This window comes from Benincasa hispida, chromosome 7 (genome assembly GCF_009727055.1).
Source record: "Benincasa hispida cultivar B227 chromosome 7, ASM972705v1, whole genome shotgun sequence".
Taxonomy (NCBI): domain Eukaryota; kingdom Viridiplantae; phylum Streptophyta; class Magnoliopsida; order Cucurbitales; family Cucurbitaceae; genus Benincasa; species Benincasa hispida.
In genome coordinates this window covers 45,253,057-45,325,145 of record NC_052355.1, presented here as the reverse complement: position 1 = coordinate 45,325,145, position 72,089 = coordinate 45,253,057, and the positions used below count along the sequence as shown (strand labels likewise).

Genomic DNA, 72,089 nt, shown 5'->3' with positions numbered 1-72,089 from the left:
GTCTACCAGGAGATTACCGTTCCCAACAAGATGGGTTTTAAAGTTCTCTGAATAATAATATTCTGGGTTTTAAAAAGTGAAATTCTGTGAAACAAATAAGGATATTAAATGTCTATTTGAAATCCCAGAAAACCTGTGAAACAAATGGGACCTAAAAGTGTGTTTGGAGAGTTGAAATGTAATCAAGATTACTGGAAATTAGATTATGGTAGGTTTTGTTGCCTTGTATTTGGATTATTGGGAACCTGATTATAGTGTTTAGAATTTGGTAGTAGATAAGTAGTTATATTTAAGACAATTCATACAAGCATAAGTTAATATAGATTTAGTTGTTGATACAACAAACAAACAGATAAGTTCTAACAAGTTTATAAAAGCAGCAGAACAATGCGGAGTTAAGTGAAATAGGGTTAAGGTGCCTGATGCAAAACACGTTCTGAAGGAACTCTGAATAGAGCACCATGTGAGCGGCGGAAGCAGATCGTTCCAAATCCCATTGAGAAAGAACACAAACAATTACAGTCTACACACAAACGATTATGCATAATCAGAAATTACAACATGCAATTTATAAATGAAGATACAAGGGATGAAGTATGCAAACTTTTGAAGAACTCTTCTTCAAGTATCCCTCGATCGTTCAACAAATTGTTCAATCAGCACAAACTCGAACAAAACGATTAGAACTCGATCTCCATGAACGTCTGAATAAACCTCGATCTCAATCAAGTCCAACTCGATCCTCGAACAGAATTAGAACACCACCACAATAGTTACCTTGGTATTCTCAGTGTGAGAATCTAGGAGTTGTGGGCTCCGTATGATTTTGGATTGAGGAAAGTAGGAGGTAGACGATTGAGTAAGTAGGAGATGAATGTTGTCTATCGTATAGATGAAATACTTGATCGTTTAGAAAATGAAGCCTATCGTATAGACTTTACTACTCGATCGTTCAGCAACGAGTAAACGAGTAACTATCGCATAGTCAACTCGATCGTGTATGCTCTCTCTATGCTATCGTTTAGTAAAACCTTTTTACTTAATAGCCTTTTTGTGAGATATTCTGAATTAATCATCAACTCTCTGATTTGGAAAACAATTTTCCTTTTATCTCACAGTTACCATAAAAATTCCAATAACCTTTCACTTAATTTGGTTATTAGAGAAAAGGAATAATTAATTATCATATAATTAATATGTTATAAATAAATATAATAACCAACTTATTATATTATATTTATAACCTATAGTTTTATTATTTCATCATATGCAACATATAAACCATAGTTCTTTTTCTATTTTATGGTATTTGATTTATATAAATTCCTCCAATTAATGTATCTAATACATCAAATCAATTATATCACATATACTTGAATTAATTTAATTATATCACATATAATTAAACTTCCTCTTGTTAATTTGAACACTTCAAACCAACCTAAAATATGATTCTTAACTTGAACCCATTGAGCTACCAAGGAAACCTCATGGACCTATAGCTTGAAGCTCCAACGGTACGTGAACAACTTTAAATTCTTCAATCACGAGATCTATCATCCATTAACTGTTGGTCAGTCCACTAAAGACCAATAGCTATATTCTTCGCACTACAAATATATTTCTGTGTCCATATGACCAATCAACAGTGCGATGAACCTTCACAAATCGCTCTAAGTTTCACTATTTTACCCTATGTAGTTACATCTAACTCCTTAAGTACCATTGATTCCAAAATGGTAGGCTTGTTGAGTTGGCAATCTGATCACTCTCACCCATACAAATCAAAGGACCGCCCTTATAGAAAGAGTTCCCAACTCACTCAAGATTAAGGCCATGTCACTTATGGTCATTTTAGTGAAAGGTAAGTCTCAATTATCAACGGCGTTATATAAAGAGACTAATTATCTCGTGGTCTGATCTTATACAAACTCTTTGTATAGGATACTCCTGCTCACATGTCTCCACATGAATGGTCAGGATCAGACCATTTGTAGCACTTTACAACATTTGTAACATCTGTAAAGCGGGTCGTATCCATAGTGTCATTAGGATAAGGTATCCCTTCTTTATCCTTATACTACAGACCATTTAGGTTATTAATTATGGCATGATCCACTTGTATGTCTCAACATATATGCTGAAGTTACATGAAATAACCACAGATCTTAGTTTATTGGATTTGAGTAAATACTTATAAAATAACATTTATTTTATTAATTAACAATATGTTTACAGAGGTGTTGACAAACTACAAGACTATCAGGAGAATTAGGACACCAATCCCAATAATCTCCCACTTGTCCTAATGCCTCGGAAGACTAATGTACAATACATAAAACAGTACAATATACAATAAACTAGGGCATACTCTATACCCTAGTAGCATATCTTATTTGCTCTAGACAAGGTGTCGCATGTCCCGTAAACCTAGACTCTCCAGATGAATCTCAAACACTTTAGCCGTGAGAGCCTCTGTAAACTGATCAACAACGTTTGTGCTCCGATGTGATCTTCGTGACTATCACGTCACCGCGATGAAAAATTTCCTTGATCAAATGATACTTCCGTTCTATGTGCTTGCCTCTTCGGTGACTCCAAGGTTCCTTAGAATTTGCCACAGCCCCGTTGTTATCACAATAGAGAGTGATCGACAAAGATATATTTGGAACAACTTCCAAATCTGTGAGGAACTTCCTAAGCCAAATAGCCTCTTTAGCAGCTTCACGAGCGACTAGGTATTAGGCTTCCATAGTGGAGTCCGCGATGCATCCTTGTTTGATGCTTCGCCAAACTACAACCCCTCAATTCAGAGTGAACACTGACCTTGATGTCGATTTCTGAGGATCTCTATCAGTCTGAGAGTCAGAGTCTGTGTATCCTGTAAGGATCAAATCCTTATCTCCATACATGAGCATATAGTTCCTCGTTCTTCGAAGATACTTAAGGATCATTTTGACCGTCGTCCAATGATCTAATCCTGGATTGGATTGATATCGACTGGAAATCCCTACTGCATAGCAAATGTCAGGTCTAGTACATACCATTGCATACATGAGGCTACCAACAGCCGATGCATAGGGAATCTATCTCATTTCCTTAATCTCTTGAGGTTTCTTAGGACACTGTTCCTTAGGCAAAATAATTCCATGCCTGAACGGTAATAAATGTTGACTTTTTGGCACTTAATCTCAAATTAATTATTTTAATTAATTAATTAATCAATGATTTGATGATAACAAACTCAATTTTTAATTACTAGAGCTGTAGCTATGAGTGCTATAGATGGTCTAATGAGAGGAATGAAAGTGATTGACACGAGAGCTCCTTTAAGTGTTCCAGTTGATGGAGCGACTCTCGGCCGAATTTTCAACGTGCTTGGAGAGCCTATTGATAATTTGGGTCCTGTAGAAAAATTTTATTGTTTTAATATGTCCATAGCGTAGATCTCGGAACAACGATTCTAACACCTCTTGAATTACTCAAATCGGAGCTAAAACGAAGACGATATGACCGAAACAAGTCTATAGAGAAAATACCGTGGTGGATGACGTGGCATAACCAGACTATTTGCATGTAGACATGTGGCAGCATATTGGTTGAATGGTGGATCATTAAGAGATTAACATATGATGGATTTTTTATTTTTGGATTATTTTAAAATAAAAAATTGAAATTAAAAAGAAATTTAAAAGGAAAATAAATTTAATATTATTTTATGTTTGTGTCTAACGGCTAGTTTTTTTACACATGGTATGGTTTTTATTTTTGGATTGACTTTAAAGAGAATGAATTTAAAAAGAAAATGAATTAAAAGGAAAATAATTTAATATTATTTTATGTTTGTGTCTAACGGCTAGTTTTTTACACATGGTATGTTTTTTATTTTTGGATTGACTTTAAAGAGAATGAATTTAAAAAGAAAATGAATTAAAAGGAAAATGAATTTAATATTATTTTATGTTTGTGTCTAACGCCTAGTTTTTTACACATGGAATGTTTTTTTTTTTATTTTTTGGATTAATTTTAAAAAGAAAATGAATTTAATATTATATTTTTTTTGTATCTAACGACTAGTTTAATTTAAAATCTCCACCATTGATTTTTCTTTCCAAAATTTAATGGTCTAAATTAATTGTGGTACTAAAAATTTTTCCATCTCTATATAAACCATCTTCCTCTCCAAATTTTAAACCAACAAATTTTACATTTCATAATCCTCCAAAACTCAAAAGTTCCATTGTTACACTCTCTAAGTTCCCCATTTTTTTTCTTTTCATCTTAGTCTTGAGAGATTGTTATTGTATTGTGAGGATAAACTTGTTGAGTGCTTAAACTTATAAATCCACTCTAGTGAGAGTTGTATTGTATTCTTAAAAAATTCCAACATTTTTAACGGTTTGATCCTAAATCGTGGAAAGGATCAGGTTTGCTCTTGAACCCGTAAAAGGAGCGGTGGTGTAACGGTTGGGCTCTATCCGTGGAAAGAGTTAGAAAGATTTTATTCAAATTCCCAAGAGGCGCTTGGGGAGTGGAGTAGGTCAAGTTTGACCAAACCACTATAAAAATTACGGTGTCTTATTTTCTAACTCTTTCCTTTTTATTTTTGCAATTAATTTAAGCAATTTATTGTATGTTTTAGTTTGTTCTTATTTATTTTCTAAAATTTTATAGAATTAAATTATCACATTTTTTGTCATCTTATTTGTTGCATAATTTGAATTTTTCTTATTATTTATAAAAAGCGTATTAATTAGTTTAATTGGGTTAATTTAGAAAAAAAAAAGTTTAATTAAACCCTATTCACCCCCCTCTAGGGTTGCCATATCGATTCAATAATAAACCTCTCTTGGAATTCTGCATTGAGTACCTGATCAACATCTTGTCAATGAATGATGCCCGAGACAAGGCTAACCTTTTGTTCTTACGATCTTTTATGATTTGGATCCTTAAAACAAACTGTGCGTCTCCCAAATCTTTCATTTAGAATTGGACGGCTAGCCACTTCTTAATGTCAGTTAGAAAACCTACATCATTCCCAATGAGTAGGATATCATCCACATGCAGTACCAGGAAAGCTACTGAGCTGTTGATGATTTTCTTGTAAACACAAGGCTCATCAACATTCTGATGAAAGCCAAATGATTTGATCGCACTATCAAATCTAATGTTCCAAGATCTAGATACTTGTTTCAGCACGTAAATGGACCTATTAAGCTTGCAAACGTTTTGCTCTTGATCTGGAATAATGAACCTTTCTGGTTGAGCCATGTAGATGGTCCTCTCAAGATTACCATTTAAAAAGGTAGTCTTGACATCCATCTGCCATATCTCATAATCATAAAATGTGGCCATAGATAGGAGAATCCGGATAAATTTCAACATGACAACAGGTGAGAACGTTTCCTCATAGTCCATTCCCTCGACCTGGGTATAACCCTTTGCCACAAGTTTAGCCTTGAAGGTTTGCACCTTTCATTTTACACCTCTTTTCCTCTATTTACAACCTATAGGTTTTACCCCATCAGGCTGATCCACAAGTTCGCAAACGGAATTGAAGTACATAGACTTCATTTCCTGATTCATGGCTTTAATCCACTCATCTTTGTCAACATCCTCAATTGCTTACTTATAAGACAATGGATCCTCAACTTCATCATTAGACATGATGTTTTGGGCTTCAGTCAAGCCCATATAGTTTTCCGGTGGGTTTGCAACCCTCCCACTATGTTGAGGCAGTCTCAACTCTTGAGATGGTTCATTAGATGAACCCACATCAACAACTCTTATTGATCGATCAGTCTGTTCAACAACTCTTATTGAACTCTCAGTAGTCTCATTAGAAATCTCATTTAAAACAAGCTTACTTCGTGGTTTATGATCCCAGATATGGTCTTCTTCCAAGAAGATAACATTTGTCGACACAAACACCTTGTTCTCACTTGGATCATAGAAGTATCCATCCCTCGTTTCTTTTGGGTAACCTACAACTAGGAAAACTTTCGAACACAAGGACTTGTCACTCAATAATGCTTGTGAAGCAATGTGTTTGAGGTAATGAATAAAAGTAAAAATAAGAAGTTTAATGGATTACACACTACTCCTACTCCTAACTAAACATATTGAGCAATAGAAGACTTGCGATGAGAATTGGTAGATTCACAACAATTATTAACACATAGTAATGTTTATTATCTTAAATCGCTCGAGTAATCCCAGCTCATCATACTAACGCATCGCACACCTCTCGATGGTCAGCCGCATGATTATATCTCTATAGTGCATGGGTGCGTTGAGTATAAGACCGTGCCTATCTCTAGGAACAATGCATACTTTACTTTAGTGCGTTCCATCTCTTACATTCTCAGGAAGTTAGATGCGACTAATTAACTCATAGACAAGCATTGCAACAACCCATTGACAAGCGTTGCTACAGGCTTTCACCAAGAAAATAGGATTAACTCACTATACTCACACAACGCACACCTCTCGGTGGGTTGCTACATGTATCCTATCTCTAGGCTACACGATTAAGTATGCGATCGCCTTTGATAAATAAATGATGAAGGTAAATGATGACAAAGATAAAGACGATGAAGAAGATGGTATTGAAGGAATCAAGATATGCATTGATTACAAAATGTCTTAATATCTTAAGCTAAAATGTAATACAATACAGAGATTAGAGGAGAAATGAAAGAATCTGCATCAAGGCTGTTGCTGGTGCCATGGATGGATAGTGGAGATGTCTCTCTCGAGTTCTATTTCTGGCGAAAGCTCCGGTCGTCACTCGGTCTGATTTGTGGAGATGAAGAATCCTCACAGAAAATCTCGTTCATGCTCTCATCTGTGATCGCAAACCTCTGCCTTAAGGCAGAAGTTCGGATGCTTTGAAATGAAGGTCCAAGGGGCTATTTATAGAGTTTAAACGCCGACAGCTATCATGATTGCGTTATGTCTCACTGATGCCTTTGTCGCGGTATGGGCAATGTCACATCATCTTATCTTGTTGATACTCCCAAAGTATGCGTCCGAGCTTGATTCAACTGAAGTATCAACGCATTCTACCCATTTTGCAATCACCTTTCTATTTAAGGTTATCACTCTGTGGCCGCAATCTCCAAGTGATTACCGCATTCGCTTGGCGACTGCAACTTCCATACGATGGACGCATTCGATCACCGTAACTTCCATGCGATGGACGCATGCGATCACCACATGTGTTCGTCTATGCGATAGCTCGATTTTCAGCACATACGTTTGATTTTGGGCTTGCTTATTTCCACTGCATGCGTTTGATTCTTGTGGTAACTACAAAAATAGACACTTTGGCACGGAATAACGCATAATATTAGGGTTAGTGAGAATTTAGGTGCTAATCGACACAAAATTCATTTTTTCACAAATTCTAAGTATTATCACCACATTTTCTACTTGTTAGCTCTCATAATCTTAAATAAAAGGCTTATAATAACTGGCTTTTCAGCTAGTTATCAAAACTTAATCTCGGTTTCTTGTCTTATTGAACAAGGTTATATCATCTTCTTTTCTGAGAATAAAGCATTTATTTTCAAGAATGGAATGGAGATTGGTTTTGGTTTGATGGAAAGTAACTTCTATGTACTAAGGTCGTTAGTCATAAAAGCCTTATTTAATACTGAAATGTTCAGTGCAGTGACAACAGCTAAAAGACCAAAGGTTTCTTCTAGAGAAAATGCCCATCTTTGGCATCTAAGGTTAGGTCACATCAACCTTAATATGATTGAGCAGTTGGTGAAAAGTGGATTTCTAAAGAGTTTAGAAAAAAAACTCCTTGTCATTGTGTGAATCATGCCTCGAAGGCAAGATGACCAAACGACCTTTTACTGGAAAAGGTTATGAGCCAAGGAAGCCTTGGAGCTTATACATTTTGACCTCTGTGGTCCGAAGAGTGTTAGGGCTCGAGGTGGGCATGAATATTTCATCTCTTTTATAAATGATAATTCAAGGTACGGATATCTTTACCTAATGCAACATAAGTCTGAAGCCCTTGACAAGTTCAAGGAGTATAAGGTTGAAGATGAATACTTGTTAGGTAAGAAGATAAAAACACTACGATCTAATCGTGGTGGAGAGTATATGGACCTCCAATTCCATAACTATATGATAGAACATGGGATTGNTAAAAACACTACGATCTAATCGTGGTGGAGAGTATATGGACCTCCAATTCCATAACTATATGATAGAACATGGGATTGCGTCCCAACTCTCGCCCCCAGGTACACCTCAGTAGAATGGTGTATCAGAAAGAAGAAACAGAACCTTGTTGGATATAGTTCAGTTTATGATGAGTTATGTTCATCTTCCAGACTCGTTTTAGGGTATTGCAGTGGAGACTGCATGCCACATTCTGTTCCCTCGATAAGTGTTTCTGAAACACTTTTTGAGTTGTGGAGAGGCCGTAAAGGTAGTTTACGTCACTTCCAGACTTGGGGGTGTTCGACCCATGTGCTTGTGACTAACCCAAAGAAGTTGGAACTGTGTTTGAAAGTTTGTCTTTTTGTAGGCTACCCCAGGGAAACGAGAGGTAGATACTTCTATGATCTGGGTGAGAACAAAGTGTTTGTTTTAACAAATACCATCTTCTTGAAAGAATACCACATCCAGGACCATAAGCCACGAAGTAAGCTTGTTTTACGTGAGTTTCTAGTGAGACTGAGACTACTAGGGTTCAACAAGTGTTGTTGAACAAGCCGGCAGGTCAACAAGAGTTGTTGAGTTTGGTACATCTGGTCAACCAGCTCAAGAGTTAAGACTACCTCAACGTAGTGAGAGGGTTATAAACCCATTGGATCACTACATGGGTTTGATTGAAGCCCATAACGTCATTTCTAATGATGGGGTCGGGGTCGAGGATCCATTGTCTTTCAAGAAAGCAATGAAGAATGTTGATAAGGATGAATAGATTAAAGCCATGAACCAGGAGATGGAGTCTATGTACTTCAATAACGTCCAGGAGCTTGTGGATCTGTCCGATGGGGTAAGATCTATAGAATATAAGTGGATCTATAAGCGAAAGAGAGGTGTAGATGGAAAGGTGCAAACCTTTAAGGCTAGACTCATGGAAAAAGGTTATACCCAAGTTGAGGGAGTTAACTATGAGGAAACCTTCTTATCTATTGTCATGCTGAAGTCTATTAGGATACTCTTGTCTATAACCACATTTTATGATTATGAGATATGAAAAATGGACGTCAAGACTGCCTTTCTTAATGGTAATCTTGAGGAGACCATCTACATGACTCAACCAGAGGGGTTCGTAGTTCCAGATCAAGAGCAAAGAGTTTGCAAGCTTAATATGTCCATTTATAGGCTGAAACAAACGTCTCAATCGTGGAACATTAGATTTGACATTGCGCTCAAGTCGTTTGGCTTTGATCAGAATGTTGATGAGCCTTATGTCTATAAGAATATCATCAACAACTCAGTAGCTTTCCTGGTACTGTATGTGGATGATATCCTACTCATTGGGAATGATATAGGTATCTGACTGACATTAAGAAATGGCTAGGTGCCTAGTTCCAAATGAAAGATTTGGGTGAGACAGAGTACGTTCTAGGGATCTAGATCATTCGTGATCATAAGAACAAAAGGTTAGCTTTGTCTCAGGCATCGTACATTGATCAAATGATGATCAGGTACAGGATGTAGGATTTCAAGAGGGGTTTGTTACCCTTCAGGCATAGAATCGTTTTGTCTAAGGATCAATGTCCTAAGACACCTTAAGAAGTTGAGGAGATGAGATAGATTCCCTATGCTTCAGCTGTTGGAAGCTTAATGTATGCAATGTTGTGTTCCAGACCTGACATCTCTTACGTAGTAGAGATTGTCAGTCGGTATCAGTCCAATCCAGGATTTGATCAGTGGACGACAGTTAAGACGATCCTCAAGTATCTTCAGAGAACGAGGAACTACATGCTCGTGTATGGAGATAAGGATCTGATCCTTACAGGATACACAAAATCTGACTTTCAGACTAATAGAGATTTTCGCAAATCGACATCAGGGTCAATGTTCACACTAAATGGAGAGGTTGTAGTGTGACGAAGCATCAAGCAATGATGCATTTCAGACTCCGCTATGGAAGCCGAATACATAGCCACTTGTGAAGCAACTAAAAAGGCTTTTTGGCTGAGGAAATTCCTTTCAGATTTGGAAGTTTTTCCAAATATGAATTTACCTATCACTCTTTATTGTGATAACAGTGAGGCGGTAAGAAATTCGAAGGAACCTTGGAGTCATCATTAGGATAAGCATATTAATAAAAAATATCACTTTATTAGGAAGATTGTGTATCGCGGTGATGTGATAGTCACGAAGATCGTGACGGAGCATAATATTGCTGCTGATCCATTTACAAAGGCTCTCACGGCTAAAGTGTTCGAGGGTCACCTGAAGTCTGGGTCTGCGGGACATACAACCTCTTGTCTAGGGCAAGTAGGAGATAATACTGGGGTATGCTCTAGTTTATTGTATATTGTACATGTATTTATCTTGTATTGTACATTAGTTTTCCGAGGCATTAGGAAAAGTGGGATATTGTTGGGATTGGTGTCCTAATTCTCTCGAAGTCTTATAGTTTGTAATTTATACACATTGTTATGAATAAAATAAGAGTTATTTTATTTAGCATTTACTCATATCCAATAAACAAAACTCCATGGTTATTGTATGTAAACTTAAACAAGTATATGAGATATACAAGTAGATCATGCCTTAAGTGATAACCTAAATAGGTCTGTAGTATAAGGATTAAGGAGGGATTTCTGATCCTTGTGACACTACGGATACAACCAACTTTGTAGAAGTTTACAAGTGTTGTGAACTACTGCACATGGTAGATTCTGACCATTCATGTGGAGACATGCGAGCGAAGGTGTTCTATACAAAGAGTTTGTATAAGACCGGACCATGAGATGATTCGTCTTTGTATATAATGTCGTTGATACTGGAGACTTACATCTCATTTAAACGACTATAGGTGACATGACCTCAATCCTGAGTGTTTTGGGAATTTTTTCCTTTGGGGCGGTCCTTTGACTAGTATGGGTGAGAGTGGCCTGATTGCCAACTCAACATGCCTACCTTTTTGGGGACTTTTCTGATTTGGGAGTTGGGAACTCAGTTACACAAGATGGAATACACTTCTTCCCTGAAGCAGGGGTAAGTAGATAGATTGCACCCTTAAGGGCTGATTCTGGGACTTAAACATAGTGGCCACAGCTTCTCTTTGGAAGAGAAGACCTAGTTATAGTAGGACTATAACTTATGTTCATTGGAGGGATCAGTGGTACTTAAGGAATTAGATGTAACTACAAGCGCATAATAGTTATTGGCCCAGCTGTACTTACAGGCGATCTGTGAAGGGTTATCACACTGTTGATTGGTTGATATGGACACATAATATATCTGTGGTAAGGAGAGTTCAACTATCGGTCTTTAGTGGAGTGCCTGACAGTTAACGAACGGTGGATTCCGTGACTAAAGAGTTTAGTCAGTTATTCACGTACCGTTGGAGCTTCGAGCTATAGGTCCATAAAGTCCCCTTGGTAGCTCAATGGATTCAAGTTGAGTATCAGTTCTCAGTATTGATTTGAAATGTTCAAATAGACAAGAGGTAAGACGATTATATATGATATGATCGATGTGATGCATGAGATACATCAAATGAAGGATTAATGTAAATGAGGTTTACATTAAGTACAATGAAATAGAAAAAGAGATATGGTTTATATGTTTCATGATATGAAATATTAAAACTATAGATTATAAATATAGTATGGTAAGTTGATTATCATGTATATTTATAATTATATTAATTGTTGGATAATTATCTCTTTTTCTCTAATAACCAATTGAGTGGAAGGTTATTGTTAGTTTCATGGTAACCGTGAGATAAAAGAAAATTTTTTTCCCTAAATTTAGTTGATGGAATTGAGAGTTTTTATTCTCGGAAAGTATTCAGGGTGGTTATCAAGTGAATGAGATTTACTAAATGACAGTTGAAGAGAGATTAGACGATTGTGGAGTGATTCTATACGATAATTCACTCAGCTGGCCTTTAGCTAAACGGTCGTGCAACTTTTACTAAATGATCGAATAACATTTGTTAAACGATTGGACATCGTCTATACGATAGACCTTGTCATCTCCCACTTGCTCAATCGTTTACACAATTGTTCCACCGGTCTCGTCCTCTAACCAAGTCCACACAGAGCCCAAACTTCTAGATTCTCACACCGAGAATACCAAGGTAGCCATTGTGGTGGTGTCATGCTCAACTCGACATTGTCGAGGTTTATTAGAGGACGTTCGTTCTGTTCGTGATCTTGGAGTTTGCTAAGTTCGTGGTCGTTGTGATCACGTTGTGGTGCGGTCGAAGTGTTCGAGCATTTGTGATTGTCATCTTGTTGTGAACGAGTGTTCGTGATCAAGGGTGTTGAAGATGAATTTTCAAAGGTATGTTATTGTTTCCCTTGATCTTATAGAAAAGCATGTTGTAATTTCGTTTTGTGCATAGACTGTATGTTTCCGTTTCTTGATTGTAATTGTTAATGTTCATATACAAATGAAATTTAGAACGATCATTTTGCTGCTCATAAAAATCTTCATATCCGATTTCCTTCAACCTTGATATTGACTCATGCAAACACATCCAAAAGGGGATGCTTTCAGAGCACCACGAGGCCAAGCATGAATCTCACGGTGTGAAAATACAAGGAGAAACGTGAGTGAAATTGACATATCATATATATCTTTTCCTCCCACTGAGTATTTTAAAACCTAGGGTTTAGTTTACTTAGAAAAAACACGACTAATTATTTTAACTAAGTGACTGTTTAGGTTTGCCCAAAAGTAACTTTTACTTTAGGAAGTTAAACAATTTTGATCATCCTTCATTAAACACTTTAACGAAGTCTTTGATCAACTGTTGCATGCTTGTAGTAAATTTATCTAATTCACCTTTTCAGGTAGGTTCCTAGGTAGGGGTGTTCCGTTTCCGTCAACTTAAATACCCCAGCCTAGTTAGAACTAGCCTTAGACAAAAGGTCTCTTATAGATAGATTTATTACAAATTTAATCTTTTATTCAAATCAATTTAATCTTATTAAACTAATTCAAAAGATTAAACTTAGGTTTCTAATCTCATTAGAACCATGAACTTAGGTCTATCTCAATCAAATTTCAAAACCCTTTTAAAACATGATTTTATTCAAGTTCGCATGCAACTCTTTCTTATTGATTTTAGTTCTAATTTCCATTATAACTCTTATAAAAGGAAACAACTAAAACCAACCATAATGCGAAGCAACACATTCTCAAGGCATTTGTAACTTTTATAAATAAACCTAAGTGTCATGCTCCATGCATTATTCATTCATTACTACTTTTATATAACTCTTATATAACAAAGTAATGAACCAAGCATACATGCGCTCATATACCCTTATACTATAACACTTATAATATAAAGATGATGCATGAATATGCTTAATGCATGTATAAATATAACTCTTATATTATATGATATATGAGCATGCTTTAATGTAATTTAATCATGCAATTTATTATATTATAATACATATAATATAAAGATGATGCATGAATAAATGTATAACCTAAAGTGGGTTCTAAATCTATATGTCATATATTATGGCATATAAACAAACATACATCTCATATACATTAGATAAAAATTGATGGACCGAGATAATTAGTCTCAAATCCGGAAGAATAAAGCTACCTATTGCAAAGAACATTGAGTCCACCGGTTCAAACAGGCGAACTGGGTCTTGAACGTCTGGGCAAAGCCTCGTCTCCTTGATCATGTAACATTTCCTTATGATCGTCTAGCAACGTTGTACGAGCATAAACGATCGTTTAGCATGGTTCGAGTGCCTATGACTATGCGATGAAGCATGAAGGTCATGCGATCGTGCAGCGCACATCGTGTAACGCATGCCTAAACAATCAAGTAGACGACAACTATATAGTGAAGCATGATCGTCTAAACGATCGCGAAGCAAGCGTCAAGTATCGTATATCGGGTGATCGAGTAGCCAGTGACTATGTGATGAAGTATGTTGTACTACATGATCGTTTAGTGTGCACGCCTACCATGCGACGAGTATTATAAACTCTATGCGATCGTTTACCCCAAGCGTCCACGCGATCGAGCAGCCAACGCAACACGATAGAGTAAACTCTTTACTCAATCGTTTAGCATCGAGCATGTGATCATTTAGTAAATACTATACGATCAGGTAGAACTTTTCTACACGATTGTTTAGCCTGGGCTACACGATGAGACTAACCTTTCATCTTCTTCCTCAATGAGAACAACATTTCTATGCTTCAAAACTTCATCACGAACGACTCAAAAAACTTCAAACACTTTGAATACAGTCTCGATTTCTTGTTAATTATGCCTAAAAAATATAGGGGCCCTTACAAATTAACATTTTGTAAACTTAAAGAAAGCTTTAAACAAAGGCAATCATCCCGTAAACATCCATCAACACATCCACAAACACATTTAACTCTTAAACGCATTGTACAACACTTAAAATCCTCCATGACTGTAAAATAAGTTCAATACAGTAATGAAATTTGGAATATCAGAACAACCTGGCTTTGATACTAATTGAAGGAACTTTGAATAGAGCACCATGTGAGCGGCGAAAGCAAATCGTTCCAAATCTCATTAAGAAAGAACACAAACCATTACAGTCCACACAAAAACGATTATGCTTAATCAGAAATTACAGATGCTACTTATAAATGAAGATACAATAGATAGAGTATGGAAACCTTTGAAGAACTCTTCTTCAAGTATCCCTCGATCATTCAGCAAGTTGTTCAATCAGCATGAACTCGAATACAACGATCAGAACTCGATCTCAATGAACGCCTGAATGAACCTTGATCCCAATTGAGTCTAACTCAATCCTTGAATGGAATTAGAACACCACCACAATGGTTGCCTTGGTATTCTCGGTGTGAGAATCTAAGAGTTGTGGCTCTGTATGATTTTGGATTGAGGAAAGCAGGAGGTAGACGATTGAGTTAGTGGGAGATGAATGTTGTCTATCATATAGATGAAATACTCGATCGTTTAGAAAATGAAGCCTATCATACTACTCAATCGTTTAGCAACGAGTAAACAAGTAACTATCGCATAGTCAACTCAATCGTGTATGCTTTCTTTATGTTATTGCTTAGTAAAACCTTTTTACTTAATAGTTTTTTTGTGAGATATTTTGAATGAATCATTAACTCTCTGATTTGGAAAACAATTTTCCTTTTATCTTACAGTTACCATAAAACTTCCAATAACCTCCCACTCAATTTGGTTATCAAAGAAAAAGAATAATTAATTATCATATAATTAATATGTTATAAATAAATATAATAACCAACTTATTATATTATATTTATAACCTATAGTTTTAATATTTCATCATATGAAACATATAAATCATAGTTCTTTTTCTATTTTATGGTATTTAATATAAATCATATTTATATTAATTCCTCCAATTAATGTATCGAATACATCAAATCAATTATATCGCATATAATTGAATTATTTTAATTATATCACATATAATTAAACATCCAACTGATTAAACTCTTTAATCACGAAATCTACCATCTGTTAACTGTTGGTCACTCAACTAAAGGCTGACATTGCATTATTCACACTACAAATATATTTTTGTGTCCATATGACCAATCAATAGTGCGACGACCCTTCACAAATCACTCGTAAGTACAACTGGACCAATTCACCGTTTTGCCCTGTGTAATTACATCTAACTCCTTAAGTACCACTGATTTCTCTAATGAACAATAAGTCATAGTCATACTATGACTAAGTCCTCTCGGGCTAGGAGAGGGTGTGGCCACTATGTTCAAGACCTAGAATCAGCCCTTAAGTGAGCAATTTATCTACCTACCCCTACTTCGGGGAAGGAGTGAATTCTGTCTTGTGTAGCTGAGTTCCCAACTTTCCAATCAGACAAATCCCCAAAAAGGTAGGCTTGTTAAGTTGGCAATCTGGCCACTCTCACCCATACAAATCAAAGAATCGCCCTCATAGCCAAGAGTTCCCAACTCACTCAGGATTAAAGTCATGTCACCTATGGTCATTTTAGTGAAATGTAAGTCTCAATTATCAACGATATTATATAAAGAGACTAATCATCTCGTGGTCCGATCTTATACAAACTCTTTGTATAGGATACCCCGCTCGCATGTCTCCACATGAATTGTCAGGATCAAACCATTTGGAGCACTTTACAGTACTTGTAACATCTACAAAGCAGGCCGTATCCGTAGTGTCATCAGGATAAGGTATCCCTCCTTTATTATTATACTACAGATCATTTAGTTTATTACTTAAGACATGATCCAGTTGTATGTCTCTACATACATGCTTAAGTTACATGAAATAACCACGGATATTAGTTTATTGGATTTGAGTAAATGCTTATTAAATAACATTTATTATATTAATTAACAATATGTTTACAGAGGTGTTTATAAATTACGAGACTACCAAGAGAATTAGGATACCAATCTCAACACGTTCAAGGACTTGCATGTAATTATTAAACTTCCATTTTGTTGGGAAGTCCATGAAATAGGTGAGCAACATAGGATCTGCAAGCAATGACCGGGCAATCGTTAGGCCATCTTGCGGTGATAGTCCAGGAATTTATTGTAGCTCTGCGTACAATTCTCGATGTTTACGCATTGCCATCTCATCCTTTACAAATGGCCACTGTGAAATCCTATTAATAGCATTTGTGGTGAGCTGATACGTCTCTCGCATCACATCTGTGTTATATATAGGGGATGAACAAGATCTTCGACTCCTTGGCGTCGCTCCAGTCCCAGTCAATTTACCACTCTGGCGTTCAAGAGGTCCTCCCTATGGGCAGATCGACCAATGGTGGATCAAGAATGTAGAAATTCTCGAAGTCTGGGGACTGGTTGTTTAAACCTTCATTGTCCTCGTCCATATCAGGTTCTGCTCCAACATCATTTGGTGTAGTGGCAAGCCCCCCTCTTGCTCTATCCCTGCCAAATATTATCTTCAAACTGTCATACAATGGGAATGACTTATGTCTCAATCCCTTAGCATTGGGGTGACTTTGCATGACATGAAATTTGTTATGTGTCATACAAAAAATTTTGAAAATAAATAAACAAAATTATATTTTACAGACACACAAATTGGGTAACCCATGTGTTGAATATCTTCGGTTCACAATCAATGCATTTTTGCTCAGCATTCCAACTGATCCGCTACATCCTGAGCCTAACATCTCTAAAATGGCACTGTGCTGGTTCTTCAATGTCCTAACTCTTTAAATCCAAGTTTGGGTTCAACCATAGAACTTAATGACCCAAAAAATAAATGCAAGAATTAATACTAATTTTTCATTATTACATGAAAAGACATGAAAGTAACCTGATTGATTATAATCAAATTAATGGTCCAACCAATAGATTCAAACAAAAAATAATCATAACACAAATATAAATTGGAAACTATCATAAATGATAAAATGAAATCTCAAAATATTGGCCTTAGATATGGAATTTTGATTTACTCATACAGAAAACAAACCTTCGGATGGTAAAAATAACAACAAAATCAAAATCAATTTTCCAAGTATTAATGAAATAAATTAGAAAAACAATATGTTTAAGTTATAATCACACAAAAACATAATAAACCAAACAAAAAAAAATAATTTTTTTTGAGCATAAAGAGGCTTCAGGTTAGATGAACCAATGAATATATGATAAAAACTGTTTTATTTGACAAACACACACAAATCTAACAAAGAATGAAAGTAATAAATGAAAATTTGATTTTTAAGTTTTAAAAAAGTAATGAGGCAATGAAATAAAACATGAATAATAAAAAACTATTCTCAATTCAACGAATGAAAACAAAATTGTAAGTATTGAAAAACAAATAATTTATGTGGAAAATATAAAGCCACTTAATTAAAGAGTTTGAAAAAACAAGTAATCATCATCGACCTGATAATATGGGAAGGATTTGAACGAAAACCAAATAAGAATAATAGCTACTGACTAAAAAATCGAGATTGAAGCATTCAATTAAAACTAAAAAGAATAGATCCAGAACATACAAACAAATACTAAAGCACAATAGATCGAAAACATTCAAACTAAATTCGAATCCGATCAGATCTAAAGCAAGCAAACAAAAACTAAATTAAAAGTAACAAAAATCGAGATTGAAGCATTCAAATTAAAACCAAATAAGAATAGATACAGAACATGCAAACAGATATTAAAGTACAGTAGATAAAAAACATTCAAACCAAAATCGAATCAGATCGGATCTGAAGCAATCGAATGAAAACCAAATCAATAGTAATGAAAATCGGAATTGAAGCATTCAAATTATAACCTAATAAGAATAGATCTAGAACATGCAAAACAAATAATAAAGTACAATAGAACGAAAACATTCAAACCAAAATCAAATTAGATCAGATCTAAAGTAAGTGAACGAAAACTGAATCAAAAGTAATGAAAATCGGGATTGAAGCACTCAAATTAAAACCAAATAAGAATATATCCAGAACATGCAAAAAAAAAAATACTAAAGCATAATAGATCAGAAACATTCAAACTGAAATCGAATTAGATTGAATCTGAAGCAAGCGAAAATCGGGATTGAAAATCACATAGATGAAAAAAAAAACTATCATCATCGCCCTCAAAAGAAAGGAAATAACCTCTCAGGAAGGAGCTCTCCCCTACCAAGCTTTCAACCGTCACAAGATCTCCTCATGTCAAACTCTTCATGGTGGCAAGAGACATGATTTTTTGTCATTGGAGTGGTAATGGAAAACTTCTACTTTCCCTTCGCTTAGGAGTTCCATAGATCATGATTTCATAGAAGAGGGAAGTAGACCGAACGTCATTCATGGTGAAAACACGCAAATTAGATTAGGGTTTCAAAGAGAAGAAGATAAAAGGGGAAGAAGATCTGAAGAAGACTAGACATTGTGAGAGGAAGGGACTGATGAGGAAAGAGAGATAGAATGATTAATGCGTGACGTGAAACCCGGGACTAGTGGGTGTGAAACCGATGGGAAATGGGAAATGGAAAGGGTTTGGATTCCAAACCGAGCTAGATTACAAGCCAACCAAACATGGGCTTGTAAGCCCATTCCATTAGAACACAATGTCGTTCCAAGTGTCCAAACACACACTAAGTTTATTGACCAATAGACACACTTAAAATTTTAAAACTAAACTTGTAACTTAACCTTATTTATTTATTTATATATTATTAGTTTTAGTGCAATAGAGCCTAGAGGGTAGAGAATTTAAGCCACAAACTTTTCTAGTTTCTGACACATTATACGTGTGTTTGGAATACATTTTCAAGCGTTTATTAAAAAAAAAAAGTCATTTTGGAAGAAATTGAGGTGTTTGACAATCAATTAAAACAAATTTTAAGTATATTTTAATCAGTTTTTTAAAAAAGTATTTAAATAAAAATGATTTTTTTGAAAAATATTTCTTTCCCAAGTCAATCCAAATGAGCCCTATATATGTTATAGGCTTGTTTTGATTTTATTTATTTATTATATATAAAGATTTTTTTTTTTCACGATTAAACACTAAAAACTAAGTTATGATAGATAATTTGGTCTTTAAACTTATAGGTTAATATGTCTTAAATATTTAGTATTTTTTAATACAATAAATGTAGAGCACAATACTCAAAAAGTAAAAAACACAAAATAAATGTATAGCACAAAGATAATAACTTCCAACATCGAAAAAGTATAAGTCAATTATCACTAAATTTTACTTACGTTGGTTTTTTTATTTATTATTTAAAGAACCGTGTATTCTATATCCTTATTTAAACTTTAAATAATTTTGAAAAAAAAATAATCTACACTCTTAAATTTTGAATTTGAAGAGGTATCAATTTAAATCATGAATTTATAATGATATAAAATATTAAAACTTTCTTAAATGTGTGAGTAAAATTATCGAAAGAGTGTATGAAGCTAATGATGAGTTTTGACAAAATATTTGAAGTGTAGTTGTTCTACATTGGAAAAGTGATGGGATCCAAGCAATCTCATGTCTTTGATTTCAAATCATTCTAGTTAGAAATACTTTGAGCTTGGGTGTACTAACTCTAGTTAAATTCTTGTAATTGGGTCAAGAGAGAGAACTATCACGTATAGTAAAATTTTTAATTCTCGTGTTTCTAGTTTTTTTTTAAAAAAAAAAATTCTATGTCATTTTTCTGTTTATCCTACTATAATATTAAGAAATTTTTCCCGACAAGTGGTATCAGATCTTTAAGTTCGTAATTTATATAATTCTGATTATGTTATGTGGTTATATTATTGCCTAAGCTTCCACATATTCTTGAAAGGTATTGTGAATAGTATGGATTGTGTCACTCTAAAAGACTGAGTGTCGAGTAGTATAAAAATTTTGTGGGAATGCTGTATGTAATGAATTATATTGTGTAATTGTAATAAAAGTTTTCAGTAATGGAATCTTTTTGGTCTTTTTTTTCTTCTCCGTTTTGGAATTTTTTTTCCACATAAATTTAGAGAGAGGTATTTTCCAAGAACTAAATGTGGTGCATCGAAGATGGAAGACTGAAATATGCATAGAACAGAGCATGGATGCCCAGACCAGAAGAAAATGCAGAACTTGTCGTCTTCTTTAAATTATGTAATGTCAGTTTTAAATTTCTTTAAACTCTACCAGTTGCTAATTACATCCACTGTATTATGTAAATCAGTTTTTAATTTCTTTAATACTTTAAAAGTTGCTAATTATATCCAAACATCTCTACTGTCTCTCCTATGAGCCCATCTTGATCATCCATAATTGGCTGTCTTTTCAATTTAAGCTTCTATAATATATTGTTTATAAAATTTCATTTTATAATCGGCTGCAATCACTTGAAAAAATAATTTACGTAATTGGTAAATTAATTTGGAAATTAGAATTTATGTTAAAGATTTGGATAATTGGTAAATTGACTTGGTGATTAGAAATTGGGTTAAATATTTGAAAAATTACTTAAGATTTTGATATAATATTTGATCAAGATAACGAATTTGGAGAACATTTGAAAATATATAAGATTTGACATAAGATTTGGAAACATTAGATTATATTTTGAAAAAGTAGTAGAATTTCGATGTAATCTACCATATCGAGAAAGCTAAAAAAATCATAGAAAAAAGTTAATTTTTTTATTTGAAGTTTTAGAAAAGGTACAAGTTTTGTAAGATGAAAACTTCAACCATCTATTTATGACAATTTCTTATATTTTCATTTTAGTGATAAGTTCTCTTCTCTTTCAAAAGAAAAAAAAAAGAAGAAAAAAGAAAAAAAAAAAACTATCCCAATTTAATTGATTGTTAAATTTGACTCGATAATTTATAATAGCATAATTTAAAATGAAATGATAGATATTTAGAAGAAAAATAAGAAATGGTAAGAAATAGCCTCTTCAGGCCCAATTTAATTGATTGTTAAATTTGACTCGATAATTTATATAACATAATTTTAAATGAAAGGATAGATATTTACAAGAAAAATAAGAAATGGTCAAAAATAACCTCTTCAAGTTTTCATTTTTCAAAATTAGTACTCTTTTGAAAATTTGTTACAATAATTTTTCTCGGTCCATCTTATCAGAGATTGACAATCGAGATTTACATAAAAATTTAATTTTTTCTAACTTATCGATTGTTCAGCTATTTTGGGAGATGTAAAGAATCTTGGTGTAATCTTAGACAAAATTAACACCGAGATTCTATATAATGGCCTTTGTGAAATTTCAGGCAAAATTAAAACCGGGATTATTTATGTTTTCCCAAATTTTAATTTTTTATTTGCAAAATTTGATCTTTTACAAAATTTAAAAATCATAGTACACTTGAGATCCATTTGAAAAATCATAATCGGTAGACTCATTTATGATATAAGATTTGGTAAAAATAATCGAATTTGGAAAAAATTTAAAAAAATATAAAATTTGGTATAAGATTTGGAAAGATTATATAATATTTGGAGAAATAAGTAGAATCTCGGTATTAACATTACTTGAGATTTTACCAAGAAGACCCAAAGCAATTGATAGGTTAAAAAAAAAAACAATTTGTTTATCTAAATCTCGATGGTCATCGTCTGGTATGTATTAGGAAGAACTAGTTTGATGAATTTTTAAAAAACGTTTTAAATTTGAAAGTAAAAACTTGATAGTGTTATTCTCGATAATTTACCCCGAAAAATTAGGTTATATTAGAGAAAGTATTTTCCAATTTGACGTTAAAATTTGTAAGTGCTTACTCAACACGTTACTTACCCTAAAAGATTATTATCTAATTTTGGGAGAACAAAATGGTTGGATAAGAGAGTTCTCTATATATTTCTATCATGCTAATGTAATATTATTGTCCAGTTTAGCTAATAAGAATTTTGCCTTTTTGGTTCGTATATCAAAATTTTTTTTTTTTTTTTTTTTGGATTTCATTTTAAACATTTTATTCTAATGAAAATATTATCTATTATTTCAATTTAAAATTTCGGATCTGAAAACAAATTTTTTTTTTTTTTTTTTTACTTTTTAATTATCATTCTTTTAACTGATTGACTGAACACATATTTTTAGTATGTTTTGTTCTAATTTACACGTTTCTTAAAAAGTGTGAAAATCAATATTCATTAAAGAAGGTTTGAACATAGGACCTCTCTTACCACTTACTCTCATACAATCTAAAATCATCAATTGTCCAAATTTAATCTTATATCATCTAACATTTCTAGTTTTCAAATTTTGATTAATTTTTTAAAAAAAATTTGAAAAATATTAAATAACAAGTCAAAAAAATTAGAGGTGAAATGAGTGTTTATAGACTTAATTTTTTTTTTAAAAAAAAAACAAAACTTAAAATCAAATGGTTACCAAACAGGGTCTTAATTTTAGAGTTTCGTACAATTGAATCACTAACGTTGTAGATACAGGAAATAAGGAAATTATCAGAAATAACACCCTCAACTTTTCATCTTTCAAAACTAGCACGATTTTAAAAAATTCGTCAAACTAGTTTTTCTTGGTGGATCTAGGACAAGATCGACCACCGAGATTTAGTTTAAAAAATCACTTTTTCTAACTTCTTTTGGCGGCCTTTCTTGGTACATCTCGGAGAGATTAAACATCGAGATTCTAGTATTTTTTTTTCCAATATTAAATAGTCTATCCAAATATTATACCAAATCTTATATATTTTTAAATTTTCTCCAAATTCGATTATCTTTACCAAATATTATATTCAATTATTATGTAATTTTAGGTCAATTTACCAATTATATTTTTTTAGAGGGATGATTGTATTTTGATTTTTTAAATTTTGGGAAAGATTAAACTTTGCCAAAAAAAAAAGTAAGATATGAAAAATATATAAAATCTCAGTATTAATCTGTCCGAAAATTCATGATCTCGGTGTTAATCTACTTGAGATTCATACCGAGATTTTATATATTTTTCATATTTTATTATTATTATTATTATCATTTAAAAAAAAAAACTTAATTTTTCCAAAAATTTAAAAACCAAAATAAATCACCTAAGATCCATCTAAAAAAATCATTTGAGTAATTGATAAATTGTTTTGAAAATTGGAAATGGGACTCAAGATTTAAAAAATTACGTATAAGATTTGGTATATGTAAAAAAAAATACGTAGTAGATTTGAAAATATATAAAATTTGGTATAAGATTTAGAAAGATCACACTATATTTTGGAAAAATTCTCGAATTTCGGTATAATCTCTTAGAGATGTACTGAGACACGGTCGAAAGACCAAAAAGAAAAATAATAGATTAGTTAGAAAAAGCTAATAAGTATATTTGTGTTTGTTTGAGAACCCTCTTATTTGGATGCAGGTCAACTCATTCATGCGGCCCTCATTCGAGCATCACAAATATGTAATAAATTAAAGATGGACGAAGTTTGGATTTTATAGCCAAATTAAAATGTATAAACCCATCTACTAATATTATGATATAGATATACAGATAATAAAGGTAAATCTAAGGTTGGACTTTTAGGCCAAACCAACCCGATTCTTCGCAAAACTTTGACTTTTGGACTATATACTTGTGAATCATGATTCAACCGTTATGCCATAGACTTACCTTTCATTTTTCCCAAATACAAAACATACTTAAACTTGTTTCTTTACATCTTCCATTCATAGCTCAAAATTTTGAGATGACAATCAAAATTAGTTATGGAAAAGAAGCTCTCTTGGGTAAAAGAAAAACACATGATGTATACATTATATGATTGTTTCTTTTGATGTTAGATAAATAAGTACAAAAGAATAACCAAAATTTGGGACTGCATGTAAAAAGAAAGTTACAAACTTGGAAGCAATACATAGGATTAGAGAATTGCGAGAAAAACTTAAAATTTAGATTACAACCTTAAATTTTCATGAAACTAATAATTTAGTCTTTATCTTTAGGTGGTAACAACAATTTAGTTTTTTAATTTTGATAACTAACCATTTGGTTATGGTACAATCTATAACATTTTAGTCTCAAGAAAAAAATTATTAAGATTTAATGAAATTTTTTACGCATACAGATGAAGATTAAATCATATTCAACTAAAGTTTATAAAGTAAATTTTTACTAATATGAAAGTTTAAGAATGAAAAGGGTTTCCATTATGCGATCATATTGTGAGGAGTTGATTGAATAAAATTGTAGAAGGAAAACGAAAGATGTGGAGATGAGTAGAGGAGTGGTTGAGGATGGGGGGTTCACATGAGAGCTCTTGAGAGAGAGAGAGAGAAAAAAAGAGAGGTGCAATTTTGTTTCATAAGTTTGATACCCCATTTTTATGTTTTTTTCTTTGGTATGATTTGTCATTATAAAGAAAAACAATCAGCCACTGAATACGTCCATTTCACGAGAGTGACCATTTCTCCAACTTTCTTTTGTTTTCTTCTACCATTCTTCCATCTCTTTGTCCTCTTTCCAATCTTGGGATGTGTGTTTTGATTCCTCCTTTTCTCTCTCTCTCTTAAATGTTATTTTTAGAGACCATTTAGCAGCTGCCTTGTTGGCTTTTCATGGTAGATTTTTTTCTTTTCTTTCTTTTGGTTCACACTTCACAGTGGCCATGCAGCCAAATCACCACAAAAAATCATTGCAATCGCATTCACTTTACTGTCTTTGACACAGAAAACTAAGCAAATACCTTTTCATTTTTAATGGAATTAGGTCTTGCAATTCTCTCATGCAATCTCTCAACATTGATTATATTTTTCATTAATGTCTTCCTTCAACAAGATATGTTTGCCATACTCTTTATATGTTTAGTTACTTCAAATTCAAAACCCAAAAAAAGAACATCTTTATTATTCCTCCATAAGGGGGTTATCAATAACCGCCACCTGAAAATATAAATATATATATATTCCACTAATTTATACAATGACAAATAATCTAACACCAAAAAGAAAAAGAAATAAAAGAAATAAAAAACACAGCCCTTTAAGTTGAGATATGAATGGAGAAGAAAACTCATGACAAATTGCAAATTCATTGTGGGGAGGGGGGTGGAAGGGAGAAGTCTTGATCATATTTCTCTGAGAAAAATCCAATTAAATTAAACATATTAATATTATGACATTATTAATATATAATTTTTTTTCTTTTTGATATTATGGGGGGGGGGGGGGGGGGGGGGGGGGGGGGGAGAGAGAGAGAGAGAGAGAGAGAGAGAGAAGTAGGGAACTTGATGGATATGGATGATGATGATGATGATGATGATGAAGATGATATCAGTTGAAATGTTGTTGCTCCAACCAAGGCCAGAAACCAGAATGATCATCCATTCCACAGAACATATTGGACAAACTGCTGCTTTCTTCTTTGGGGATTTGATGATGATTGTTATCAATTTGCTTAGGTGGATGATCTGATGATCTTGAGGAAGTTTGAAAGAGTTGAGCCAAAGCTGGTGGCCTTAATGAAGAAGTGGGAAAAAGAGGCCTATTTGTTGGATGTTGATGCTGATGCTGATGAGGGCTATCAATGGCTGGTGTTCTTGATATGTCTAATTTTATATTATCAGAGCTGTTTTCACTTCTGTTACTGCAAGATCCCTCTGTTTCTTTGTTCAGATTGATTGATTCTGTTGGCTCTCTACTTTTTAGTGCCATTATCTGTCCCCCAACATTTCACCAATTTCATAAACTTCAATATAATTTCCCATTTACCAAAAAAAAAAAAAAAAAAAAAAAGAACCCATTTGTAATAATAATCCTATGCACCTTTTTGGACTAATGATTACCATATTTTTGCCTTCAATCTCAAGAATAATGATTCCTTACACTTAGATGCATGGCAAGACAGAGAAATTTATTCATCATGTACTAATATTAATATCAAAATCTAAAGTTTATGAAAAAGGGATGATGGATTACCTCTGCTTGAAGTTTTTGGTTGTGGGATTTGAGGGCTTCATTATCTGATTTGATAGCTTCAAATTGTCTTTTGAGAAGATCATAGTCTTTTTCAAGCTGCTTAGTTTTCCAGCGAGCCCTTCTGTTTTGAAACCAAATAGCAATTTGTCTTGGCTGTAAACCAAGGGCTCTAGCTAGCTGCATTTTTCTCTCAGGTTCAAGCTTATTTCCCAATTCGAAGTTTTTCTCAAGTGTTTTCACTTGCTCCATGTTAAGTCTTCTCTTTTTCTCACCTGCCTGTGACCCATCATCAGAAAATTCATCCTCACCGTTATTACCTTCTTCCACCATTTCCGCCCCTGAAAATGACATAGATCGTTTTCCTAGAAAAGATGCAACTCCTGCAATAAAGATTCAATTTTTAATGAAAAACCCATGTCAAAGATTAAATCTTTTTCTACATATATGATTGAGAAATACCATGAAAATCTTGGGGTGTGCAAGAAGGTAGAATTGGGTTGAGAGATGGAGGAGAATTAGAGTGGTGATGATGATCATGATCTTCATGGGAAGTTTGTAGCATGAAATTTGCTGGGAAAAAAGCCATCCCATTGCTTGTCATGGTGGCCGGAGCTTCAATCGCCGCCGTGTGCGGCTGGAATCTTGTCTTGTTAATGGAAGTGGGATTGAATATATGGATTGGGTTTTCCCTTTTTTTTCTTTTTTTTTTCTTTTCGTGGGTTCACTTGTAGAAGCACAATTTTTTTTTTTTTTTTTTTTTTTGGAAAAGGCCAAGTTGGGTTGGTTCAATTAATGGAGAGAAGAGAGATGGGAGACATTTATATGAGAAATATTGGGTTGTATACCATATCAGCTTCTACAAACACCTCCATTAATTTCTTCTCTCTATAGATACGTAGAAAGAGAGAGAGAAACAAAGAGGGGGAACGTGTGATCTCACTTCTTCTTAGCTTCGTATTTGAGCTGCAGGATTCTTTCCTTCTTTTTCTTTTTCTTTTTTTTTTTTCCTTTTATTTTTATTGGGAAAATGCATAATTCAGGCAGCTTTTAATTACAAATTTTCATCCTGTACGGATATATAATGGAGAGAAGCTATTAATAATTTAAATAATGAAACCAAACAACAGCTGCAGTAATATTGAAACATTGTTTTCATTAAATTCAGATGTTTAGTATGTATTAACACAAAATCTACATCGAACAATAAATTAAACACGTTAAAAGAATTGAAAATTCTGATTTTAAGTACTCAGCTGTGTAAATAAATAAAAAAAGAAATTACAAGGAGGAAATTAAGTTGGAAGTAATAATTATGGCTGAAGTCAAAATTTTTCATCATTAGCTTTAATCAAAGAGTTAGTGTTAATGGGTAACTTTTTTTGAGATCTTTTTGGAGAAAACGAATGGCGCTTTTGCCACAAATCATCATATGGATGACAGTTGTATGAAAAAGAGAGAAAAAAAACACATACAAACACACACAATATATATATATATATATATATAAAAATAAATATGAAGATGAAGGTAAAGTACTTTTGAAGTTGGTAGATTTCAATTTAGTTGTTAAAGCCTTTAAATGAGGGGAGGATTTTCAATTTAAGTGTAAGATGTACAATTCAAAAAATTTCAACGATTCAAAATCCAAAAGGGTCTATTTTTTCTTCAATCCCAAAATCTTAAGCCTTAACAACCAAATATTGAAAAGGGTGATTTGAGAGAAAGGGGGAAAAAGAAGAGAAGAAAACTTGGTATAGGTGATATATAATCAGTGAAAAAGGCAATATCTTTTTTTATTTTCCTTTTTGTGTGTGGTTTGTTTAGAAGAAGAATGTAAAGTAAAAAAAGAAGTGTTTGAAGAAAAAAAAAAAAAAAAAAAAAAAAAAAAAAAAAAAAAAAAAAAAGAGGTAACTTAAGAAAAGGAAAAAGAGAAGTTAGTGAGTTGGCTAGGATGGTTTAGAGAGAGTGGTGGGGGCAGGAATCTAAGGGATGGGTCCGAAGAAAGGGTGGGCAGGGGTTGCTACCTAACCCACCAACAGGGTATCGTGCACCAGGACCAACCTCTTTCCCATCATCAATTTTTTCATTTTTCTTTCCTTCTTTCTTTCTTTTTTTTTCTTTCTACAAGTTTGAAAGTGAAAAGAGTTCAGTGTGTAGTGATGTAAGGGACATTTAAGACGTTAAGTTGGTTATTATAGTTCATAATTATTACCATCTATAGGTACATACTATTTTCATTTGAGTTATAATAATCTGTGTTTATGATGTAAACTATTTTAATATAGAAAGAAATAGTAACTATTGTAATAAAGAGAGAAAAAACATAACGAATAGGAAATAGTAGGCACTACAAGGAAGAAGGAAAGACACGATGAGTGAAAATTAGTAAACACTTAAACATTGTAATAAAGAAAAGAAGACATGACGAAAAGAAAATATTAATATTGCAACAAATAGTAAATATTGGGACAAATGATGATTTGAAATAATTATACTATAATGAATTGTAGGTTATAATAGTTGGAAACACCAATTAGAAGTTGGGGGTCTGAATAACTCCGTAGAGGTTATTTTTTATTATTTTATTTTTAATTTTAGAAACTAAGATGATGATGATGATTGATAAGAGAGAAAAGAAGGGGAGGAGTGGAGCTGGTATTACGTCTTCGTTCCCCAATATGATGTCTAATATTTGTCCATTGCCAATCCATTTTCAATACTCTTTGCTGATCTTTCTGCCCCTTTCACTCATTCCCACTCACTGCCTCCTTTTGTCCTTTTCTCTCACTTATAATCATACTTCTCACTTTGTCCTTTATTTATTTATTTCACTTACATCTCCCATGCAAATCTCTTTTAGCTTTTAATACATAGTTTTCACTTCATGCACATTCTGTATCTATTACCATTTTTAATGTATAAGGTTATGAATGCGATCAAAGTTTTATATAGATTATATAAGAGGAAAAGACATCGTGAATATATAAGTGAAGGATAGGATATATCTACATTAATACAAGACATTTTAGATGAAATCAAAAACAAAACTATAAAAGGTTTATATCAAAAGTAGATAATATAGGATCATATTAGATCCATTTGCCTCTAACAATTGATGTTAAGTGTCATGCCTTAACAATGTTTGTAGAATACTTCAGTGCTAAATAAAGTTTTGAGCTTCATAAAATAGACATGGTGAAGGTGCGCTCTAGAGAAAAGGAGTTGGTTTGGACGAGAGTGAAGGATCATAGATCATGGATATATAAGTGAAGATCAGTATAAAATCTTTCGAAGAGAAATAAAAAATAAAGTCACGAGAGTTTATACCCAAAGTGAACAATAATGTATGTGGAGTTGCGGTGGAAGGGTCCATTGTCACTATCATATAAAGAGCATGTGATACGTTAATGAATTAATTTTACATTCGAATGAGAGAGATTCTGAAACTATGCAAGATATGATATTAAGTTAAATGAGGTTTGCAAGAATTCAAAAGTTAGACATGATTTAGTTTGGAGAAATGTTATGATGAGTGAAAGTCACTGTATACTTCTTTTAAGGAATGTGCTAGTAAGAATAAAACATGTTAAAGTACATGTGTTAGCTTGTAAAAACAATCTTCACTCCGAAAGAAACATAACTCAAGCAAGTAGTGTGTCGCATGGGATGTCGGGGGAATGCAGAGCTACTAGGTGTTGAATCCATATATTTCAAATCATGGTTTGAGACTTTACAACCTCCATATTAAACACAACAATTTAATGTACTAAACAATATTTTTCCTCCATTTTACATGTGCATTTGAATAGTGGTATATAAAAATTTCAATGACTCGAAAACAATGGGCGAGTGCTATGCATTTGAAAGTAGAGAGATTTGAACCATCATACAATCTCTAAGAGGAAATAAGTGTATTTTAACATTTGTAATCTGAGATCACAGATTATATTGATTGAATTGGGATTAAGGTTATAAAGGGGAATGATCAAGAAGCAAATTTCGCCATAAAAATAGCCTTTTTCTATTGTTTTATAATTGAGATAAATGAAAGGGTGGGGCATAGTGATTTTGTGGGGAGAGGAAAGAAAAGAGAGAATGGATGCATGGAAAAAGCAAGTTAGTTGAAGTAGGGATAAGGCTAAAGGGCTAAGGCAACGCACACAGAAACAGAGAGTACAGTGAATATGCAAAAATGAATAGGTAATTAAACAGGAAGGCATCGACTCTCAAAACTCAAAGCCTCTTTTGTAGCAATATTTCTTCTTTCTTCTAAGTTGAATTGATTCCATAACGTACATGGAAAGAAACAGAGACCAAATAGGACCCATGAAAGCAATTTTAAAGGCCATCATATTGGTCCCATAAATAAACTCAATATTAGTGGACTTCTGCTGCCACAGATTTGTATGCACATTTCATCATCTAACTTCTTTCGACAGTTTCTTTCTTTTTCTTTTTCATTTTTTTTTTTCTTTTTTCCTCTGTCAAATCTTCCATCACATGATTTAACCTCCCAGATAACACATCAAAAATTCAATAAAAACTAAACTAATCAGCAGCCACACATGAACATGATCCACCTTGATTTTGGGAATTGTATATATCCACTACTCCATCCAAATATTTCAGAGATTCCTTTTTTTCCTCAACAGTGGATTTGTTTAATAAATTCAGACAGTCAAAATTGGTATAAATATGAATTAAATTACTTTTCTTTTGAGGGTTTAGGGTTTGAAAGAAAAAAATGGAGGGGGATTCCATCAAAATGAAGCCTAGAGAGGTTAGAAAATAGGGGACCCTGGTGATGTCCTTTGAATTGGTGATGACGAGACTGAAAAGAGGTCCCATTTAGGAGGGAAAATAAAAAAGAAAAAAGAAAAGGAAAATAGTGACTTTGAAAAAAGAAATTGGGCAGAGACAAAGGATTCTCAGCTGCATCACATGCCATATGAGTTGGAAGCTTTGCACTGCCCCATTGGAATGGGGTGGATCCATGTTCTTCCCCCTGCCCTGTTGCACATTTTTTTTTTCAAATACTTAAATTAAATTTCTTTATTATATATAAAAAATAATAATAATTTTTAATTAGTAATCTGAATCTTCTCCTCCACATGTGTTCATGCTTCTGGTGTATTCAGCTGACACTGATTGATCCCATGTGCTTCCTCTCTCTGACGTCACTCGATTTTCTCTCTCTTTTTCTTTAAAAAATAAATGTAATTTTTTAAATTAAGTTTTCTGAATGCTTTGTTTCCTATAAATATATATTCATTTCCCCTTCCACTCAGGAAGATATGCAGCGATAGGGATTCCCCAACAACTGGTTTAGTTTACGGTTTCTTTAATTATAAAAAGAAAGGTTATTATTATAATAATGACTTATGGCTAAGGTGATATTCGCAATCTCAGCCGTTGGTTTGGTAGGGACAATTTTCTGATTGGTTTGAACATTTATGAACAGTGAGTTTGTTTAGGATTCAAAAAGTCTTCTAAAAAGATTTTCTTTTGCAGATTGAAATGAACGTAGTGTTGTATATTTATATTTGTATAATATGAAAAGGGAGGGAAAAGAAAGTGGCTTTAACCATTGCTACCTTGTTTAGATTGAAATAAAAATCTTAAAAGTTTTGTGTCCCTTTTGTCAAACAAGTGGAGAGGATGCTGTTTTTCTTTTAAAAAATCAAACCTAATTTTAAATTTTGAAGAATGCTCCAAGAAGCTGATTTGTCCACTTTTGTATTTGTATATTTATATGTATGTTTTCTTTTTTAACTGTACGTCATAATTCACATCGGTCCTGGAAGTTATCGGGATAATTTGGCTGGTTCTTTTCATGGTATATAACAGTGAGTTTTTTGGAGATATCATACCCAAATTCAATTCAATTAATTAATTTATTTATTTTATAATAGAGTGTTTTAATTAGTTAAAGAGAACTTTTAGGATGTTTCAAAGACATTTCCAATGGTGTGCCTTCCTTTTGGATATCATAATTATAGTGTTTGTTAGTAGAAAAGGAGAGGTGTTTTATTACAACACACAACTACAATATATTATAGTTGTGTGTGTGTGTGATTTTGGATTTAACTTGTGATTTTCATTCCTTGTCCACCTACACAAAATTGTGGCTTATTCTACCGTCCTTCTAGGTTGTTTAATCATTTTTAATTCATGCCTCAATCATAGTTCATGGGACTTTGTTATTGAAGTCAATCAGTGGAATCTCTTTTAAGTTTTTTTCTTTTTAATCTCCTCTCCCACTTAAGTTGTTTTTATCACAAAATCTTATTCTCAAAGTCATTGTAGTGTCACTTGGATTAATTGTTTTACCTATGATGGATGTGACCTAAATTCTTGCTTGGATTCAAATTATGTCTTAGTAGAGAAATTGGAAAAAGTGAATTTCATCTATCTTTAGTAAGATTTTGAATTTTAACTAATAACCATTATTAACTCACATATACAAAACATTTTATTCTACCCAAATTTAGATTAAATTTGTGGATATAGTGAAGAGATATCTAAATAGAGCTTCCTATCCCTTAAAGCGGATGGCAGCTGCACTCTGGCCATCTGTGAAGAGATGGCCATACATACCGTTGGGCCCTTTGCTTTGACAAAGGATTTGGAATCCTTTACAAACATAACGTAAGACGTAAGAGAGGAGAGGGAGGGAATAGAAAAGAAAAGAAGGATAGGATAAGATTGATTAATACATGTGTATATATCTAATAAATATTAAAATAAGGTATGATGTGAACCTCAAATTTTGTCCTCAATAGTGATGAAGGACGTCATATCCTTCCTTCACTAACATAAAGGAAGACGAATCAATCACTCTTAGGCCTCGGGATTCTTTCATCTCCAGAAAAATAGAGCGACAAACAAATACACATGACACAGCATTCTTTGGACTTTTATCACCCAAACAGAGACTAATTTCATTTAAGAAGCTAAGATAACTTCAGGATTTTTGACTAATTAACCAAATCAGTAGTCTAGACAAACTAAAGTAACAAGCTGCAAAAGAATTGAAATCTATAGATCTAAAAACATAGGTCTAAAGTCAGATCTCCCTTGATAGTTGATGGTTTATGGAAGATAAACGTAAAGGTAGGCGCAGTGGATAAAAGGAAGAGAAAGCTGCTGTGTGTTGGTTAAGAAGTGTAGGAAATGAAGGAGTTTCCTTTGGAGAAACAATGACTTCCCTCCTACGTGCTCAGTCAGTTTCAAAAACACTGTTATTTGCTAAGACCCACACCAACAATCGCACACTATGACTGACCCACCATTCAAAGGGGGTCTGTCTCTTAACCCATCACAGCAACAAAAAGGTCCAAACAGTTCCAAAAGGACAATTATTTCAGATACCCCCAAAAACAAAAATTTGTACACTACAATTGCCCCAACATAATTGGTCCTTTCTATCATCATTTTCTGCAAAAGTCAGAATATACACAAGCTCCTTCTTCTATTTTCTTTTTATGTTGTTTATTTCCTTTTCCAATTCCATAATTCTCAGTTAATAACGTTTTGACTCGACTAACTCACGTTCAATATTTCCCGGATCGTGTTTTAGTTTATCAACAGTAATGGCTGTTTCAATCCGAGTAAAATATTCAAGTTTCTATTTTGTTGGATGGGATGCTTTTCAACGTACTAGAAAATGGTTGATCCATACAGGGAAGATGCTTTTTAATAAAGAAGGGTCCTTGATCATTTCTATTGAAACTATTTATGTACTTGCAGCAGACGATGTGATTGACTCCAACCACGACAATACAGCCATGGTGTGTGGGAATATTGTGCAATGCATGATTCAAATGTTATGGCTGAAAGTTAATCATTTAATTAACAGCTTAGATATAACATTCGTGTTTGTTCCTTGTGTTGCCTAAATGCCAAGAATCATACAATAAAAATGCATGTTCTATGTCTAGTTGATGAGACCGCAGTCCACAGCACAAAATTGAAGACTAGACCGACCTGTAACTTGCAGGGAGCTACTGCCTGCTGGAGCGAGTTGCAAGTCTCAGACAATTACAGCTGGACGGAACCATCCAAGGCGGCAACATCATGAAATTGCATGCGGCACTTCATTCTTGTTGCGCCCAAATCAAGCATCCATCCATATGGCCTCCCTATTAGACAATCAACAATCTAAATGAACCAAATCAAGTTTATCAAATTCGAGAGAAACTTCAAGTCTTCAACTAACGAAGGAAAAGACAACCTGTGAGCGGAAGGATTGTAAAAAGTACAATTTAGGAGACGTTTCCAAGAGTGCTAAAAGAATAGATTTGACTCCAAAGGATACTGAATTTACAAACTGACAAATGACTCAATAAAGACCATCTCTGATTGAATTTTACCGAATTTGGTGTTAAAATTTAGCAAACCTGTGGGGTCAAATGAACTAGTACGTGTGATTGAAATCTATGAAATGTAAAGTTTAAACTTATACATACAGCTTTTAGATGAATGTACGCTCTGATAAAATATCGTAATACTTGAAAATTTTAAGGTATGCATTTAAATTTCTTTATTTACAACGGATGAGTAGAAGCACTCTCTCGCACTAATGTTCAAGACCACGGCTACCCAAGTCAGCTGCAACTTTGGCTGCTCGATTCAAGGCATCAGACATGAAAAGAGCTCCCCTAGAGAAGTAGCTACTCCTGACCACGGTATCGGCAGCGGCAGCAGCTGTTTTTCCTGTGGCTGATATAGCTGATTTGGTGGTCTGCAATACGTGGTACTTCTCATCCATAGTTTTAACCGCTTCAAAGCCCGCACCTATCATGTCAGTAAGGCCAATTCTATGACTCAAGTCTGCTACCTTAGCTGCTGCCGTTGTTGAAACCTGATGAGATTCATCAAGGGCTTTGGCTTTGGTTAATGTATCTTTACCCAGCACGTAACCCATGGCCAGCATGGTTTTGACTACTTCCTGAGCCATGGTCACTGCGTTACCAGCACTGGAAATAAACTGACTTCTTTGTGCCGACTGCAAGATGGAGAACTCATCAATTAATAATAATATATATATATATATATATATATATATATATATAAACAAAAAATCTATTAGGAAGAAAACATTTGCACATTGCAACAGGTAGGAAATATCGATAAATATCATTTTTGACACTTACAGCAGGAGTACTGTCTTCTTCATGGTGACCGGAAGACCTACTCCAAAAACCAAATTCGTCATCAAAATATCCCCACCGTGTTATACATACTCTTTGATCTATAATTTTTGCACCCTGCAAGAATCAGATATTGAACTCTAAAAGCGTGATCATTATTATCAGGTGGAAAACACAGGATGAAAAGTAACAACCACCATCCTTGGAGAAAAATAATGGTATGATGAAGTCCGATCAGGTGGATAAAGGTCCACCATCATTAAGCACATAAACAGAAATGAACGTTGATTGAAAACCTAATAGTAGACCAAAACATAAACAGGATAATCAAACCAGAACTGTTGGTACTCACAAACTGAAATTTAGCATCCGACTATCCGTATAGAAATTCCTTTATCATTTGAATCCAAGAGGATATTCATCTGATATGGTTGAAAATCGATTAATAGTTCATACCTAAAACACCACAAATTTGTAGCAACAGAAAATAAGGAGAGAAAAATGTATCTAGCAGATTATCTTTTTTTAAAAGGAAACGATTCATTGTATTAATAAATAGAGAGGAGCGAAAGCTCTAAATACAAGAGAGTTATACAAAGAGCAAAGCGAGAATACAAGTGCTTGTAAAAGGATCAGGAGATGCACCCGGACGTCTCAACTAGGTTGACACTCCCTTAGCACCCTCATAACTATGGATTCAGAAACAACAACAATGTTATTTATCTCAAATCACAGTGTACTCAACAACACCAACAATGTGTTTCTTTCTAGTTATCACAAATTCAACAACAAAATCAACAATGTTATTATCTATAATCGCAGACTCAGCAGCAGCAGTAACAAAAACAACAATGTTATTGTTCCTCTAATCACAGATTCAGATCTGCCATATGTGATATGTCTATGGTTCAAACTTATATTCCTTCATTATTATTATTTTTAATTACTTTTTTTGTATAAGAAGATTCAGATTTGTCACATGCCTATAACATTTAAATGCCATGTCTATACAATGATGACAGAATGCGTAGTTATATCCACGTTCATGTTTCTTAGAACATTCCAATGGTATATTCCTATTATAGCTTATTCTTCAGATTTGATGATGCCAAAACCATACTTTTATGGTTCAATGCTCATGAAGCAATTTTCATTATTTGAAATCCAATTTCTCTCTCTCTCTCCCATCCATTATTTTGATTCTGATAGTTATTGCTGTTTTTTGTTACTATTATTTAGCAAAGATCTAACCGCACTCAGGTTTTCTTCTCTAACAAAGGGCCTTACTGGAGGAAACTGAACTATCCTTCACTATTAATAGGAGTCCAGTAAGAGAGGGTCTCAATCCTCTACATAGGCAATCGGCTGCTTCATTGAGGAAAGACAGAGAGATCCTTCACCACAAGCAGATGAAGAGTTCCTTCCTCCAAGGAAGCCAGAGCAAATTGAATAGCATTTTAAATCGAAAAAAATAAAAAATAAAAAATAAAGAAAGAAAGAAAGATTGCCACTGTGTCATTCTTCCTACAATCAGAATCGCCAAGAATACGATTTTCACTATTCTATCGATGCAATGCATTAAATCCATATAAATATATTATTCAGCAAAATTAATAATTTGAAAGGTACTTTTAAATTTGAGCATCCATAAGATTCTCGTCTTCATAAAAAACAAAAAAAAAACGAAAAGTCAGAGAAATTAATAACATAAATAAAATAAAAAAGAATATAAAGATCACATGTCGATATAGTATTAGAGTGCGCGCGCTGGCACACCCTTTAGCTCCAAATAAAGAGTAATGGAAGAATTGAATCAAATACTGTATTGTAGCACCTGTAGGCCTGAAGCGTATTTGGAATTGAAATACTCACACTCAGCAAGCAAGCAGTCTCTTGAGAATAAGCATCTTTGAATGTTACATAGGCAGTGCAGGCATCATCACCAGATCTGCTTTCATGAAACCAGAAATCCTTACACCAAGCGGTTTCGAAAAAATGATAATAAACCAAAATATAAACGCTAACAAAAAGCCCATAAACTTAAGGTGTCCACCACTAAACAGCTTCTTCAAAATCAAACTCAAACCTATTCACGTTTAGAAAGATCGATTGACATCTTTCAAATAAAGGACTTGTTCACTACAAAAGATGTAAAGCTCGTGAAATTACAGACTCGATGACATGAAATCAAATACTCTATACGGAATAAAATGAATACCTAATAATCTCAACGAGGTCGATTGCGCCAGAGAAAGCGAAGAAATCGAGGACATCTTTCTCTGTTGCTTTAGGAGACAAGCCCGTCACTTCAACCGTATAACCACCAGGATTCATATTTTCCCAGCAACAGTAACTTAATTCGCCAATTCGTTCGTAGAAATGTGAAACTTGCAGAGGAAGACAAAGGAATTGACTTCCAGAGAATGAAACTTCTGAAGAAAACTTGAGAAAACTCCCGAAAAAAGGAGGCGCCAAAGCCTCCGCCGCCGGACTGAATAGACCACAGTGAGATTAATTGGGCCGGGCCCGTCCATTATGCGGATTGAGAAATGGGCCTTCTTTGATGAGTGATTTGGGCCTATAAATATTTGGGCTACAAAAAGAAGCTATTACGCTGGAAGCCCATTTCTAAAGGGACTTTTTTTTTTTTTTTTTTTTATAAACAAAAACAAGAACCATGAAAAACCTTTTTTTTTTTTTTTTTTGAATTTATAAATTTTCAACTTCATTGTTTCCGTACATTTTTTTGTTAGTGGAAAATGTCCTCTAAAAGTACATATGGTCGAAACCAAAATAATAATGATAATAATAATAATAATAAATCCTTTCTTTAAAGCATATTTGGCAATGTTGTTTGGAGTATTAAACGATAAAGTGCTCAACTTGGTATTCAGAAGAAAAGAAGGGAATGCTTTTGGACAAAGAAATGTAGCAAAGGAGAAAGTAAAAGCTTGAAAAGAAAGTGAAGTCAACCCTTTCTTTTAGCATCAAAAGTGTATGTATATTTGTATATATTTATGAAAAGGGTTCAAAGTAGGAAGCAGGTAGCTTCTGCACACTACCAAAACTATTTAAAATCTTTCATCTTTTACCAACATTAACATTATGGAAGCTAATAGAGGAGGACAAAAATAAGGAGAAAACAAAAAAGAATATATATATATATATATATATATATTTGAAACCAAAGTTGATTATCCTTTGAACTTTTTCAGTATTATTATGTCAACTTTTTCAATAAAATAAAAACAAAAGATTTAAATCATCGATAATTGACATAATCTTTCATTCTAAAGATAGAGGTTCAATTCCTCATCTCACAATTGTACTAAAACAATGAAAAGATAATGATGTATAAAATAGAGGTACTAACACATGGCATAAATGAAAAAGTTTTAGTTTATGCTAAACTTTAAATTAAGTTTCCGATATACTACTTTTTCCCCCTAAAGTTTGATTGTAGCAATTAATTAATTTTGAAATTGTTTCACAACCACTATTTCATTTATTTTCCAAATAAAAAATATAATGTACCGATTAATTGAAAAATAAGAACAAATAACATCACTTTATTTTCTTCCAAACGGAATTTCTCTGATTTCCACATTTTGCATCAAAATCAATATGGGAATTTCGATTGATTCATAGAGTACTGATAGATAGGAGAAAGAGAGATGTGCCATATTTGCGCATTACCACAATTATTAGGAGCATCATGAATATGATAAGGAATACCATATTGGATTTAGTTGATTACGCCTGATTTCTCAAATGATATAGAAAGTTTTGAACCATATTCAAACTGGTTTCGATTAAGTTCTTGTGGCTTAAGAATAACTTTTTTCTTTGGTGATTAGTCATGTTGGGAAAAACCTCTAAATACTATCGCATGAATAAGCAAGAAAATAATAGAGAAATTAAAAGAAAACATAAGAATTAACGTTGAAAAACTCCAAATTGAAGAAAACATCATGGACTATAAAAATTCCACCATGTGAGAAATTATTACAATCACACGGAAATCTTTTTCTAACCTCAATTGTAAGAACACCCTCTTAAAGTATTATATAACTCACACCACTGAACTAGTATATCAAGCTTAAAGTATTTTAAATTTGGATGACTAAAGATCAATGATATGGACTCCTTTTATAGTGTTGAAAGTCTATCACTTTTTTGAACCGTTTAAATGTGGAACGGTTGTACATCTAATGTCTTAACAAATGTTTGTGAAAGTACATGGGTGAGAGGGACAAAACATGTTGAAGTTTGACGTTAATTGGTTGAAGGACAACATGGGCCGGGCATTAGATTGAAGGTAAAGTTAAATTAATTTGAATTATTAAATAACAACAATTCTCTGTAGAATGATATCCTCTTGTGTTCACTGTTTACAATAATAAGTGAGTAGTTGGAGTCTTAAATACCAAATTGCTTGAAAATTTGTACGTAACGTAAACTTTAAATTTATTCTTTGTTGTATAGTAGTTTTCGAATATATTTGAAAGATATAGCATAAATATGGTTGGCATAAATTAAGTGTCGTCATGACGAATAATTAATATGTGAAATTAAATGTAGTGGTAAGATGTCTTCTTTTGAGTAGATGAGATTCAAGAGTCATTCATGCAGCATTATATATCATAACGACACATCTGAAAAATAAATAATAATATTTCTTTATTCCAGAGAGACAATATTAACATTGAATAAAGTAGAATTGTTTCTTAAAAGACAACTTTTGATGCAGCCAAAATCGTCACATATCTAGACCATGCTCTTGAGTAGACAATAACCATTAAATTATTCTCAATGCTTCAAAAGATCGAAATGATTGATTCAATAGGATCATTTGTGGGCATTTAATTAATTGATATCCTTTCAACTAAATCATAAACTCACGTTTGTATTAACATTATAATATCCTTACTTTTATATCATCAAGATTGTTCTTATTTATATTTCCATTCATTTTCTTTGTTCCTATGTATGATTGGTTAATGTCTCTTTTTTTAAAAAAAAAAAAAATTATACTTGTTTGTTCTTAATTCTTTTTTTTAAAAAAAAAAAAAATACTAGAACATAGAGGGATTAGTAAATGCACCAAGACATCTCAATTAAGTTGACATATTCTTAACACCCTCATCATACCTCAGTCTCAATAAAATGATTGAATTGCCACAAAAAAAATATATACAAGAGAGTTGCAAAAGCACATGAGGAATACAAAAGATCAACATGGAGAAGTTAAAGGAAAGTCTTTCAATTTAGAACTATGGTAGAGAATTATACTTACAAAAAATGTGATATTTAAAATTAGATAGGGTTTATATCTTCCTCACAAGACTATCTAACTAGCTTAAACATTACAAACATAGATGATGAAACTATTACGCATTGAATAAAATAAAGTTTCTCCATTGATTGATCTTTGATCATCTTTTATAAATACAATGTGTATTCTTTATATACAGAGCAAAGAAGAGTAAAGTAGAAAAGGAATAAGCTCACATTCCTTATTAACAAACTAACAGAAGACTTAACAGAACATATAATAGAAATATTATTCTAATTTCTTAATATACTCGCCCTCAAGTTGGAAGATGAACATCGATGACACCCAACTTGACTAAGACGTCTTATCGAACATAGTAAGGTAAGGCCTTCGTGAACATGTCAGCTAGTTAAAGATTGGAACGAATTGGAAGCACCTAAAGGAAGTCATCAACAATTTTATCATGGACGAAGTGACAATCTATTTCAATATGTTTCGTTCTTTCATGGAAGGTTGGATTGGAAACAATTGAAATAGCAGCTTGATTGTCACAAAAAAACAGTAGAGGAAAGTGACTGTTGAACTTTCAAATATTAGCTAAGAAATCAAAATCAGTTGACTGGTTACAAAAGCTAAAGCTCTATATTCGACTTTGGCAGAAGACCTCGATACAGTTGGCTACTTTTTGGATTTCCGTGAGATCAAAGAGTCTCCAAAAAGATGCAAAATCCAGAAACAGATCGTTTTGTATCTAAACAAGCCCCTCAATCAGCATCAACAAAGGTTTGAAGGTGAAAAGTAGAAATGTGTTTAATCAGAATTCCTTGTCTCGATGATCGTTTTAAATATTTCAATAGATGATGAATAGCATTTATATGAGCTGTAGTGGGACTTTGTAGGAACTGACTCAATCTGTGCACAGCATATTTGGCAATGTTGTTTGGAGTATTATCTTTGGAAAGCTTAAGATTTGAATCCATATGTAATAAAGTGGTTTGGCATCAAGAAAACTTATATCTTCAAGGATTTGAAAACAATATTGCCTTTGAGACAACAACAGACCTTGGTTAGAATGAGATAGTTCTAAACCTATAAAGTATTTCACTTGCCCTAAGTCTTTCAATAGGAAATGCATCTTAATTATGTTTTTTACTATGGCAATTTCATCAGATGAAGGACTTGTGATGATCATATCATCTGCTGGGTTTTATGTTCTAAAACTCATGATTTGTAAACAATAGAACTTATTCTAAAAATTCAATAAAGTTGTTATTGAATATATTGTTTTTTTTAGAAATCTAATAAATCAAAGTCCCTTGACTATTACATAAGTACTTGAACTTTATGTGGAGACATACAAGTGGGTCAGGTTCAAGTAAATAGTCAAAATGATCTATAGTATATGAATAAGGTTGGGTGCCTTATTCTGGTAACACTATTGGATGCGGCCTACTCTGTAGTTGTAACAAAAAGTTGTAAAGTGCTACAAACGAAGTGATCCTAATTCGTTCATGTTGGGACATGACGAGTGAGAGTGTCCTGTGCAAATGAGTTATGTGCAAGATCGGACTACGAAACCAATCATTCTTACTTTATAACGTTGTATACTGTTTAAGACTGACTATTTCAAAGCAATGACCTAGGTAACTTGACCTTAATCCTGAGCTAACTATGAACTCTTGTTTGTTCGGGATTATCCTTTGATCTGAAAACGGTGAGAGTAGACCAACTGTCTCTGTTCAATAAGCTTACCATTTTGGGAAAAAGATCGGATGAATATCTGAAACATAGGGTGCAAGACGGAATTCACTTCTACCCAATTAGGGTTAGTAGAGAGGTTATTCCTTTCAAGTGCTAATTCTGGGTCTTGAACAATAGGTCACCCTCTCATTGGCCTGAGAGGGATTCGGTTTGTTGATTGGATCACAAATCAATTGTTCATTAGGGGATCAGTGGGACTTAAAGAACAAGAGGTAATTTTGGGGGTAAAACAGAGATCGACCCTGCCGTTATTACGAGCAACCTGTGAAGGGTTAACTTACTAATCACGGTTATATCGAGTGGACATAATATATCTACAATGAGGGGAGTTTAGCTATGGGCTTTAGTGGAACCACCCATTAGTTAGTGAATGGGGTTAGATCAGTCTAATGAGTTTAGCCGATTAATCTCGGATCGTTTGAGTCCATGTTCTGTAAGTCCGCGAGGTCCCCCAACTAGTTTGTAAATGGATTGACTCTAGAATAGCGTGATAAGTTAATTTGAAGTGTTCAAATTAGAATTAAATTAAATTGGAGAAATAATATTTAAATATGATTTAAATATTTGAAGATAGAATTGTGTAAAAATTAATATAATATTTGATATTAAATTAATTAGAATTATTTGTTGTTGGAAGGTACCAATGCGCAGCGGAAGTTACCAGGATCCATAAGTACTCTAAATCATTAATTTTGGCAGAAAAGAAAACATGCTTCAATAGAAATAAATGGGTTTCATGATATATCTTTGAAGAACTTCCTCTAAGCTTGAATTCAGCTACAAATCTCCTCTCAATCTTGTTGTAGACCACCCCAAGATCTTCCCTAGTATCCTCTTGGTGCTCTAGATTGAGTAGAGAGACTCAAAATAAGCTTGAATTAAGGGAATTTGGAGAAACTCATAGTAACAACCTTGCAGAAGAACAACTTCTTCTCTCACGAATTTTTTCAGAAAAATTGTTCGATTGCCTTCTCTTCAAAACAATCCAATCCCTTCAACATAATGCAGAAACTCATGCAAAGAGATTTGCTGCATGAGATGCAGCTCATGCTTGGAGTTAATGAAGACTTAAAATGGGTTGTTTGTGAGCTACTACATGAAGATAATGGAAAAACCCATTTTCCAACTTTATGATTTTTCTTCTTTTTCAATTTTAATAAATTGATTTCATAAATAAATTTTATTTAATAAACCTGAAAATATTATTAATTGTACAAAATTAATTTCATAAATTAATTTTCTTAATAAAATTAATAAATAATTATTTAAACAATTTAAATAATTCTAATTAATTTAATTTCAAATATTAAATTAATTTTTACACAATTCCATCTTCAAATATTTAAATCATATTTAAATATTGCTTCTCTAATTTCATTTAATTTTAATCTGAACACTTCAAATTAACTTATCACGCTATTCTAGAGCTAAACCATTTACGAACTAGTAGGGGACCTCGCAACCTACAGATCATGGGCTCCAACGATCCGAGATTAATCGGCTAAACTCATTAGACCGATCTAACCCCCATTCGTTAACTAATGGGTGATTCTACTAAAGCCCATAACTGAACTCCCCTCACTGTAGATATATTATGTCCACTCGATATAACTATGGTTAGTAAGTTAACCCTTCACATGTTGCTCGTAATAACGGTTGGGTCGAATCTCTGTTTTACTTCGAAAATTACCTTTTTTTTCCTTAAATCCCACTTATCCTCTAATTAACAATTGATTTATGATCCAATCAACAAATCGAACCCCTCTCATGCTAATGAGAGGGTGAGGCCTCTTGTTCAAGACCCATAATCAGCACTTGAAGGGAACAACCTCTCTACTAACCTTAATCGGGTAGAGTGAATTCCATCCTGCACCCTATGTTCCCAGCTATTCATCCGATCTTATCCCCAAAATGGTAAGCTTATTGAATAGAGGCAGTTGGTCTACTCTCACCATTTGCAAATCAAAGGATAATCCCGAACAAACAGGAGTTCGTAGTTAGCTCAGGATTAAGGTCAACTTACCTAGGTCATCGCTTTGAAATAGTCAGTCTTAAACAGTAAACGACGTTATAAAGTAAGAGTGACTGGTTTTATGATCCGATCTTTCACAAAACTCATTTGCACAGGACACCCCCACTCCTCATGTCTTAAAATGAACAAATTAGGACCACTACGTTTGTAGCACTTTACAACTATATGTAACAACTACAGAGTAGACCGCATCTAATAGTATTTCTAGAATAAGACACCCAATCTTATTCATATACTATAGATCATTTTGATTATTTACTTAAACCTGATCCACTTGTATGTCTCCACATAAAGTTCAAGTACTAATGTAATAGTCAAAGGACTTTAGTTTACTAGATTTCTAAAAAAACAATATATTCAATAACTACTTTATTGAATTTTTAGAATAAGTTCTATTGTTTACAAACCACAAGTTTTAGGACATAAAACCAAACAAACTCTTATTTGGACTAAAACTCTAGTGGTAACTTATATATCCGATATAAAAGATTGAGTTTTTGAGTTTTACAAAGAAATACAATAAACTAGGGCATCCCATACCCATAGTTTTACCATTAAGTATCTCATACCCGATATTTTCATCAACGTATACTAATAATGCAATAAAAGTATCATCACTACCTCTAGTAAACAGAGAATAATCAGATTTTGACTGTTTGAATCCATGTGATGACAAAGCACTTGAAAATTTGATGAACCATTGTCTCGAAGCCGGTTTAAATCCATAAATGGATTTCTTTAATTGGCAAACAATGTTCTCCCACTCTTTTGGTACTTCAGAAGTCTTGTATCCTAAAGGTAAGGTCACGTAGACTTCTTCAAATAGATCTCAATTTAAGAATGCATTGTTGATGTCCATTTGAGCCAAGGACCAATTATATGGAGTGGCCAAAGTAAGAACTTCTTTCATTGTAACAATTTTGGCTACTACTGAAAAGGTATCAATGAAATTAATACCTTCTTGTTGACTATATCCTTTGGTCACAAGTCTAGCTTTGTAGCGATCAAATGCACCATCAAAAGTGTATTTCACAATAAAAGGACTTGATTTACAAGATCCATAAGCGGAAGCGGATCGTCCAAATTCCATTTTGATTGAAAACAAACATTTACAGTAAACATTCAAATTATGCATCTTAATAAAAATTGCAGTAAGCTTTTAAACTAGAAAAATAGTCTAGAGATTATACCTTTGAAGAACACTTATTCACTTAAATCCTTCGAACTTTCACGAACTCCTCGAACAACAACAAAACTTGAACCAAAAGGAGAGGACACTACCACTTAGAGATCTTGGTATTCTTAGGCTGAGAACCCATGAGTGGTGGGCTCTGACTATTTTGGTTAGGAGGGAGTTTGTGAGTTTAGAGGAAGAAGACGATTAAGGAAGAATACACTATTGTATAGAGAAAGTCTTCAATCGTGTAGACAAAAGCTCTATCGTATATTCTTTGTTGATCGATCATGTAGATTCTCCACAATTCCTGTAACTTAGATATGGAATAATAAAATCATAGATTCTCCACAATTCCTGTAACTTAGATATGAAATAATAAAATCATATTTTATTTATTCCATTTTGCCATAAAAACCAACCAACCTCCCACTAAAGTGGTTAGAGAGAAAAATGGATTAATTATCCAAATAATTAAATAATATAAATAAATATGATAACCAACGTATCATATTATATTTATAGTTTATCGTTTTAATATTGCATCATATACAATATAAACTATAGTTCTTTTTCTCTATTTTATGACATTTAATATAAATCATATTTATATTAAATTTAACAACTATGAATTTCATTCATAAAAAATATATTTGAATCACATTCAAATATTTATTCCTCCAATTAAACTATATTATATCAAATACATTATGTCAATTATATCATATATAATTGAATCCCTCTTATTAATTTGAACAATTTGAATTAACCCAAAAACTGATTCTCAACTAAATCCTTTTGAGCTACCAAGACGATCTTATGGACCTGTAGGTTGAAGCTCCAACAGTACGTGAATAATTAATTAAACTCTTTAATTACATTATCCACCATCCGTCAACTGTCGGGCACTCCACTAAAGACCGACAACTGTACTCTTCACACTACATATATATTTCTGTGTCTATTGGATATAACCAATCAACAGTACGATAACCCTTCACAAATTGGTCATAAGTACAGTTAGACAAAATTACCGTTTTGCCCCTGTAGTTACCTCTAACTCTTTAAGTACCATCGATCTCTCTAAAGAACAATAGATCATAGTCCCACTATGATTAAACCCCTCTTGGGCCAGGAGATGGTGTGACGCCACATTGTTCAAGACCCGGAATCAGCCCTTAAAAAAGAAATTTATCTACTTACCTCTGCTTCAAGGAAGTAGTGAATTCCATCTTATGTATCTGAGTTCCTAGTTCTCCAATCAGAGGAATCCCCAAAATGGTAGACTTGTTGAGTCGACGATCTGGCCACTTTCACCTATACAAATCAAAGGACCACCCTCATAGGCAGGAGTTCACAACTCACTCAGGATTAAAGTCATGTTACCTATGTTCATCCTAGTGAAATTAAAGCCTCTATTATGAACGGTGTTATGTAATGAGATTAAGTATTTTCGTGGTCCGATCTTATACAAATGTGTATAAAATATCCCCCCCTTGCATGTCTAATACATGAATGATCATGATCAGATCATTTGTAACACTTTACAACATTTGTAACATCTACAAAGCGGGTCATACACGTAGTGTCACAAGGATAAGGTACCCAGCCTTATCTATATACTACAGACCATTTAGGTTATCACTTAAACAGATCCACCTGTATGTCTCTACATACATATTTAAGTTACAATGATAACCTTGGATATTAGTTTATTGGTTTGTGGTTAATGCAACTAAAATATCACATATTTCATAGACAAAGTGAATAAAAATATCAAATATTATTAATCACATACAAGTTTGTTCATACAAGGTTTACAAACTATAGGACCCTACGAGATTTAGGGCATTAACCTCAACACACACTGTCATACCCCCTCCCGGTTTACCCTCTAAAATCGAGGATATGACGGCAGCAGTTTTCAATCTAGATGCCAACACTTACTGCCTAACTTAAGTGAAATTGTTTGAAACCTTAATATGCAAACGACTTGGCGAAAACACATCCATGAAACTAAACAATGCAAGTTTTAATTACAGTTCCAAAAACAAACATATGTCCAATAAAATAACATGGTCAAAATAAACATGTGTCCAAAAACAAAATAAGTTTCACAAGTCCCCGACTTCTTTCCAAATGTGTGTACATCAAAACAAGCTTTACCTAAGCTTCTTCCTAAGATCACCAAACTTTGGGTGGTAGGTTGCAGTGGATTCGACTGCGAGGGAACCAACCACTACCTGGAAAAAAGGAAAACATATGAAAACTTTGAGTTGGTTGCCCAATGAGTGACACATAGAAATATATGACATGCTGAAAAATAATCTCAAGCAACTTCCATAGTATCATACATTAATCATAGCATTATAATCAATCATGCTATCAAACCTTAGTTGAGAATAGCATTCATAGCTCAAGCTCTTGACGTCCATTCATGGCCGTAAGACCCATACTTCGGTCCCATTTAAAGACTGTAGCCAGGAGACCCATACTTCGGCCTCTCATAAAGAATTTCTTACGTGTACATAGAGTATACTAAGTATTGTCAACACCTTAGGTACTTCCTCGGATACCTTCTACACCTTCGGTAAACGTAACATTCATAAACGATTCGAGCATCATAAGCTTTAGGCTTAGCACTTACTTAGCTTTTTCCCTAAGAGCATCATTACCATTCAACATGCATACTTCACAATTAATAACACGTAGTTGCATTACTTTTTCATAAATTCTTAACATATGCTAAGATTAGTAAAACTCATTTAAAACATAAATATAAACTTTAGTTGTTTGGAAAACCCATGAAGGTTAGCATGAAATTCATTTGGAACGTATGCCTCTTTCGTGGACATATTTGAAAACATTTAGGTTCTTCCTAACCTTTTTAGGTCTCCCCAATGGACGTAGCTCCTACACATAAAAGAATAAGAGTTTAGTTGCTACTTCAGCCTCCCTTTAGAGACTACTCTTTTAATTAAGCTCACACTTAGCAAGGGATTGCCTATTCGTCCAATATTTTCTAGATTCAATTTCTAACCTAAATTACATGAAAACTAGAACTCATTTTAAGAAAGTTCCTTCTCCAAACATGTTCAAAATTTTGTTAACAATGTTACCTCAAGGTTTTAGTGTGAAACTTCTTCTGGTTTAACCTATGCCTTCAAATATTTCCCGACATCCCTAACCGAAACTCCCTGCTTGAGTAAAGATTCTAGGTTTAAATCGAACCCTAGACCTTTTCTTGCCAAGGTTCTTCTACAAACTTACTTGAAATGTGTTCACAATAATACCTTAAAGTTTCAGCTTGAAAATTCAAGTGATTTGGTCTAGATCTACGTTTCTTCGTCGAGTGACCGAAAATGCTCGAAAATGAACCTTTAACTCTTACTTCCTTCTCCGACCATCTTTCTGGTGAGAACTCCCTTCCAAAGCTCAATTTCAGAAACTAGACTCGTAGAGCTTTCTAATGGTACCAAGTTCGTCTAGTTTGCTCGAGCAAATCGTCCAAAACAAGCCCTTGAAGTTCTCTTCTTTTTATACTACTGTCCAACCCTTTACATGAAATCTCCTAAAGTCACCTCACACACTAATGGAGATTAAAGGCCAAGATTGAGCCATCTGTCTGGGTAACTAAAAGAGAATATTAAAATCGAGCATTTCGAGCAACTCGATCCTTGCTGGAAAAACTCGATGGAGAGAGCTGTTACTCGATGGAGAATTATGTGACTTTTTGTCAAATACTCAATGGAAGAACTCGATACTCGATGGGGGAACTCGGCGCTGGGAGCTCGCTCGATGCACGCTCCTACTTGGTTGCTCATACTCGATGCGCGACCCTTCCTCGCTCACCCTCAACACTCGACCCTTCCTCGATCACCTATACTCGACACTCGGTAGCCTTTACTCGATGCTCAACCCTTCTTCGATTACTTATACTCGACGCTCGACAACATTTACTCGATGCTTGTCTTGCGCTCACTCGATGCTCAAGCACTCTTCAGCACGATCAACACTTAGCCAGAATTTCTCTTATAAGGCCAGAATAATAAGTACTGAGAGCTAAGTTTCCATACTTAACTATTTTCCTTCTTCAAACTCATCCTTTACTCATAATGTACAAATCTAATCTAAGTTAGATAATTAACCCAACATTTTGCTTAACTTAAATATTAAACATAATTAAATGGGAGGGGAGGGAAGTAAGGTGTGGGTATTACACACACGATATATCCATTTGCTACCAACTATGTGTTGCCATTTTGGTAAAGACATAATTGTCCAAGTTTTGTTCCTTTCCATAGCAGCAATTTCATTGTCCATTGTATCTCTCCATTCCTTAAATTTTACTACTTGATGATAGAAAGTAGGTTCATAGACTGTAGCAGCATTAAGCAAATATGCTTTATGAGCCAATGAGTAAGTATCATATGAAAGATATTTACCAAAAAAGAATGGAGATATGGAGTGAGTAGGCGTATTAGTTATAATGTTGCAATGGAAGTCCTTTAAATAAGAAGGTGGATTGTGTTGCCTCTTGGATTGTCTTGGAGCTGGTTTAGTAGGACAAGCAATCTCTGACTATATATCAGGTACTGAAGTAATAGCTTCTGTTTCGACCAGCTAATCAGTAGGCATACCAATAGGTATATCAGTAGATACATCAGTAATAGGATTTGTATTTGTTATAGGAACATCAACAAGGATTGGAAAAGGAAGTACAAAATGATCCGATTTCTTAGATGAACTGTCAGCTATGGTGTGAAACGGAAACAAATCTTCAAAAAATAAGACATCTCGGAAGATGAAGAAACTTTTCTTAACTATGTCATATAATTTGTATCCTTTGATACCCGTTGGATATCCCATAAAGATACATGGATGAGCTCTTGGATCAAATGTAGATCTCTTAATTGATAAGGTTGAAGCATATGTCAAGCAACCAAAGACTTTTAACAAAGAGTAATCAACATCTTTTCCAAATAATATAGAAAATGGGGCTTTATGAGATAACTGTGGCATAAGGATTCTATTTATCAAATGGGTTGCAGTGAGAACACATTCTCCCCAAAAAATAATTGGCACTTTAGACTGAAACATCAAAGCTCGTACTACATTCAAGAGATATTGATGCTTTCATTCAACAATTGAATTCTATTGAGGTGTGTAGGAACAAGAGAACTGATGAATTGTTCCAGTTGTAGCAAATAAATCCTTAAAGTTGAGTTCGGGTGCATTGTCAAACCGAAAAACTTTAATAGTTTTGGATAATTGTGTTTCAACAAGTTAAAAAAACAAGGAATGACATGTAAAACATAATTTTATGTTTCAAAAGATAAACCCATGTATAGCGAGATTTATCATTAACTAAGATGACAAAGTAAGAAAATCCAGCATGTGTGGGGTTTTGAAATGGCCCCCATATGTCACAATGAACTAGATCAAAAACTTCATAGCAACATTATTCAATGCAGGAAATGAAAGTCTACGTTGTTTTGCTAATGGAAAAATATGACAATGATCATGGTTTGAGACAAAATCAGAAAATGACAAGATATTTGACAGATCCTTCATTCGAGCAGTTGAAGGATGCCTCAAACATTGATGCCATATAAAAGTAAATACTTTACAAGATAGGACGTGTTGCATATTACCTTTATCTCTGTCAGTAAGTTTGGTAGCAAGTAAAGACCATCAACAAGATCAGCCTTCTTAATCATTTTCAAGTTTAACTTGTCCTAAATTGAACAATGATCCTTAGAAAATTGAATGAAATAACGTTAATTCTTAAGTAATGCACTGACAGATAACAGATTATATGCAAATTCTGGAACAAAAAGGACATTATGAAGCCTCCTTCTGTAAAATGACATCACCAATGAATTCGACTATGAATCTATTTCGGTTAGGCAAAATAACTGATATGTTATGAGCAGGTTTCATATTAACAAACAGTGATCAATTATGGGATATGTGACTTGATGCACCTGAGTCTAAAACCCAAAGAATATTATCATTGTATGTAGCTGTGAAGGAAGAATGACATGTGCCTCCTACATGAGTGGTTTCAGTTTTTATAATATCTTCATTCTAAGAAATTGAGAGATGAGATTGCAACATATTCATAAATTGTAAGTATTGATCACCAATGAGACTTGCAAAGAATGCCGATTGGTCAGATTTGCCTTCAGCAATGTTTTTCTCTCAAGCAGTCGAAGCAAATGAAGATGAATTTAAGGTAGTACTCTTTTAATGAATAGATGATATAATTTTTGGCCTGGTGGATATCCATGCAGTTTATAGCATTTGTCCATAATACCATGGTTAGAATATATTGGGTGTTTTCCATCTTTCTTCTTGAATTTATCAGATTCATTTCTTTTGTTTCCATCAGTATTGGCCAATAAAGTAACAGATTCAATTGATGAAGAATTCTGACCAATAGATCTCTGTCTTTCTTCTTGAATTATTGGTGAAAAAACTTTATTAATAGTTGGTAAAGGATCAATCAAGAGGATTTGAGCTCGAATTTGATTCTACGACTCATTCGGTCCCATAAGAAATATCATGATAAATTCGACGTTAATGACATCGTTGTTACATTGCCAGGCAGACATCAGACTTCCGTCCATTGTTGGTTTTTGAATCATTCCAGTGATAAACCCTAATTTATCCTTGTTGGGATTGGTATCCTAATTCTCCCGGAGTCTCGTAGTTTGTAAACTGTACACATTGTTATGAATAAAATAAGAGTTATTTTATTTGGCATTTACTCATATCCAATAAACAAAGCTGCATGGTTAGTGTATGTAAACTTAAGCATGTATATGAGATATACAAATGGATTATGCCTTAAGTGATAACCTAAAAAGGTCTGTAGTATAAGGATTAAGAAGGGATACCTGATCCTGGTGACATAACAGATACGACCCGCTTTGTAGAGGTTTGCAAGTGTCATGAACTACTACAGATGGTAGATCCTGACCATTCATGTGGAGACATGTGAGCGGGAGTGTCTTATACAAAGAGTTTGTATAAGACCGGACCATGAGATGACTAGTCTCTTTATATAACGTCGTTGATACTTGAGACTTACATCTCACCTAAATGACCATAGGTGACATGACATCAATCTCGAGTGTTTTGAGAACTCCTTCCTTTGAAGGCGGTTATTTGAATAGTATGGGTGAGAGTGGCCAGATTGCCAACTTAACATGTCTACCTTTTTGTGGAGTTGTCTGATTTGGGAGCTGGGAACTCAGTTACACAAGATGGAATTCACTTCTTCCCCAAAGCAGGGGTAAATAGATAGATTGCTCCCTTAAAGGCTGATTCCGGGTCTTGAACATAATAGCCACAGCTTCTCTTTGGAAGAGAGGACTCAGTCATAGTAGGACTATAACTTATGTTCATTAAAGGGATCAATGGTACTTAAGGAGTTAGATGTAACTACAGGGGCATAACGGTTATTGGCCCAGTTGTACTGACGAGTGATCTGTGAAAGGTTATCGCACTGTTGATTGGTTGATATGGATACAAAATATATTTGTAGTAAGGAGAGTGCAGCTGTCGGTCTTTACTGGAGTGTCTGACAGTTAATGGATGGTGGATCCCCTGATTAAAAAGTTTAGTCAGTTATTCACGTACCGTTGGAGCTTCAAACTACAAGTCTATAAGATCCCCTTGGTAGCTCAATGGATTCAAGTTGAAAATCAGTTCTTGGTGTTGATTTGAAATGTTCAAATTGACAAGAGGAAATTCGATTATATATGATATGATCGGTGTGATGTATGAGATACATCAAGTGGAGGATTAATGTAAATGAGATTTACATTAAGTACCATAAAATAGAAAAAAAAACTATGGTTTATATGTTTAATGAGATGAATATTAAACTATAGGTTATAAATATAATATGATAATTTGGTTATCATATATATTTATAATAATATTAATTATTAGATAATTATTTTTTTCTCTAATAACCAATTGAATGGGAGGTTATTGGTGGTTTCATGGTAACCATGAGATAAAAGGAAAAATATTTTCCTAATTTTAGTAGTTGTTGTGAGAGTTGCTATTCTCGGAAACTCACTCACGGTTTGCTATCAAGTGAATAGGATTCACTAAACAATAACTGAAGAGAGATTAAACGATCGTGGAGTGACACTACACAATAGTTCACTCAGTTGGTTGTCTTCTAAACGATCGTGGGGCTTTTGCTATACGATAGTTCGCCATCTTCTAAACGATTGGGCATTCGTCTATACAATAGACTTTTTTCATCTCCCACTTGCTCAATCGTTTATACGATTGTTACTCGTCCGGTCTCTTCCTCTAACCAACTCCACACAGAGCCCACACTTCTGGATTCCCACACTGAAAATACCAAGGTAGCCACTGTGGTGGTGTCTTACTCAACTCGATTGAGGTCGAGGTTTTGGAGGTCGTTCGTTGAGTTCGTGGTTGCTGTTTGATTGTTTTGTGTTGTGGTCGTTGTGTTTAAGCGTTCGTGTATTGCAGTCTTGGAGATTGAACGACCGTTCGTGATCGAAGGAGTTTGAAGATGAGTCTTCAAAGGTATGTTTAATCTTTCCCTTGATTATCTGGTAAAGCATGCAGTAATTTCGTATTGTGCATGACTAGTTAGTTTTCGTTTCTTGACTGTAATTGTAAGTGTTCAATTTCAAATGGAATTTGGAACGATCATTCCACTGCTCATGGAAATCTTCATGTCTGATTTCCTTCAGTTCTTACCAGAGAGTGTCAGACGTATTGTTTTACTCCATGATGAGTAATTGCTTGATTCAACAAGTGGTTGAGATACAGGATTAGCAGTTGGAATAATCGAATGGTGCACAAGATATGGATTCAATTGCACTTCCAGATCAATGTTCGTGGGAGATGGATTCCTCGAATTTACAGGTGTTAAGTCATCTTTTGTAGTCATGGCGAGGACTAGCTCACGATCGAAATTGATCTAAAAGAGGATCAATCGAAGGGAGAAAAAAAATTCAATGCGAGAATGTGAAAAAAAAAATTCTATCTGATACCATATCACGCATTAAATAAAACAGAGTGTTTCTCCATTGATTTATCTTTGATCATCTCTCATTATGTGAGCTCTTTATATACAGAGCAGAAAAGAGTAAAGTGGGAAAGGAATGAGCTCAACTTCCTTATTAACAAACTAACAGAAGACTTAACAGAAATATTATTCTAACTACTTGATACAAACTCCTAAACTTTAAACCCTAACCTCTCTGCATTGGAATGCCTTTATTTTATTGTCTAGTGCATCAAATGGTGAAGTACGAAGTCTTGCTAGAGTCGCTTCTTAATCCATAATTTGATATTACTCATACTTATCCTATTTACATTATTTACGATTTTGACTCTAGGGTCTAGAGTAGTGCATTATATAAACTCTCTAACCCTAGAGACATCTCTTGATCGGTAATATGATATTATTCTCGCTAATAATTAATAATCTACTCTCTGAAATAATTATTTTATACATTTTTTCATTTAATGAAGCTCTCACGATATCTTTTCAAAAAAAAAAAAAAAAAAAAAAAAAAAAAAAAAAAAAAAAAAAAAAACCAAACATTTGAAAACTATTTTGTTTTTTTAGTTTATAAAACATGACTTAATGAAAGAAAAAGATGGGCAATAAGACATAAAAAAAAAAAATTAATAATGGCAAAGCTGAATTTTGAAGAATAGACTTTAGGTTTTATTTAGAAACTATAGGGACAAAATAGTGTAGTTTTTTCTTTTTCTCTCTTAAGTTAGTGGCCAGTGGGGATTTTCTGTCGCTGCTACAAACTTTCACGACTTACGAGAGCTTCTTCCACTCTGACGCTTTGACTTAGAACATCATCTGAAGTTTGTTATTACCATCGTCTAGACGTTTCTATATGCCATAAAGTAACTTACTTTATATTATATATATCTACATCTCAATTATTTGTGCTACCTCTTATCATTAATTCCATCCCACGCTGTTTAACTTACGTTAATCATGTGGATTATGATTAAGCAAGGCTGTTTAGTTTCACCTTTTTTTTTCCGTTAATTAAGGAATTTGTTTAGCTGTAATGTTTAAGCCAATTGGATATAGACTCGTGAGGAAGATATATAGATCAAGCAAACCCAGCACATTCCAATTGTGCCAAAATAAATGGGAGTTTTATTGAATTTTCATCGATGAAAGTAGTAGTTTCTTCTTATGGAATTATAAAGTTGGCAGCACATGTGAAATTATTTTCTTTGTAACACTAATTGGGTTTCCTTTTGACTGATGATTTTTGCATGAGACTTCTTTCCAGCTCCTATCCAATTTTTGCGCATTAAATAAAGGAGTTCCATTAACTTTATATTCAACCATTTGTATGAATTAATGCATTGGCATAAAGAATCTTGTTGACTATATATTGTTGACATTGTTACAAGAAATTTTTACCGGAGTAGGTGAGAACAATTCGTTAATTTGAATTTGCGATTTATTATAGACTATTCACGTGTAAAATAAAAAGCATTAGATGAAGAAGGACCAACGTGTATAATGAACAAAAAGATTGAAAGTCTCAAGAATAGAAGCTTTTTTAGTTAGACATATGAAATTAACTCAACATTTTATTTGAACTAATATAGATGGATGGTTTTATATCTGTTACCTATTTTTCCTCTTTAGTTGAGACCAATCATTCGAATATATGTGGGATAAACTAATGAGCCTTGGAATGGATTGTTTTGTCTTTCATAACTTACTAATAGAATTATACTAGTAAGGAAACAACAAATGGCTATCGAGACCAGATCAACTAGATAATCTATGCTTCAGATCAAATCATCCATAGGACCAGTTGCTTTTAATTTTGGTTTATACATGTTAAGAAATCGATAATCAAAAGATAAATAGAAAAACGTAAACAATAGAGAATCGACGTGGAGATTTATGTAGTTCACTAACAATGTGTTAGCTACGTTAGTATCAAATTACATGTTCAAATGCACCAAAAGAATTAGAGAGTATTGTATAACACGCAATCTTATAGACTCTAGTGTTAAAATCGTAAATAACGTAAACAACATAAATACCCTAGAACGAATTCAGCAAAATCCCATGCTTGCAATTATAAGTCTGTCTTTCTTATCTAAAAGAGGAAGTCGTACTCTAACCTTTTTCTGTAAATTTCTTGCGGAAGCCAAGGGGAAGAAATCAAATAATAAGGAGAAGAAGAATATATCGGTATGATCATCAAAGAACAACTTAGTAATAAAAGGTCAGTTTTCAAATGTGAGTTTTTAAGCACTTTAAAACAGTTGTTTAAATACTTTAAAAGTCACACTGCCTCCAAGGCTGCATTTCTCTTGAAGGGTTTATACATCCTTTTTTTCATTCATGCCAAAAACAGATATTGTTTTTTCTTCATCGTTTAATTTTATATATAATCCAAAACTCTAATGAAAAGGCTTCAGGTTCAACACAGTTTCAAAACAAAAGGATGGTAGGTAGAAAAAAGTTTCTTAAATAGATGGCCGTCCGGCCCTGTCACTCCCAATAAATTACTCAGAAAACTGCAGGAATTAGGAATGTAAATTGCATATAACAATAATCAGCACGTGCAAAAAAAATTTCACATGCTTGGAAAATTACATAATTTAGTTTTTTTTGGCTTCCTCTTGTAGGCTCTCCCAAGTTTGGCTTATCCTTGGTTTTGGTGTTCGATTGGTTTCAAATTGTAATTATGCTTGATTTTTGTTTTGAAGGGAAAGAAAGTTAAGTCCAGATCATGTTATGTGGCGTCAAGAGTCAAAATTTTGGCCTGGTGGGCAGCAACAAAACTGAGGGTTTTAAAGCTCACACATAGACTTTCTTTAAAAAGCAACAATAATAGGTTCCACGTTTTGCACCAAGAAAGGATAATAAAATAAACCTCAAGTACATGCAAAATTAATTAACATTATAATATATATTATGGAACAAATATAATATGATATTCGCCCAGCTTTCATACGTACACAAAATTTCTTCTCACCATTAGCAACTAAATTTAATTATATACTATATTATGAAAGTAATTAAAGTAATTAACTCTAGACAATCCCTTTTATTATACGACTTTATAATATTTTATATTAATTTAATTGCATGCGTGGGTAGAGGTGTGCTTGGTGAAGAGCAAATTGTGTATATAGAAAAAGAAACGGAGTTGGGGAATTTGGAATGATTCATATTACATAAGTAAGCTTCTAATAATGGCTGCTTGAGCACTTTCAGGATCTGTTGATGCCAATAGCTCTGATAATCGATCGCTTAAATCATCCACCTCTCTTTGTAAGCTTCTTATGTAGTTACATGTCTCTTGTAGAACCTTTGAAGCTGATACCTAAACAAACCCCATACATATTCACAAATTTTAATTACGGTATTTGTAATGGGTAACACTTTTAGAACTAATAATTAACTAAATAACAACAATTTTAAAAATTTTCAAATATAGCAAAATCTATCTGTGATAGACTATGAATGTGTTTCGAATACATTCTCAAGTGTTTAATTTTAAAAAAATAAGTCTTTTTCTTTTTGGAAGAAATTGAAGTGCTTAACAACCACTCAAGATAACTTTTCAAGTGTATTTTAATAAGTTTTTATCAAAAGTGTATTTGAAAAACACTTTTTTTCTCAAGTCAATCCAAACAACCAATTACCCTCTATTGTTGATACACTTCAAGAGCTGGATATAAATTTTGCTAAATCTACAAATTCTTTTGCATTGGGCTATATATGCTATTTTTTTGGAATTAATTGTTATATTTTGGACTGACTAGTTAATTGATGCTCTATTTATTTTGATATAAAAAAATTTGTGGTTGAAATAAAATTGACAATCACGCATATAAATAGTATAGATGTGGTTCACTAACAATGTGTTAATTACATCTATCAGCATGGAAAGATACATTTTGTAATAGAGGAGAATATTATAAACCAATAAAAATTATAGGGTTTATATATATGACATTCCTCTAAACCCTAGCCCAAAATCGTAAATGTGTATACAATTAAGGTTACAACTCCCATTAAGATGAGATTAGTCATTTAGAGCGTCAAATAACGGATTTAATTCATTTCAACACATTTTTTTTTTTATTAATCTTATAAAAACACTAATTCTATCTCTAGTTTCGTACTTTACTTTTGAATTCACGTGTTCGCTTTTGTAAAATGAAATGAAAAAAGAACAGTTCCTGGAAATAGTTTTAAATAGAACAATGTTTTGAATTGACTTTAAGAAGTGATTAAAAGAAGAGGCCGTTAAACACGTTGGTTTTCATTATTTGAAGGAGAAATAATTGAGAATATTAATGTAGGATAAATTTGGATTGAAAGTCCAATAATAACCATCCTTCTTAATCACTCTCTCCTTCCTCTTGGGAGCTCGTAAAGTAGCACACAACACTTGACTATCCAAACTAATGTCCAGACAAGCAGAAACAGAGATTTAATTAGGTAAAATCAATGTTGAATTCATTCAATAATATTAATGAAGTAAGATAAATGTATGTATATATATATATTTGAAATAATAAAAATGAAAAGAGAGAGAGAGAGAGAGAAGAAGAAGAAGAAAGTAATACCCTGGAGGAGGAACGTCCATTGCGAATCTCAGGGATGAGCTGTTGTAATTTAGAGATCAAATCAGCAATTTGGTCGTCAGAAATGTTCCTAGAAGGAACACCCGACCGTCTAGAACGCGAGCTTCTGCCGGACATTGTTTTTGTTTCTTTCAAAATTAACCAGATAAATCTTTGTCAGATTCCCCCCCCCCTAGCGCCCCCCCTTCTTTTCTTTTTATTATATAAAATATTAATAATAATAATAAAGTAAGCTCTGGGAATTTGAGAGAGGAGAAGAAGAAGAAGAAGTATAATGTCTTTTGTTGGAGAAAGGCAAGGGTAGAAATAACCAATTTATATTATGGGGGAAAGGGAAACAGAGAGAGAGAAAGCATGAATTAAAATTTTATAATGATTGAAAAAAATTTGAAAAGAGAGGAATTTATAGTATTAAGAAGAAAGTAGGTGTTAATTTGATACGAGACACTCCAAAAATAATAGTAATGTTATTGGACAGAGAGATATGGGAGGGCATGAAAAGGAAGGGCAAGTGTTTTTAGAATTTGGTAATCCACTATTTGTTGGGGTCGAACCGGACAACTCTACCCAATGCTCTAATACTGCTTTATTAAATAATAACCGTTTATATAAATAATTTATATAATAATAATAAAAAAAAATGAATAAAAAAGCTGCATAAGGCCATAGCCATACCGTCCCTGCTCGTTATGTCTCCAAACTGGGGCTAAAACTTTCAACTTGTTTTACGGGTTTTATTATTTACGAATGTATGTATATATATCTACTAAGTGTAAGCGGGCCTCACTGTGTCAGCTTCAGAGTACTGCACACCCATGTTATGAAATTAATTACTACTACTACCTTTTTTCCTTTTTTATATTTTATTTTGGAGGAATTAAAATTAAAAATAAAAATAAAATGTCAGAATCAGAGGTTAAAATGGAAGGTTTAGTCCGACATGGAAGAAGAGATATGAAAGGAGAAGGATGAAGGGTCAAATTTTGAGCATGATTAGCGATGCATTATCCATACATTCCGCCTTACCCTTTGATTCATTCCCCCCTCACACACCACGTGCCTAGCGCTTCTAACCTCTCTTCATTAATATCCCCTAACCTATATTTTCCTATTTTTAATCTTCTTTTTCCCCTTTTCTCTTTCCTACAGACCCCCCACTAGCTTCCACTTCATACTATGTTTAAAACTTACCAGTGATTTTCAATATTTAATTATATATATATATATATATATATATTCTAACACAAGTTCAGATTCCTAAAGAATATAAAACATTCACACACCTCGTTTACTAACAATTTCTTAACTATGTTCGTGGAGTATACGTGGTTTACTAAATAATAAAAAAGGTAAACAGAGATTCTATATACTGTATTTCATAATTGTGAATAACCATAAATAATCAAATACGTTCAATATAAATTCTAAATAGGTTTCATATTTGATCAAATAACAAATTCAAAACATTCTAACAATTAACTAACTCATAACATTAAGTCCATCGATTATCATAGATTTAATTATATCAACCTTTTAACACGTGTTGTCAATTGATTTTGCAGCTTAAGAATATCTTGAATCTATATTACATGGCAATTAAAGGGATATATAAATTATTGAGGATTCCATATTAAAAAAGAGGGAGAGACTTCATAAATTTTCTATACCACATGTATAACTCCACTCATTATCCATTGCAATTGGTTTTGAGAGATGAAACTTTATTTATATGTCTATGGTCTTTAACTTTATGTTTTATGATTTTCTTATTCTATGGTTATTTTGCCCTTTTGAGTGTTTGCTATCATTGAAAGAGGGCTTGTCTGTTAAATATCTCCTATAATAATAATAATAATAATAATAGTTTCATCTTTTCATCCCCATATCCCCACCACCTGAAATTAAATATGAAGGCCGAACTTTAGATCATTTGACTAAGGTTAATAAAATACATATTTTTTTTAAAAAAAATAAAAAATAAATTTGGCACATGCAATTAATAACTGGAAACGCATGTGGAGGATTGGGGATTTTTGTGTTATATACCAAAATTACAAATGGGTCAGAAGGAAAGGAATTAAATATTTTGATGGGTGGGATAGGTGAAACTTGAAAGTAGGGTTTGAACAAAAAGAAGATCGCTTAAAATGGGAGATCATGAGAGAGAGAATATTTAAATTAAATGTAATGCAGTTAATGAGTGAAAAATAGAGATTTTAAGTATCATAGCGTTGTATTTTTAACCAAATACTACAAATGACGTCATTGTAACATATCTGAAATATTCAGGAAAGGGAGAGATTCTAAGCACTTTAATTTTTAATCATTCTTATTTAAAACACATTAAATTTGGTATACTAGTTTAGGAACGATATAATGCTTTAAGAGATCAGTGTTCATGTAATTGGGATCGAGAAAATACTTTTGTATGATCATGATAAATTTTCACATATAGCGAAATTTCTTTTTGGTTCTTGGTTTTTTCTTTAGTTTGGAGTTTTACCACATTAATTTATATGTTTCCAATTTTATTGCTTTATTTTAATTTCTTTGTTATTTTTTTGTTTATTATAGCAATAGTAGTGGGAGGTGTTTTTTCCAACAATTAGTATATACTCCTTCCACTTAGCATTTGACAACACATCATTAAACAATATATTATTTTATATGAGTCTCACATAATTTTTAAATGTTGGTAATATGAAAAAAAAATTTATAATACCGGTTGAAATATCTTGAATCTGTTATTTACATATTTGTCATCTTAATATTATTTATATTTATAATCCAAGGATTTAGAGAAGTGCGTTATATAAACTCTCTAAGCTCTAGATGTGCCGTCATTGGGTAATTATGTATTATTCTCTCTAATAAAATTATTCTTCCTTTGTCTTATAGATGTAATTAACATACTATTAGTGAATCACGTAAATCTATACGTTGATACTATATTTTTATATGTTTTGTGCGTTCTTTATCTGTCGATTTGATAGGAATCCGTTAATACTAAGAAAAGTTTCCGACATGGGTGTCATCGGAGTGAAAGTTGGTTAATGGTTGTGCCGCGAGGCCCGCCAGCCAACTTTCATCTGCACACAACTTTGTAAACAAAGGACATTGCCTGTCATAAGCCGTTTACGGCTGTTCCCCTTCTTCTTTCCATCATCTCTAACAATCTCATCATACTCCTATTATTATCATTATTATTATTATATGATTGCTACCCTTCCTTAATTTAAGTATCATTGTTTGTTTATACCTAGAAAATTCTGTATTAAGAAATAGAACATCATTGAGTTATAGATTTAGTATGATCTCACTTTTTAAGCATGATGTCTATATAGTCATTAAATTCTAATAAGTTTAAGCATATGGTTTTTTTTCTTTTTTTTTTTGAAAGAATAAGAAAAATAATTAACTGCATTATTTTATTATAAAGTATGTAGTTACTATCTGTAATAGTATTACAAATATAGATGTAACGTATTTATTAATTTGATTATATTTTTCTCCTAGGGTGGGGACTCCAGTCCACATTAGAGACAAGGAAAGCATGAAATCGCTTACATATATTGCAGGATATACCATATAAATGGGCTTAATTATTAAACTTCAACATTACACATATCGCTGGAATTTATATGAAATTTATTATTTTGTAAAGAACAAAATATTATCATTATAATAGATCTTGGAAACAATTTCTTTTCTGCTTTTCTTTTTTTTAAGAGAAATAAAAATTAACAATAAATGATAGAAACAATATAGTATACTTATAGGATAGACAACATAAATTTGAGTTTAGAGATTCATTTTCTTTAAACAAAAAAATATCTAAAAGGTGTATCCAAATATTTTAATTTATAGTTTCATTAGTCATGAATCAGTTAATGTTTTTTTTTTTTTTTTTTTTTTTTTTTACGAAAATTGAATTTGTCATGCATCTATATTAAACAAAAAAAAATTAAAAAATCAAATATGAAATAGATATAATTTTTAAATTACCAAAGGCATAGATTACAAAATATGAATTTTTAAAATTATTTCATTGATCTTTTCCAATATTATCAAAATAATTAACACATATACCACTTTAACTCAAATTTGTCAACTCTAAAAACATCTCTCCATCATTGGTCAAACATATATTCCTAGATCCAAAGAATAAGATCCATGAGAACATATTAGACCAAAAAAGAAAAAAAAAAAAAAACTAAAACCTTTTGTTGAACACAAAAAAAGTTGCCATTTGAAACTTAAATAAAAAAAAAGAAAGAAAAAAAAAACTTGTTTGACACGTGTAAAAGATAATTGAGTGAATAAAAAGCATTAAGATTTTTGGGCATTTCCTGATTAAGAGTTGCAAAAAGTAAGCAATTATATGGATACATGAATAATTCCCATATCCCAAGAGGGGTAATAGAAAATGAGATGAAGATTAAAATTGATGAGAAATTAGAGGGAAAAGTGAAAAGAAAGGGAAAGGAAGGGTATATGTTTAGAGTTAAGAAGAAAAATCATGTGATGGGTTTTTTTTTTTTTTTTTTTTGGGTATGAAAATATTAAAAACTGAATGATAGAAAAGTAGTTGATGTAATTATATGGAGAAAGGCAACAAAATAAAAGGTAACAATCCATGTAAGTAAGTATGTGGTTAGAACAGTAGTATAATAAGGCATGTGCCCATGTTCCCTGGGCTTTGCTTAAGACAACTCAAAACCTCAAAAATAAACACTCTCATTGATATTTGATTGGACCGTCCATTCAATCAATTTCCCTTCAATGTCCTTAACTTGTTTTTTCCTCTTTCCCAATCTTAAGGTTTCCTCCAATTGTCACCTTAAAACATATTTGCCCACCAACCATCTCAATCACTGTCTTAATGCTTTCTTCTAACTTCTCTCTCTCTCTCTCTCTATTTTAATTAGTAATTACAGGTCCATCCTCGAGCCAACCATATCCAAGTAATACAGCCCAATATTTGATTCTTTTATGGGCAGCCCACTCTGATTCACCTACAAATAAAATCCAACTACCCTTTTCTTTCTGCCAATGGGCCACTTAATTAGGACCTTTTTTTTTTTTTTTTTAATTTTTCTCTACCAAAATCCTTAGCTTGGTCCCGCCCTACCACTGGACATTACTACTACTGTTTAATACTAAGTCTAGATATTAGAAATTAAACAGTGTCCTAAGCTTTGGAATTTGAAAATCTTGGTGCATTTCTGTATGAGTCGGAATTGGATTAGTTGCTAGATTAGGGAGAATATGGTGTTGTATATATTTTGGTTGTAATTATGGTAGAGAGGTGGAAGTGGTTAGATTTGGAAGAAATAGTCAAAATCACATTTTCTCTTGCCAAAATCACTTTTCCTTAAAAGGATAATGTTTGGCATAAGATTTTATATCTAGCTAAAATCGTTTTAGATTGATTTTGGAAGGATTATTAGTTGATATGTGATTTTTGTTGAGGTGATTGACCAAGAATCTATCCTAAACTAGCTATATAATTCAATGTTAATAAAACATTGTTTGGTTAGTTATCCATGAAGCCATTTTTTAAAAATTTAAATCCTTGACCAACAGATGATATACAAAGATTGGCTAATACTAACAATTTAAGTATCGTAATAATAAAACGACTAAATTGGCTGAGATCTATATTTTGAATTTTCATTCGATGTTTACCATACACGTTTTTCTTACTCACATATCAGTCATTTAACAAAAATAGATATTTAACATAATCATCAAATACAAGATACAATTTTTTTTAGTAATCTTAACTCTAAAATCACTTTTAAATATGTGTGTAGGGACAATGAACCTCTACATAGCTAGCCTACACCATCAGTATGAGACTTTGATTGTATTTTCAACATTATGAAAAGTTTTAGAAGGAAACGTGAATATAGTTATATGAAATACATTTACAAAAATCTCTTTTTATAAAATGGCTACTTCAACCATACGCAGTTGTTTAACCACTAATCTACCATTTGTGTTGCATTTAATAGTGAATATGAAGAGAAGTAAGTACATAGGTGGCGTTTTGGAATATGAAATAATGCGCATATGTGCTTCAATTCCTTAGGCATATGAAAAAGGGAGTTGTGTTTGGGCCATAGATTGACACATTTTTGCAGTATGAAATTATTCTACAACATTGGGCTTCTCTCCATCATTAATTTGCACCATATTCAGATTCATTTTCAATCAAAATCAAACTATTCTTCAAGAACCATATTCCACTCCCAATATTCTTTGCTTCTTCACTTTAATCTAAAACCAAAAATCTCGATCGGGACTTTTAACAAACACCTTGTCCTCAACCTTTCAATTGGTTAAAAAGAACATTATTNCTTTTTCTCCCAAACAAATAAAAAAAGAGCCAAAGTTTGGTCAGAAATAATCATATCGAAAACATACAAATGTGACTCTTACCGAAAAAGAAAATGTATTTTCTCCCTATCTCCTTATCTAGAGAATAGGGGTTTATAGATTTGGAGGTGTAAGAATAGTCAGATTGGTCAAATTTAATATACAAAAAAATATATTATAAAACAATGACACATGGAAAGAAAAAACTATAGCTATCAAAAAAGAGAGGGTATTTTTTTCAACTCTCTACTAACTCCAAGAGGCAGAGACCTATTCAAAATTGCCTTTCTTTTTCGACCCAACAAAAACTAAATATCAATTACTCAATCTTTCCCATTCACCAAATATACATATATAATAAATATATCCCTTTCTTTTGCGGCTCAAAAAAGTTGCTTCCGTTTCTCTCATTTTCTTTCTCCTTTTAATTTTTTTCTTTTTTATATCATTGGCTTTCCCATCCTCTTCCTCCACCTTTCTCTTTCTCAATCATGATCCACGAGAGTTTCAACTTCAGCTTAATTTTATTTAATATTTCTAGATTGTCTTCTTCATTTTAAACCAATTACCTTTAAATCCTATTTTCTTCCCTCTATTTTTAATCTTCTTCTATTTCCATCTCTAAACTTTTAGAAAATTGGTAAACATTATATGAACTCTTTAAAGATAAAATATGACTTCCTTATTTGGCAGTTTAGTCATACAAAAAATACAAGCAAGTTAACATAATCTTAATAGCATAGACCAAAGTATGCACTTTTAAAATTTAGATCATGTTTAGTAACCATTTGACTTTGACTTTTTAATTTTTTGTTTTTTAAAATCAACCATATAAACACTACTTTTACCTCCAAAATTTTTCTTTTGTTATCTACTTCTTATCAATGGTTTAAAGAACTAAGCCAAATTTTGAAAACTAAAAAATGTAGATTTTAAAAACTTGATTTTGTCTTTGAAATTTGGCTAAGAATTCAGTCATTTTTAAGTAAGAAATATGCAATTCATTATAAGAAATAGAGAAGAAATAGACTTAATTTTAAAAAATAAAATAGTTACCAAACAGGGTCTTAAAAACCAAAATAGAACAAGATTAAAAAATTGATGACCAAAATAGGATTTAAACCAAACAAATTAAAACAAGATTCCATAATATTGATGAGATCTGATTACAGAATTAGCGTTAAAGAAAGAAAGCTAAAGTCTTTGTTGTCAACTAATTAAAAGCACTCATATATATAATATATATGAAGAGAAATTAAACTATAGAATATAATATATTAAAAGGGGAAAAATATGATAGATAGGTAGCCCCGTTACTGACAGTTTAATATATAATAATAAAATGAGTGTAAACCAAAAAAAGATGGGTCCAATAATTCAAGTGTAGATGGATGCAACTGAAAACCCCAAAAAAAGGGGTTGAGACAAGATAAACAAAAATAATACATCTCCTCAACTTTGTCCAGTTAGGTGCACATTTTGGAATGGATTCTATTTCACGTAAAGTTTTTTTCTTTTTTCTTTTAAGTAATTCTAAAATTAAAATACACCATTAACCAACAACAGCAACTTCAAATTTAATCATATATAAATATTTTTGTGCTAGAATAAAGTTGGCTCTCCTAGCTAGAGAGGAAAGAATTTGTCGTGCTTTGCTTTTTTGGTTGCTTCTTTCTAATTAATTACACTATATGCATATATATAATTTATTTGCCCTTTTTCTCAACCTACTTTCACAAGTTATTTATTTCTAATAATAAATAGAGAATCGTATTTTGATACACGTGTTCAATTTATGGTGGAAATTTTTGAAATGTCTATATTCAAACAACATTTGAAATACTTTTTGTTTTAGAATTTTAATATAATTTAATCTATTTTATATAATATATATTATTTTTTTAGAAAATAAATTAGAGTCGTGATTAAGTAGAAGAGGTTAGGTGTGATTTTTGGCTCGATATATTTACACTAATATATATTTGTATGTAGTTATTTTGAAATGAAATAATTAGAGTGAGATTTAAAGTGCATGTACGTAGACAAAAAGAAAAGAGGAAGGAAACAAAATTGGGCTAATTAAGTTTGAATAAATTAGATCTTATGAGTTAGTTATAATTATTCTTATGGTACACGCAATTTTGCAAAACTTCATGTGGATTATGTCTAGAAGTCCTTAAATTAATAAAATATAATCTTTACATCATTACTTGCTGATCTCACTTATAAATAAATCTCTACCGCATTAGAAACTTAGCATAAATATTTGGGACGTGAATTTGATTGCTAATTATCAATGGATCATTATATGTGTATGTATATTTCAATTTTTGTGTTTTATTGAAAATATATATATATTTATAATAATAAAGATATATCATTGGTTTCATATTCTCTCGCTTGTGTATTAAAAAAAAGGCAAAAATACACGAGTGGGTACACAACAAAAAATAGAGAGTAAAAATTGACATTCTAGAACTTGACTTGGGCTTTACCTTTTACCAATTCATTTTTTTTTACTTTTTAAATATCCAATTTTAGTTTCAGTACTATCAATAAATCTTAAATTTTGTTCACCAAAACCAATTTTTATCAAATTTACATAGAGTCAAAAGACTATTAAATAATAATAAAATAAGCTTTTTTAAAAAAAAAAATCAACCATAAAAGGATTGGATAGAAATACATAATTGAGCCAACAAGAGTTTAGCTCAACTGATATTTATATGTATTGAGGATCAAGAGATCCATGATTCAAATCTCCTCCCTCCAATTTGTATTTAAAAAAAAAAACTATAATAAAACGAAATTGAAGGGTCTAAATTAATTTGTTTTGTTGGTGTGACATTTATCATTAAAATCTAAAATAGTTATTGTTCAAAATGAATCCACCCTTTTAGTCATCCATCCCAATTGCTCTTTATTTTTGAAGGTTAAAAAAATAAAAACCATTATCTCATTTGGTTTTCGATTTTTGAAAATTGTACTCAATTTCTCACCATTTGTTTTTACAATAATTCTCATTTGAAGTACTATTTTATAAATTAAAAACTAAAGCAATTGTCGGACAAAATGTTAAATAGGAAAGTCTCACATGCAAATACATGAATGTAGTAAAAAAAAAGACACCTGCAGAAAAGGTAAATAAAATACATTAATTAGGCCCATAGCCCACATGTTATTGTTTGTAAAAATGACAAAACAAAATCCAACTACAAAAAGATGTAAATTATCGCAAATACTCTTGCTATTGATATATATATATATATATAGGTGATTCAGTTGATACACTTGATTGATATACTTGATATACTTGATAATAATGCGCTTGACTGATATATTTGATATCATTGTCAACCATGCACTCGTTCATACTACTGATAAACTTGATACACTTGGCTGATATACTTGATAATGGCGTATATGACTGATAAAATACTGATAAATTGGTCAATCATTCACTTATTTATATTGCTGATAAAGTTGATACACTTGACTGATATATTTGATAAAGATACACTTGATTGATATATTGTTAATAAACTTTTACAATGATGCATTTTTCCATAATGTCGATACACTTGACTAATATACTGTTGATATACTTGATTGATATATTGTTGATAACTTGATAATGATGCACTTGACTGAGTTAATATACTTTGTAATGATACACTTATATATATATATATATATATATATTAAAAAAAAATGAACTTTTATGCAGCAACAGACCCTCTCCACTTCATTAGCCACCAACCACCACTCCACGTCTCCGCCACTTACCTTCATCAATTGTTGCACGTTCGATCGTCAATCGCGCACTTTTCTCTCTCTCTCTCTTTCTCCCAACATCTCTCTTTCACTAACTAGCATTGCTCCACACCATTTGCAGTCGGCCACCACTCCACCTTCCCATCGCTTACCTGCGTCGACTACCACATGTCTGATCGCCAGTCGCCACTTTCCTCTCTCTATCCTTCTTTCTCTCTATATATAAATTGACTGTTTAGGAAAAATATGGAATAAAAAATAATTTGAAGTTTTTGTCATATTTGTAAAATATTAAATATGGGTGACACATCTACAAAATAACATATTCAAATTGTGATCCATTACAATTTCTTTTTTTTAAAAAAAAAAAAGTCATTTAAAAATATTTTAAGAAGTCTTTGGGGCTGTTTGGAGCACTGAGATGATATAGGATGTGGGAAGTTCTAATGTCTGGAGAGTCCTGATCGATTATGATCGAGCATGTTCAAACATTGAGAAGATATACGATACCCAGAAGGAAAATGATGGTGAGATACAAAACACATTCCGAAAATGGGCCCACAAATAATTAAAATCGGTAAGATGGGATAATGGGTCTCCAAACACTCAAATGATATAAGATGTGGAAATATATCATCTTATATTGGACTCTCAAATAGCCTTTTTTGAGTTTTTCCCCCACAGTAAAAAATACAAAAATAAGTGGGGAGTTTTTTTTTTTCCCTTTAATTTTTGTGTCATGACCAACTTTCACAAATCTGTGGGCTTCCATCTTTATTACACAATGCCTCCAACAGCGCATAAAGTCATTTTCTAAGATCTGAGAATTTATAGTTTTACTTAATACACAATAAATGTTACCAAAAACAAACACTTAATCCTTCCATGACTTTGACAATTGCCTAACTTTGTCTTTTCTTTTCTCCTTTTAATAATTTTTTTTTAAAAATAACTATAACTGGGCCTTTATGTTAATTAATATAAATTTTACGATTTAAATACGGTAAATTGAACATTTTAGATTTCCTTCTCTCAAGAATTGAAGATCATTTTGATGTCATTATCATTATCGATCTATGTGAAGAATATAACATTAAAATGAAAATTAAAGTATAGAATTATGTAACTTAGGAATATATTCTAAAGTGTGAATAAGTATCCATTATATATATATGAACTGCACTTGTAAAAAGCAGTTGATGAAAAAAAAGCAAAGCATTTGGATTTCTTGCATTTCAATACCTCAATAGATATTATACGATGCGGTTGTTGCGTTGGACTTTTGAAGTCATATAAGTTGTTCATGTTTTTGGCCATTTGTTGTCTACATCCTTTTCATCCTATTTTTATCATTATTCGTAATTTAATTATAACTTAATTCCACTCTTTTTTCTTTGGTTGAAACAAATAAGGGAAGCAAGAATTTGGACCTACTTTACCAGAGTAATTTTATTATTCATAAGTAGTACAAAAGTTACAATTTATGGGAACAATTATTGTTTTTGAAAAATGTGACTAATAATTACTATAGATAGTTAATAATTTCTGTAAAATCATTATTTACATTTTTTTTTTACTTTCTATAAAAAAAAAAAAAAAAAAAAAAAAAAAAAAAAGCACAGTTTTGAAACCATTTTGTTGAAAAATAATAAAAATAAATGGTTCATATTGAACTATACCAACATGTCTTCACAATTCGAAGACTTTAAGAAAATGAGTTTTTCTGACAATTATTATATTTGTCGCTTGTTTAATATATTATGGAGAAAAAACAAATAATTGTATATATATAAACTAAAATCCTAAACATTCACAGATAAGTGAATAGGAGTGAAACGGTTTGTTGAACCAAAAATTTTAATATTTTTATACGTGAAACTGAACCAAATCAATTTATTGGTTCAAATCGAATCACATGGTTTTAAATTTGGTTTTAGTATATTTTTTAAAAAATTAAAAACGGTTTAATTTGGTTCGGTTCGGTTCGGTTTTAAATTTGATTTTATTCTTTAAATGGTTTAGTTTTAAATTCGGTTTACTCTTTTTTTTAAATAAATAAATATATTAGTTAAAAACGGTTCGATTCGGTTTCAAATTTGGTTTTTAAAATTGAAATTGAACCAAATCCAATTAATTCGGTTTCAAATTTTCTCCAAACCAAATTGAATCACATTTTTCTATTTCACTAAATTTTTGGTTTAATTCGATTTTTGCAATTTGAATAATGGACACACCTATAAATGAAGAGACGTTAAATCGCGAATGCATAATTTTTATAAACAT

The 72,089-nt window shown here is 32.6% G+C and overlaps 3 protein-coding genes and 1 long non-coding RNA gene across 4 annotated transcripts; all 4 read right to left on the bottom strand.

Moving 5' to 3' along the window:
* Positions 1-16,521: 16,521 nt before the first annotated feature.
* LOC120081978 lies at positions 16,522-19,194 on the bottom strand. Its single transcript, XR_005483005.1, has 2 exons — positions 18,831-19,194; positions 16,522-17,127 (listed from the first exon to the last, which is right to left on the bottom strand). It is a non-coding gene; the product is annotated as an uncharacterized LOC120081978 (long non-coding RNA).
* A 6,480-nt stretch (positions 19,195-25,674) lies between these two features.
* LOC120081344 (homeobox-leucine zipper protein ATHB-13) lies at positions 25,675-27,597 on the bottom strand. The gene is made up of 3 exons (XM_039036113.1): positions 27,052-27,597; positions 26,593-26,972; positions 25,675-26,331 (listed from the first exon to the last, which is right to left on the bottom strand). The coding sequence occupies exons 1-3, from the start codon at positions 27,191-27,193 to the stop codon at positions 25,948-25,950; spliced, it is 906 nt and encodes a 301-aa protein (XP_038892041.1). The 5' UTR covers positions 27,194-27,597; the 3' UTR covers positions 25,675-25,947.
* A 7,332-nt stretch (positions 27,598-34,929) lies between these two features.
* Positions 34,930-38,209, bottom strand: LOC120081345 (binding partner of ACD11 1). The gene is made up of 4 exons (XM_039036114.1): positions 37,963-38,209; positions 37,617-37,692; positions 35,748-35,861; positions 34,930-35,599 (listed from the first exon to the last, which is right to left on the bottom strand). Exons 1-4 carry the CDS (start codon positions 38,076-38,078, stop codon positions 35,171-35,173), a joined length of 735 nt encoding a protein of 244 aa, XP_038892042.1. The 5' UTR covers positions 38,079-38,209; the 3' UTR covers positions 34,930-35,170.
* Positions 38,210-58,152: 19,943 nt separating this feature from the next.
* On the bottom strand, positions 58,153-59,768 carry LOC120082168 (transcription factor PRE6-like). The gene is made up of 2 exons (XM_039037423.1): positions 59,634-59,768; positions 58,153-58,381 (listed from the first exon to the last, which is right to left on the bottom strand). The coding sequence occupies exons 1-2, from the start codon at positions 59,766-59,768 to the stop codon at positions 58,229-58,231; spliced, it is 288 nt and encodes a 95-aa protein (XP_038893351.1). The 3' UTR covers positions 58,153-58,228.
* Positions 59,769-72,089: the final 12,321 nt, after the last annotated feature.

Excerpts from the sequence above, each read along its gene's own strand:
- LOC120081344 (XM_039036113.1), bottom strand. The coding sequence starts at position 27,193 with ATGACAAGCAATGGGATGGCTTTTTTCCCAGCAAATTTCATGCTACAA. Across the intron at positions 26,973-27,051 it reads CACACCCCAAGATTTTCATG|GAGTTGCATCTTTTCTAGGA; the intron begins GTATTTCTCAAT and ends TCTTTATTGCAG. Across the intron at positions 26,332-26,592 it reads ACCAAAAACTTCAAGCAGAG|ATAATGGCACTAAAAAGTAG; the intron begins GTAATCCATCAT and ends GTTGGGGGACAG.
- LOC120081345 (XM_039036114.1), bottom strand. The coding sequence starts at position 38,078 with ATGAATCCTGGTGGTTATACGGTTGAAGTGACGGGCTTGTCTCCTAAA. Across the intron at positions 37,693-37,962 it reads GACCTCGTTGAGATTATTAG|ATCTGGTGATGATGCCTGCA; the intron begins GTATTCATTTTA and ends TCATGAAAGCAG. Across the intron at positions 35,862-37,616 it reads AGACTGCTTGCTTGCTGAGT|GGTGCAAAAATTATAGATCA; the intron begins GTGAGTATTTCA and ends TGATTCTTGCAG.
- LOC120082168 (XM_039037423.1), bottom strand. The coding sequence starts at position 59,768 with ATGTCCGGCAGAAGCTCGCGTTCTAGACGGTCGGGTGTTCCTTCTAGG. Across the intron at positions 58,382-59,633 it reads ATGGACGTTCCTCCTCCAGG|GTATCAGCTTCAAAGGTTCT; the intron begins GTATTACTTTCT and ends GGGTTTGTTTAG.